Genomic DNA, 69,187 nt, shown 5'->3' on the forward strand with positions numbered 1-69,187 from the left:
GCCCATTTAATTTTTATCTCTTTCAATTTAATTTTTCTACCTTTAAATTTATTTTTCTACCTTTAAATTTAGTTTTTCTACCTTTAAATTCACTTTTCCTATCTTTAAATTCAGCTTTTCCCATCTTTAAATTCAATTTGCGTCCCTTAAAAATTCAATCTTTCTATCTTGAACCCCTCTGAGAAAGGGGGAAACGCTTTGGAACCCTTCAACCGCCTCAACCCGGAGGATAGATAGATAGATAGATAGATAGATAGATAGATAGATAGATAGATAGATAGATAATTTTTTTTGTTTTGTTTTGTTTTGGGTTTGTTGGGGGGTTTTTTTTGGGTTTTTTTTGGGGTTTTTTTGGGGTTTTTTTTGGGTTTTTTTTTTGTTAATGCTTAAACAACTTTTATCTCGCTCCATCCTTATCTCGGCCCGTTGAGGGGACGGAATCACAGCTGGGAAAGGCTCGGGATGGAGCTGTGAGGGTCTGCGGCCACATTCCCAGGGAGAGGGGGGAAGGAGAAGGGAAAAGGGAGAAGGGAGAAGAGAGAAGAGAGAAGGGAGAAGGGAGAAGGGAGAAGGGAGCAGGGGCAGGGGCAGGAGCAGGAGCAAGAGAAGGGGCAGGGGCAGGGGCAGGAGCAGCAGCAGCAGCAGGAGCAGCAGGGGCAGGAGCAGGGGCAGGGGCAGGGGCAGCAGCAGCAGGGGCAGGGGCAGGGGCAGGGGCAGGAGCAGGGGCAGGGGCAGGGGCAGGAGCAGCGGCAGGGGCAGGAGCAGGGGCAGGAGCAGGAGCAGGGGCAGGGGCAGGAGCAGGGGCAGGAGCAGGGGCAGGGGCAGGGGCAGGGGCAGGAGCAGGAGCAGCAGCAGGGGCAGGAGCAGGAGCAGGAGCAGGGGCAGGGGCAGGAGCAGGAGCAGCAGCAGGGGCAGGAGCAGGAGCAGGGGCAGGGGCAGGAGCAGCAGCAGGGGCAGGGGCAGGAGCAGCAGCAGCAGCAGCAGGAGCAGCAGCAGGGGCAGGAGCAGGAGCAGGGGCAGGGGCAGGAGCAGGAGCAGGAGTAGGGGCAGGAGCAGGAGCAGGAGCAGGGGCAGGAGCAGGAGCAGGGGCAGGGGCAGGAGCAGGAGCAGGAGCAGGGGCAGGAGCAGGAGCAGCAGCAGGGGCAGGAGCAGGAGCAGGGGCAGGGGCAGGAGCAGGAGCAGCAGCAGGGGCAGGAGCAGGAGCAGGGGCAGGGGCAGGGGCAGGGGCAGGGGCAGGGGCAGGAGCAGGAGCAGGGGCAGGAGCAGGAGCAGGGGCAGGAGCAGGGGCAGGGGCAGGGGCAGGGGCAGGGGCAGGAGCAGGGGCAGGAGCAGGGGCAGGGGCAGGGGCAGGGGCAGGGGCAGGGGAAAGGGCAGGGGCAGGAGCAGGGGCAGGGGCAGGGGCAGGGGCAGGGGCAGGAGCAGGAGCAGGGGCAGGAGCAGGAGCAGGGGCAGGGGCAGGGGCAGGGGCAGGAGCAGGGGCAGGGGCAGGAGCAGCAGCAGGAGCAGCAGCAGCAGCAGCAGGGGCAGGAGCAGCAGCAGGAGCAGGGGCAGGGGCAGGAGCAGCAGCAGCAGCAGGGGCAGGAGCAGCAGCAGGAGCAGCAGCAGGGGCAGGAGCAGGAGCAGGAGCAGGGGCAGGAGCAGGAGCAGCAGCAGCAGCAGGAGCAGGGGCAGGGGCAGGAGAAGGAGCAGGAGCAGGAGCAGCAGCAGGAGCAGCAGCAGGGGCAGGAGCAGCAGCAGGGGCAGGGGCAGGGGCAGGAGCAGCAGCAGGGGCAGGGGCAGGGGCAGGGGCAGGGGCAGGGGCAGGGGCAGGGGCAGGGGCAGGGGCAGGGGCAGGGGCAGGGGCAGGGGCAGGAGCAGGAGCAGGGGCAGGGGCAGGAGCAGGAGCAGGAGCCGGCACCGGCCGCTCCCCGCCCCGGGGCGGGCCCAGGGCCAGGAGCGGCCCCGGCGCTGCGCTCACACGGCCCGTGGCCGGCGGGGACAGGAGAGACCGGCGGGGAGAGTGCGCCTGGGATCGCGCTGGGAGCCTGCAGTGAGCCTACAGTGAGCCTACAGTGATCCTACAGCGATCCCACAGCGAGAGCTCAGCGATCCTACAGCGAGCCCGCAGCTGGGATCGCTCCGGGAGCCCACAGTGACACTACAGCGAGAGCTCAGTGAGCCTACAGCCGGGATCGTGCTGGGAGCCTACAGCGATCCTACAGCGAGAGTTCAGTGAGCCTACTGTGATCCTACAGCGATCCTACAGCGAGAGTTCAGTGAGCCTACTGTGATCCTACAGCGATCCTACAGCGAGAGTTCAGCGATCCTACAGCGATCTTACAGCGAGAGCTCAGCGATCCTACAGCGAGCCCACCGGGATCCTACTGAGACCCCACCGAGACCCTACAGCGATTGAACTGCCATCCCACAGCCGCCCCACAGAGACCCCACAGAGACCCCACAGAGACCCCACAGAGACCCACAGAGACCCCACAGAGACCCCACAGAGACCCACAGCAGCGGCGCGGGCTCCGGGGCGCTGGCGGCATGGGGAACATCGCCTGTGTCCCGCAGGCTCCCGGCGGCTTCAGGAGCTCCTTCCGCAGGAAACCCTCGCTGAAAAAAGAGTGAGTCCCCCCTGGGGCTGTGGGAGTGGGGCTGGATGTCCCATTTCCCGGTGGGATTTCCTATTTCTCAGTGGGGATTTCTGATTTCTCGGCGGAGATTTCCTATTTCCCGGCAGGATTTTCCTATTTTCCGCCGGGGATTTCCTATTTCCCGGTGGGTTTTGGGGCGCTGGGCACTGCCAGACCCCGGGATCAGCTCGCCCCCGGTGCCTGGGATGGAATTCTCGGCGGGCAGGGAACGCCAGCCCTCGGGAGAAGCTGAGGTTAATTTTGGGGGGGTAATTAAGCTCTTCCCCAGGGCGGGACATGGTGTAGGGACACCTGATATTCCCATTTTTCACTTCTGAGGGGTTTAATTCAGAGTTGTGCTGTGAGAACAACATTCCCACTCCTCAGGCTTTAGGGAAAAAACCAAAACAACACCCAAATCCCAGAACTCTGCTGTAGGATTTCTGTTTGTAAACCACAAAGGAGAAGAGGCAGAAAAAAATCCGTGAAATCCTTTTTGGGTTTTGGGTGTTTGGCTCAGGTGGGGCTGTCCCAAAACTTCCAGGGAATGTCCTGCAGCTTCCCAACTTTCCCAGTGCCCCCATCAGCACAGCCAGAGCTGGGAAAGAGCTGGAGGGCACCAGGTGATCCCTCAGGAACCTGTGTAGGGTTCAGTGTCAGTGCCAAAAAACCCCCAACTCTGCCAGGCTGAGGGGTTCTGATCAAAGGGAAACGCCGAGCTGTGCCCTGGTGTCCTGTGCTGCCAGAAATCAGGGACAAAGCTGTGGGGCCTGAGGGGTTACTGGGGGGTAAAAGAGGGGGAATCCCATGAGGAGTTTGGGGTAAAGGAGAGGGGATCCTATAGGGTATTTGGGGTAAAGAGAGGGGATCCTTCAAAGAATTTGGGGTAAAAGAGAGGGGATCCCATGGGGAATTTGGGGTAAAGGAGAGGGGATCCTTCAAAGAATTTGGGGTAAAAGAGAGGGGATCCTATAGGGTATTTGGGGTAAAAGAGAGGGGATCCCACTGGGAATTTGTGCCTTGGGGTCTCACATCAGGGCCCTGTGGTGGAGCCAAGCCCCAGAGCTCCTCCTGTCCCACCCAATGCCAGGTTCCCACGGGATTATCCCGGTTTTCTGTGCGGTCTGAGGCAGGAGCTGGCAGGGAACTCCCAGCAAAGAGCTCCCAGCTCTTCCCAGCAGCACCAGTGGCTGCGTGGGACTGGTGAGCACACCGGGAGAAACTGGGAGAGGCAGAGAAGGGACAGGGAGGCCGCCGAGGCAGAAATGAACCTTCTTTCCTGCAGAAATATCTGCAGGATCCCTTTGGATCCATCCCCGTCCAGGAGGAGCTGCCAGGGTTGGGTTTGCTTTGTGCTCTCCACAGAACACCCAGACCCTAATTTTTGGGGGGCACAGATGAGCCAAGACGATCATCTGGCTGAGGAAAAAGCTGTAAAAAAATCCGAGAAACCCCACTAAAAGTGCAGTGAGTTCCCGTTGCTGTTGTCCCAGGCTTGGCTGGGCTGGGATGACTCGAAAGCCCGTGACAAATTTGGTGTCCTGGCTTCCTTCTTTCCGGGCAGGATTCACCTTGCCTCAGCCTGGCTCTGTGTTTCCATGAGTGTTCTAAAGTTGGGTTTTTTTTTGTTTTCCCCCTTCTCTCCGTAGACAAAACGGCAAGAAAAAGCTGCCCAGCTTTTTTGGGATAGACGGGAGCCAGGAGAGAGACACGACCACGGATAAAATCCTGCAGTATATTCCAGCAAAGGCGAGTTCCAGCACCTCCAGCCCCTTCCCCACTGCTCTGGGGGTTTGTTCCCACCCACCCATTAATTCCCACTCCTTTATTCCCACCCACACATTAATTCCCACCCGTTTATTCCCACCCACACATTAATTCCCACTCCTTTATTCCCACCCATTGATTCCCAGCACAGCACTTAGGGGAACCTTGGGTTTGGGTCTGTCCTAAAGAGATCCCAGGAAGGATGAGCCCTTCCCAGGGATGAGTTCCCTGCCCGGGGTCACTGTGCAGGGGAGGAGGGGACGTGGCTCAGGAGCCCAGCAGGGACACGGGGACATGGGGACATGGGGACACGGGGACATGGGGATGTGGGGACATGAGGACATGGGGGTATAGGGATGTGAGGACATGGGGATATGGGGACATGGGACATAAGGACACAGGACATGAGGACATGGGGACATGGAGGTACGGGGACATGGGGACACAAGGACGTGGGGACACGGGAACATGGGACATGTGGACATTGGGACGTGGGGACGTGAGGATATAGGGATGTGAGGACATGGGGATATGGGGACATGGGGATATGAGGACATGGGACATAAGGACACAGGACATGAGGACATGGGGATGTGGGGACGTGGGGACATGGGGATATAGGGAGGTGGGGACATGGGGACATGGAGGTGTGGGGACATGGGGACATGGGGACGCGGGGATGTGAGGACATGGGGATATGGGGTCATTGCAACATGGGGACATGAAGATATGAGGTCATGAGGATATAGGATTATGGGAACATGGAACATGGGGACATGAGGACATGGGAACATGGGACATGGGGACATGGGAACATGGGACATGGGGACATGGGGATATAGGGACATGGGGATATGGAGACATGAGGATATGGGGACATGGGAACGTGGGGACATGGGGACATGACATAAGATTATGGGGACATGGAGACATGAAGACATGGGACATGGGAATGTGGGGACATGGGGACATGGGGATATAGGGACATGGGGATATAAGGTCATTGCAACATGGGGGCATGGGAACATGGAGATATGGGGACACAGAGATACGAGGACACGGGGACATGAGGACATGGGAACACGGGACACGAGTCCGTGGGACACGGGGACACCTTTGCTCCGAGTTCTTTTGTTTCTGGGTCGCCTGCCAGGGCAGGGAGAAGCGGCGCAGCTTCGGCAGGTGGGATGATTCATTCCCAGGGCAGAATGTGACGGAGCAGGAGCCTGGGAAGGGAATCAGGAAGGGCGAGGCTGCCCCGGGCACGGCCCGGCCTTGTGGCCACCTTCCCCCTTTTCCCAGCCCGGGGAGAGCAGAGGGAGGCCAGGAGCCCCCCGAGGCTTTGGTGGGTCCCGCTGGGTGGGCCCAGATGTGGGTGGAATGTTTTTTGGCAGAGTTTAGGCTGCGGTTGGGTGTTTGTCAAATCCTGGCAAGTGTGGGGAAGGGGGAAACTGAGGCACGGCAGAGGGAATTCCGGGGAAGGCTCTGTCCTGTGGGAATCGGCTGGAGCCAAAGCTCAGACAGAAAAAACAAAAAAAAACAACCCCCCCCCCCAAAAAAAAAAAAAAAAAACCAACAAAAACCAAAGATCAGACAGGAAAAAAAAAAAAACCAAAAACAAAAAACAAAAAAACAAAAAAAACCCCAAAACACAAAAAAAACAAACAAAAAAAAAACAAACAAAAAAAACAACCTGAACCAAACCAAACGAAAACCCAAAAAGCAAAACCAAAACCAAAACCAAAAATACCAAAACCAAAATCAACAACAAAAAACCAAACAAAACCCCAAAAAAACAAACAAAATAAACCCCAAGAAGCCCCCAAAGGTCAGAGAGCCCCACCCGGCTCCCGGCTGGCTCCTGGGGGAGCGGGATGAGGAGGAGCTGTGGGTCAGGAATGGATCAGGAATGAATCAGGAGTGGATCAGGAATCCTGGCTCCGGGAGATCGTTCCCGGTTCCCTGGCAGTTCCAGGGAGCACGGGGCTGGAGGGCAGGAGGCTGGAGCAGGATTTCAGCCTTTTCCCCCCTCCTGGGGCAGAGGAGCTGCAAACTCCGGGCTCAGCCACCAGCTCCCTGTGCAGCCTGCAGGAATCCTGCGCTTTTCCCCTCTCCCGCGGGTTTTTTTGGAAGCTGCAGGGCTGGATGGGAGTGGAGCTGCCAGCGCAGGGCTCTGGTACCACCCCACAGCAGATGGCATCACCCAAACCCCTGTGACCCCGCCAGGGACAGGTGACATCCCTACACCCCCCTGCCACCCCTGAGACCCCTGTCCTGACTCCCACAGCCTCGGTGACAACCAGGAGGGCAGCGAGGTGTCCCCAGAGCCGCTCGTTTGGTGTTTTCCACATGAAACAGCAGCTCCGGGAGCCGCAGGGCTGAGAGCGGAGAGTTTTTCCTGCTGCTGATTCACGGCGGGGCTCGGGGGCTGCGGGCGCTGAGCGGGTTAATGAGTAACTCGTTTTACCTGTAGGGTGAGAACATGTCGGGGCACTGGCAGCTTTTACAGGGATGGGCAGCGCCGGGATAACGGGAATGGGGCTGCAGGAGAACTCCAGAGGCAGGGGAAAAACTTTCAGCCAGGACCTTTGAGCTTTGGCTGAGGTATCCCCACGGGCTGGGAGCTGGAAGGGCAGCGGATTCCAGGGATGTGGTCCCGTTAGGAAAAGGGTTTTTTATGGGAAAAGTGATAAATCCTGGAATTATCTGTCCGGGGAGGTGCTGGAGTCACCATCCCTGGGTGTGACAAAGTCTGGATGTGACAGTGGGTGCCATGATCCAGTTGAGGTGTTTGGGCATGGAGTCAATTATCTTGGAGGTCTTTTCCAGCCTGGTGAATTATTGGGGAAAAGGTGGTGTTTTTTTTTTTTTTTTTTAATGGAAAGAGTGATAAATTACTGGAATTTTCTGCCCGGGGAGGTGCTGGAGTCACCATCCCTGGGTGTGACAAAGTCTGGATGTGGCACTCGGTGCCAAGGTTTAATTGAGGTGTTGGGGCTTGGATTCGATGATCTTGGAGGTTTCTTCCAGCCTGGTGAATTATTAGGGAAAAGGGTTGTTTTGTTTTTTTTATGGAAAAAGTGATAAATCCTGGAATTTTCTGCCCGGGGAGTGCTGGAGTCACCATCCCTGGGTGTGTTTAGACAAAATCTGGATGTGGCACTCGGTGCCACTCAGTCGAGGTGTTAGGACTGGGATGGACTGGATAATTTTGAAGGTCTTTTCCAACCTAATCATCCCGTCCTTCTGTTTCTCCAAAGCTGTGGAGCTGCCGCGGTGCTCAGCCATCACACCCAGCCCCTCATTCTCACTGCCAGCCCTCCCAAGCTTGTGTGGGAGAGGGAAATATTCCATTTATTCCTCGCCACACGGCTGGGAGCTCTCCCTGTCCCTCCTGCAGATCCCTCTGGCAGCTCTTTTCCCAAGGCTGCATTCCCAGCTCCCAGATCGCTTTTCCTCCTCGGCGCCTCGTTCATTCCGGGGAAATTTGGCTGCCACGCCCCAGGCAGCAGCAGCAGCAGTGTCCCGGCAGCTGGTGGCTGCTGCTCCTTATCTCGGTGCCCATGATTTTATCACGTCACCCTCTCCCCACTCCCAGGTGCTGCTGGTGCCCTTATCCGAGCTGTGTTTTGTTATTTGCTGTACCCGTGACCGGCTGCTCTTTGCTCTGTGTTTGTGGCACAAATATCTGGGTTTTCCCTACGCTGAGCTGCCCCAGTGAGAGGCCTTTACTGGGCTCCCAGTGTGCTCCATGAATTCTGGGAGTTTCCGCAGCTGGGAGACTGGAGGGAGGATTTCAGTGGGGAAGGGTTAAAAGCGGTGTCCTAGAAACGGCGACCCAAATTCAGAGAGGCTCTGGAAAGAGCCCTGAGCTCTGCAGGTGAAAGGGCCCCGGCTGCTGTTCCCTGTCCCCAGTTCCCAGCTCCACTCCTGGTTCCATCCCCAGCTCCATTCCCAGTTCCCAGCTCCATTCCCTGTTCTCCAGTTCCATCCCCAGTTCCATTCCCAGTTCCCAGTTCCATTCCCAGTTCCCAGCTCCACTCCTGGTTCCCCAGTTCCATTCCTGGTTCCCCAGTTCCATTCCCAGCTCCATTCCCTGTTCCCAGCTCCATTCCCAATTCCCCAGTCTCATTCCCAGCTCCATTGCTGGCTCCATTCCCTATTCCCACTTCCCCAGCTCCATTTCCAGCTCCATCCCCAGCTCCATCCCCAGTTCCCAGCTCCATTCCCTGTTCCCCAGTTTCCAGCTCCATTCCCTATTCCCAGTTCCCCAGCTCCATGCCTGGCTCCATTCCCAGCTCCATTCCCAGTTCCCAGCTCCATTCCCAGTTCCCAGTTCCATTCCCTGTTCCCCAGTTCCATCCCCAGTTCCATTCCCAGCTCCATTCCTGTTCCCAGCTCCACTCCCGTTCCCATCCCGTTCCCATCCCCGTCCCTGGGGCCCCTCCCTCGGGGCTGAGTCCATGCCAGCTCCTCATCCCCATCCCCATCCTCATCCTCATCCATCACGGGCACACGCAGCTGTCCCTGGCACGGCGGGAACGGGACAGGGATTGGGAACACGCCGGGAATGGGACAGGGATTGGGAACACGCCGGGAACGGGACAGGGATTGGGAACACGCCGGGAATGGGACAGGGATTGGGAACACGCCGGGAATGGGGCTGTGCTGGAACTGTCCCCAATCCCTGCAAACCCCCTCACAGCCCCAGCTCGGGCTCGGGGAGAATTCCTGGGGTCGGGATGTGCCCGGCAAGGCTCGGCTTTATGGCTCTGTGCAGCCCTTTCCTCCCCAGGGACATCAGCCAGTCCAGGAATCCTTGTCCTTCCCAGGAAAAACTGGGTCCTTCCTAGAAAAAACTGTCCCCTTCCCAGGAAAAACTGTGTCCTTCCCAGGAAAAACTGTGTCCTTCCTAGAAAAAACTGTCCCCTTCCCAGAAAAAACTGTGTTCTTCCCAGGAAAAACTGTGTCCTTCCCAAAAAAAAACGGCTTTAAGGAAGAGTTTTATCCCCCCCCTGGGCTGAGGAGGAGTGAGGGCCGGGGGCTTGTGCTCCTGCACAGAAGGAAGAATTCCCAGAAAACCAGGAAATCAGGGAAGCTGCAGCCCCGAGTGCTGCCTCCTCTCCTGTGGTGCTCGCTGCACTCCTGTAGCTTCTCCAGGGACAAAAATCTGCTTTTTTTCTGGGGGCTCTGCCCCAAAAGTGGCACCTGGAGGCCAGAGAAGCCGAGGGCTCTGAGGAGGGATCCGAGATGGGAGACTCCAGGTGGAAGCAGAGCAGAGGAAACCTTTCCCCTCGGTGGAAGACACACTCAGAGATGATTTCTCTGCAGAGTTGGGACACCCTAAAAGCCAACTGTGCCTCTGGCCCGGCTTTAGGGGATCAGGATTCTCCTCTCAGGCTCCCAGCCCCGGCCCCACGTTGGCAAGGAGACCCAACAACAAACAGCCCGTCCTGGGCACCTGCCCAGGGCTCCTGGCCCAGGAATCCCTGCTGGGAACATCTTCTGGGAATGTCCCTGCCACCAGCTCTCATCTGGTCTTTCCCCCCTCTCTGTGTCATTACAGATTATCCAGAAGCAGGAAAACCAGAAGGAGAACTTGGACCAGAGGTTCCCCAGCCTGTTCAAAAAAGGCCGGAGGAAAACGGTCGTCAGGAATTTGGGCAAAATGATTTATTACTCCAAGGTCAAGTTTAAATTCCAGCACTGCCAGGTAAAACCTGGGGCACGTTTTTTTTTATTTTGGGGGTGGGTTTCTCTGCCTGGGGGTGGTGTGACCCTGCAGGGCTGGGAAAGGAGGGGAAATCCTGGGAAATGGCTCTCGTGGAGAATTCCCACCTGCTGCCGTCCCTGTGGGCACCTGGGAATGCTTCCACGAGCCCTTGGAGAAGATTTTCCATGCAGGGATCAGCCTGGGATGCAGAGGGAGGCTGGGAGGTGTCTTGAGATAACCCCCAAAAATGCCCTGAGATAACCCCCAAAAATGCCCTGAGATAACCCCAAAAATGCCCTGAGATAACCCCCAAAAATGCCCTGAGATAACCCCCAAAATGCCCTGAGATAACCCCCAAAATGCCCTGAGATAACCCCAAAAATGCCCTGAGATAACCCCCAAAAATGCCCTGAGATAACCTCAAAAATGTCCTGAGATAACCCCAAAAATGCCCTGAGATAACCCAAAAAATGCCCTGAGATAACCCCAAAAATGCCCTGAGATAACCCAAAAAATGCCCAGGGATAACCCCAAAGCTCTCCTGCCCTCACCCCAAACGTGTCCCCCTTCTGCAGGAGATCAACAGCTGCTTCCTGGAGCTCTTCCAGTCCTACCTGTACTTCCAGTCCACGGGTCCCAACGGCCTCACCTACCAGGTATGGCCTCACCTGGCCGTGCTGGGCACCGGGGCCACAAACCCCGGCAGATGTCCCCAGCTCCCTTCCTGGGGATGCCAAACTCCAAAAAAAAGGTGTTTTATCCCAAAGCCCGTCCCCACAGCAGCTCAAGGGTCACCTGTGGGTGACAGGAGAAGGGGAGAGGTGACCTGGAGGTGACCTGGAGCCACCTTTGTGCTGAGCACCAAGCACAGGGAGCTGAGCCTTGAGAAACCCCCAAATCCCCCTGCCCCTGGTGCCCGTGGGGATCTTGACTTCTGGGCCAAGGGCGAGTTTCTCCATCTCCAGGCTGAGCTTTTCACCACTAATTAATTCCTCCGTGGGAGAAGGTGGGGAGAGAAAGCCGAGCCTCGGGGAGCTCTGCTGGCAAACCACTCATGAATCTTTTATCCCCGTGGTGCTGGGGAGTTACAAATAATGGATGGAGTGCTCTGCACCGAGGCCACAGCTGGAAAACAACAGCCCCTGGGATGTTCTCTTCTTCCTCCACGCCAGGGAGGAACTGAAACTGAGCGTGTTTGGGAGAGGACTGGAAGATTAGTTCCTCTTAGGAATGATTGATTGGCCTTTAGGTGACTTGAGGTTGATGTAAAACGTGAGTAAAACCTCTCCAGTCACCTCTTCTACCGAAAATCCCCGTGTTAGGAGGGTTAAAAAAAATCCCAAACCCTCCTGGCTGTTTTAAAAACAGAGTTTATTCGTAGTGGAGGAATTAACAAGGAATTAATGTGCCCCAAGGCGCTGGAGCCATTAGCATCTTTTATGGAGGTCGTGTAGGGAGCCCAGAGGAGGGACAACAAAGTTGTCACCTGCTCCTGGCTTTTGTCAGAAATCTGCACACCCAGAGCCTGGCAGCTGGACAGCTCCGTTTTCCTTCAGGGTCAGTCCTTTCCGTCGTTAAATCAGCCTTGTTTTGCTGAGGTTGTTCTTCAAACGAAAAGGGAAAAAACAACAACAACAACAACAAAAAAAACCAACCAAAAAAAAAAAAAGCCAAAAAACCCCCCCAAAAAAACCCCAAAAAACCCAAAAATCCCACAAAAAACCCAAAACAAAATAAAACAAACAAAAAAACCCAAAAAAAAAAAAAAAAAAAACAAAACACCACCCCAAACCCCCCCCCAAAAAACCATACCCAAGCCCCCAATAACCCCTGCTCTCCTTCCCCAGGGGCTGCTGCCTCTCAAGGAGCTGGAGGTGCGTGAGCTGGGGGCCGGGCAGAGCCCCGGGCAGCAGGACCACGCTTTCCACATCTCAGGTGGGTCCCGGGGGGCTTCTGGGGCTCGGGGCGTGTGTGTCACCTCCCTGTGTCACCTCCCTGTGTCACCTCCCTGTGCCAGCCCCAGGGAACAGCCCCAGGGAGGCTGCAGGGAGCTCAGCTCTGCTCTTCTTCTGGGATTTACGGCTCCCTCTGCTCCAGAATGCCACAGGGAAAGGGTGGCAGGGACGTGTGGGGACATGTGGGGACATGTGGGGACATGTGGGGACATGTGAGGACATGTGGGGACATGGGACAGTTCCCACCGCTGCCCAGTTGTTGGAAGGAGGGAATGGAGCAAAATTCCTTCTCCCTCCTCTCCTCGGTTATTGGAAAGTGGGAATGGAGCAGAATTCCTTTTCCCACCTCTGCTGGGTCATTGGAAAGAGAGAATGGAGCAGAATTCCTTTTCCCTCCTCTCCTGGGTCATTGGAAAGAGAGAATGGAGCAGAATTCCTTCTCTCTTCTCTCCTGGGTCATTAGAAGGAAGGAATGGAGCGGAATTCCTTCTCCCACTTCTGCCCAGTTGTTGGAAGGAGGGAATGGAGCAGAATTCCTTCTCCCTCCTCTCCCGAGGGCAGGGAGTGACCCTGCGAGTCCTTTTCCAAGGAAAGAGGAAGGAGCCCGGGGCACAGGGACGTGTCCCTGGGCGATGGCAGGGGCCGAATTCACGGCTCAGCCTTCTCCCAGGCGTGTTCCAGGAGTTCCTTTCCTCATTTTCCCTTCCTTCTGCGCCCCGTTTGGATGTGGCAGTGGGCGATGATGCCCTGGGGGTGTGTGCCCCGGCCGGGTTACAGTGCCACGCCGAGGGTCACACTGAGTGTCACGCCGCAGGGATTCCTGCGGGCTGTAATTTGGATTTTTATAAGCCCTGGATGCCCAGAGAGCAGCATCACAGCCTCCCGGCCGCGCTGTGTGCTCCTGGCAAAAGCCGGGAAAACGAAGGCAGAGGGAAGTGGATAGCTCCAAGAGTCACGGGCACGTGGGTGCCGGGAAAAACACCCAAATTGCTGTCATGGGTCTGCAGTGACCCCGCGGGTGACTCTGCCCCACCTCGGCTGTGCCTACTGCGGATTTCCCGCACGGCAGACGCGCCTCAAAGGCTCAGCCTCGGAAAGGCTGTTTATAAATACTGCAGGAATTAGGGCACTAAAGATACCGCAGGAGGGCAAAGTCCCGCCTTGATCCGGCTTATCTGCGTCCTGCCGACTCCTCCAGAGGCACATCCTCCTGGGGCCGCGGCTCGGTGTGGGGCTGAGTGGTGAATTATTAATCGCAACATCCACTCCGCATCCTGCCGGGAGCGGTCCTGCCCCGGCCGGGCCGTGTCTGCAGAGAAGGGCGTGGGAGGAGGTTGTGCTCCTGCTCTGTGCTGAGTGGGAGCTGGAAAAAGCTCAGCTGGAGGAGCTGCAGGGATGTGTGGAGTCACCATCCTCAGCCCGGGTGGCGCTGGGCGAGGCAATCGGTGAGCCAAGTGTGTCAGAACATCCCGGTGCTCCACATACGGAGAGCCGAGGTGAACCTGGGAGATAAGAGCGGAGTTTCTGCTCAGGGGACAGTCCCTGCCCCACACGGAGCCTGCCCAGAAACTGCCCGGAGAGGGTTGGAGAGCTGAAATGTGCCCGGGGAAGGCGGGCTGGGCTTTTGGGGCCATCTCTGGGCTTTGTTCTCGGCCCGGTTTGGGGTCCAAAAGCGTCCGGTGGTCAGGGCTTGGTGTGACTGACAAAGGGCTGGAGCAGTCTCAGAGGGCTGGGGGACAAAGGGGTGACAGGGAGGGCTGGAGGGGGGTGACAGCAGGGCAGGGGTGTCCCCACAGCCCTGGAGAGCTGTGCAGGGTGTGGCAGCTCTGCCATGGCTAAAGGATGTCAGGAAGGACTGGAGGGAGGTGACAGCAGAGCTCTGATGTCCCCACACTCCATGGAGAGCTGTGCAGGGTGGCAGCTCTGCCATGGGGACTGGAGGGGGGTGACAGCAGGGCAGGGGTGTCCCCACACTCCATGGAGAGCTGTGCAAAATTTGGCAGCTCTGCCATGGCTAAAGGATGGCAGGAAGGGCTGGAGGGAGGTGACAGGACAGCTCTGGTGTCCCCACTCTCCATGGAGAGCTGGGCAGAGTGTGGCAGCTCTGCCATGGGGACTGGAGGGAGGTGACAGCAGAATTCTGGTGTCCCCACACCCTGTGGAGAGCTGTGCAGAGTGTGGCAGCTCTGCCATGGCTAAAGGATGGCAGGAAGGGCTGGAGGGAGGTGACAGGACAGCTCTGGTGTCTCCACACTCCATGGAGAGCTGGGCAGGGTGGCAGTTCTGCCATGGGGACTGGAGGGAGGTGACAGCAGAATTCTGGTGTCCCCACACCCTGTGGAGAGCTGTTCAAAATTTGGCAGCTCTGCCATGGCTAAAGGATGACAGGAAGGACTGGAGGGAGGTGACAGGACAGCTCTGGTGTCCCCACACTCCATGGAGAGCTGGGCAGAGTGTGGCAGCTCTGCCATGGAGAAAGGGTGACAGGGAGGGCTGGAGGGGGGTGACAGCAGAGCTCTGGCACCCTGCAGACCCCGGCACTGTGGCACCTCTGCCAGCTGCAGTCCCTGCCTGGCCCTGCTGTGCCCACGCCGTGTCCCCACACCCCCAGGCCCTCTGCTGAACCCCCTGGTCGTGTTCTGCCCGTCCGAGGCCGAGCTCAGGCAGTGGCTTTACCACCTGGAGAAGCAGATCCAGCTGTGTGGAGGGAGCCTGGCCCTGCCCCTGCTGTCCCAGGTGGGTGTCCCACGGCCCTGTCCCACTCTCAGCTGGGACACGGGGCTGGATTCCCTTCGGGGGGAATTTCCTGAGGGGATAAAAGGGGTGCAAAAAGAGCTTTCCAGAGGGGTCTGAGAGCTTCTAGCAGGGGGGATGTGCTGGGAGGAAAAGTTGCCACCCATGGGTGCCACCAGCTCCGTGGGCTCAGAGGAGCTCTCACGCTTTTGGGTGTTTGTGCAACCACCCAGAGCTTGCAAAACATCAGGAGGAGGAGGAGGAGGAGGAGGAGGCTGAAGCCTAAAAACCAGGCCCAGATCCAAGAGATTGTCTCTCCCAGCCTCTGAGGGTGTTTTAATTCCCTCCCCACTCGTGGAGCAGAAATATCCCCCTTGGAAAGGCGTTTCCAGGTGTGGAGAAGGATCATCCATTCCCAGGTGGAAAACTGCCTCCTGCTCAGATTTATTGGTCCATTCCTCCTGCAATAGGACAGGAAATAAAGATGTTTGACTCCAGTCAGGAGGCAGCAGAAATCAGAAGGTTTTATTTACAATTTATTCATTTTATAACGAGCTAAAAAGTCACGTTATTGGCCCAGAGGGCCGACACCTCTCCCATTGGCTCAGTGACACCCGTTGTCACGGGAAAGGAACATTGTTTACACAAAGTTGTTTGAGGAAAAAGAAAACCATTGAAAAGTTTCCCTTGGGAAGAGCTCAGCGATTCTCAGGCTCGGAAAATACCGAGGACACACCTTCCCACTCCTGCCACACCAAAATAGTGTCCCCAGGTGGATGGAGGGATGGAGGGATGGATGGAGGGATGGATGGAGGGAGGGCTGATGGATGGGTGGTGTGGGCTGTCCCTAGAGCGGCTGGACACAGAGCCCAGGGGACAAGGAGGAGCTGCGCTGGTCCGTGCAGAACCTGCCCGTGCAGGAGTGGAGAGGAACCCAGCGGGAATCCCTGGGGGAAATCCTCTGTGTGTCCAAGGTGAAGCTGCAGCACCTGCCCTTCCAGGTAGGGCACGGCTCTGGGGATGGAGGGATGGATCCAGGGATGGATCCAGGGATGGAGGGATGGAGGGATGGAGGGATGGAGGGATGGAGGGATGGAGGGATGGATGGATGGATCCATGGATGGAGGGATGGAGGGAGAGATGGAGGGATGGATGGAGGGAGGGATGGATCCATGGATGGAGGGATGGAGGGAGGGATGGAGGGATGGATGGATGGATGGATGGATGGATGGATCCATGAATGGAGGGATGGATCCATGGAGGGATGGAGGGATGGAGAGAGGAATAGATCCATGGATGGAGGGATGGATGGATGGATGGATAGAGGGATGGATGGATGGATGGAGGGATGGAGGGATGGATGGATCCATGGATGGATGGATGGATGGAGGGATGGAGGGATGGAGGGATGGATGGAATCAGGGATGCAGGGATGGATGGATGGAGGGATGGATGGATAGAGGGATGGATGGAGGGATGGAGGGATGGATGGATGGATGGATGGATCCATGGATGGAGGGATGGAGCACAGGAAGCAGCCTGGCTCTCCCCAAACCCATGTCCCAGCCCACTGAAGCAGCTCAGCTGCCCCCAGACCCTTGTCCCCGGTTGCTGTGAGGACAGAGCCCGGGGCTCCCCAGCTCCCAGCCCGCTGTCCCCAGCTCTCCAACCCTCTCCCTTCTCCTGCCCCAGGAGCAGCACGACCGGCTCCTGGTGCTCTACCCCTCCACGCTGGTGATCGTGTCCGAGGAGCCCACTGGCCTCTGCTTCAAGGTGAGATCCTCTGGGAGCGTCCTGCTGCTCCGTCCCGTGTCACCTGCCCTCCTCCGTGTCCCCTCCCGTGTCACCTGCCCTCCCCGCTGTCCCCTCCCGTGTCACCGAGCCCCAAATTCCCCCAGCGCCATCCCCGGTGGCACTTGGGGACACGGCTCGTGGGGTGACGGCTGGGGACATCCACACTTTTATTGGGATTTTATTGGGATTTTACTGGGATTTTATTGAGATTTTATTGGGATTTTATTGGGATTTTATTGGGATTTTATTGCTCTCGTTCTCGCCGGGAAGAGCATCACCGGGGCAGAGCGCTCTCCCCATGGCACAGCAGCTCGGGAAAGGCGTTTTCCAGCAGCTGGGACACAGCCGGGGGCACAGCCCGCTTTCGGGAACGTCCTGGGAACGGGGCAAGGGCTGGGCTGGGTTCTCCCATGAGCTCATCGCTTTTGAAACCCTAAACCTGCCCCGTGCCGCCTTCCCTTCCCTTCCCTTCCCTCGGCAGGCAAAGTTCCCTTCCCAGGCAAAGTTCCCTTCCCACGGTGTCCGCGGGCCCGGGGCTGATTCAGCCGGGGCTGGGAGCGGGAACCGGCTTTTCCAGCGGCGTGTCAGGGCACGGAGCCTCCCCCTCCTCCTCCTCCTCCTCCTCCTCCTCCTCCCGGGGCGCTTCCCCGGCCCGCGGTCCGGGCTGGGCGAGGGAACAGCCCCGGCGCTTTTGTTCTGCAGCTCCAGGAGCTGCCCCTGCCCAGGGTGTGGGGCTGGGGTGGGGTGGGATTGGGTTGGGATGGGGCTGGGATGGGGTGGGATGGGATAGGGATGGGGTAGGATGGGGTGGGATGGGGTAGGATGGGATAGGGATGGGGTAGGATGGGATAGGGATGGGGTAGGATGGGATAGGGATGGGGTGGGATGGGGTGGGATTGGGTAGGATTGGGTAGGGATGGGGTAGGATGGGATAGGGATGGGGTAGGATGGGATAGGGATGGGGTAGGATTGGATAGGGATGGGGTAGGGATGGGGTGGGATGGGGTAGGATTGGATAGAGATGGGATAGGATGGGATAGGATGGGGTGGGATCGGGTAGGATTGGATAGGGATGGGGTGGGATTGGGTAGGATGGGATAGGGATGGGGTAGGATGGGATAGGGATGGGACTCACCCCAATCCTCCGGTGGGAAAAGGCCCTGGGCGAGGTGGGAAGCAGCGAGGGGGAGCTGCGGGAGGTGTCGCTGGGATGTCGCTGGGATGTCGCTGGGATGTCGCTGGGATGTCACTGGGATGTCGCTGAGCTCCCCGAGGTGGGGCTCGGTGCTCAGGGCGTCTCTGCACCCTCCGGGGCTGCTGTGGAGGGGAGGATGGAGCACCGGGTCTACACAGCCGTGCTGGGGACAGGAATCCTGCTGGGGCTGCAGGAGGAGGCAGGAATCTCACTGGGATGTGCAGGATGCAGGAATCTCGTTGGGATGTGCAGGAATCCCACTGGGATGTGCAGGATGCAGGAATCTCGTTGGGATGTGCAGGAATCTCGTTGGGATGTGCAGGAATCTCACTGGGATGTGCAGGAATCTCACTGGGATGTGCAGGATGCAGGAATCCCACTGGGATGTGCAGGAATCTCGTTGGGATGTGCAGGAATCTCACTGGGATGTGCAGGATGCAGGAATCCCACTGGGATGTGCAGGAATCCCACTGGGATGTGCAGGATGCAGGAATCTCGTTGGGATGTGCAGGAATCTCACTGGGATGTGCAGAAATCCCACTAGGATGTGCAGGAATCTCACTGGGATGTGCAGGAATCTCGCTGGGATGTGCAGAAATCCCACTAGGATGTGCAGGAATCTCACTGGGATGTGCAGGAATCTCACTGGGATGTGCAGGAATCTCACTGGGATGTGCAGAAATCCCACTAGGATGTGCAGGAATCTCACTGGGATGTGCAGGAATCTCGCTGGGATGTGCAGGAGGCAGGAATCTCGCTGAGATTCCTCCCGTGGGAGCAGAGTTTGGCTGCCCAGCCGTGTCCCTGGGCACGGCCAGGAGCTCTGCTGGCTCCCTGGTCCCCATCCTGCCCCTCTCTCCGCAGGGAGAGCTCCCGCTCAACGCCATCCAGGTGCTCTTTGAGGAGAACGACAAAACCTCCTTTTTAATCGAAGGTGGGTGCCTGGCACGGGCAGGGGGTCGGGGTTGGTGAGTGGCACCTTCCCGGTGGGCAGCCGGCTCCCTGAACTGCCCTGCTGGAAATCTGGGAGCCTCTGTGTCCTGGCGGGAGAGACTGGGAGGCACAGCGGCGCCGAGGGCAGAGCATTCCACCTCAAAACCATCCCACATCCAGCCCCATCCCACATCCACCCTGATCCCACACCCATCCTGATCCTAAAATCATTCTGATCTCACATCCATCCTGATCCCACACCCATCCTGATCCCACATCCATCCTGATCCTAAAATCATTCTGATCTCACATCCATCCTGATCCTAAATTCATCCTGATCCTAAAATCATCCTGATCCCACACCCGTCCTAATCCTAAATTCATTCTGATCTCACATCCAGCCCCATCCTACATCCATCCTGATCCTAAAATTATTCTGATCTCACATCCACCCTGATCCTAAATTCATCCTGATCCTAAAATCATCCTGACCCCACATCCATCCTGATCCCACACCCATCCCAACCCTAAATCCATCCCGACCCCCCGCCCATCCCCATCCCACCCGCAGGTCCCGCTGTGGGATGCGGGCCGCGGCTGGAGCGGAGGATTCCCATTCCCGAGGGGTTTTCCCGGCCCGGGCTGAGCCCCGGGGGATGTTTTATTCCAGGCCGACTGATTAACTCCATCCGGGTGAGGTGCTGCAGCTACCGGGACTACCAGGAGTGGCTCTACTGCCTCAAAACCGCCCAGTTCCGAAACGCTGACTCCTCCCTGTCGGGCTCTGAGGGGCTCTCGGGGGCCAGGGTCGCACAGCCCAGCCAGGTGAGGGATCCTGGGGGGTCCTGGGGGGGCAAATCCCCCACACCTCAGCCAGGTGAGGAGTCCTGGGGGGTCAAAACCCCACACCTCAGCCAGGTAAGGGATCTTGGGGGTCAAACTGCCACACCTCAGCCAGGTAAGGGATCCTGGGGGGTCAAACTGCCACACCTCAGCCAGGTAAGGGTTCCTAGGGGGTCAAATCCCCACACCTCAGCCAGGTAAGGGATCTTGGGGGTCAAACTGCCACACCTCAGCCAGGTAAATGATCCTGGGGGCTCCTGGGGGGGTCAAAACCCCACACCTCAGCCAGGTAAATGATCCTGGGGGGTCAAACTGCCACACCTCAGCCAGGTAAGGGATCCTGGGGAGTCCTGGAGGGTCAAAACCCCACACCTCAGCCAGGTGAGGGATCCTGGGGGGGTCCTGGAGGGTCAAACTGCCACACCTCAGCCAGGTAAATGATCCTGGGGGTTCAAACTGCCACACCTCAGCCAGGTGAGGGATACCTTTTCCTGCTGGGCACCCCCTCATTCTCTTCACTCACCCCAAAACCAGCACGTCCCACACCCCAGGCACAGCCATGGGGACACGAGGGCTGTGTCCCCCAGGATGTCCTTGTCCCCAAGGGCATTCCTGTCCCCAAGGATGTCCCTGTCCCTGTGCAGTTCACCAGCAGTGGGGACAAGGGAGTGGGGACAAGCCGTAAGCTCTGATGGGGACACGAGGGCTGTGTCCCCAAGGATGTCCCTGTCCCCTGTCCCTGTGCAGTTCACCAGCAGTGGGAGGGGACCTCTCAGCTCTGATGAGGACACGAGGGCTGTGTCCCCAAGGATGTCCCTGTCCCCGTGCAGTTCACCAGCAGTGGGAGGGGACCTCTCAGCTCTGATGGGGACACGAGGGTTGTGTCCCCAAGGATGTCCCATCCCCAAGGATGTCCCTGTCCCTGTGCAGTTCACCAGCAGTGGGAGGGGACCTCTCAGCTCCCATGGGGACACGAGGGCTGTGTCCCCAAGGATGTCCCTGTCCCCATGCAGTTCACCAGCAGTGGGAGGGGACCTCTCAGCTCTGATGGGGACACGAGGGCTGTGTCCCCAAGGATGTCCCTGTCCCCTGTCCCCGTGCAGTTCACCAGCAGTGGGAGGGGATCTCTCAGCTCCGACGGCCGGACGAACTCCTGGGCGTCGGGAGGCAGAGTGACCACGCTGACCCAGCTGTCCCAGACCAGCGGCTCCCTGCCCGATGGTCACTCCTTCCTGCTGAGCCCTGAGGGCCGCCTGCTCGAGGAGCCGCTGTCCCCCGGCTATTCCCAGCCTCTCCATGTGAGTGAATCCCGAAAGAAGCCCGGGATGCCTCCGGGGATTGCCTTTTGGGGCTGGTGGTGTTTGCTGTGGGGTTGGAGCAAAGCCCTGCCCGGAGCCTGGGCAGGGAAAAGGTGCTGAGGGACCCCAGTCACAGTTCCAGTCCCAGTCTTAGTTCCGTCTCATCCCAGTCCTAGTTCTAGTCCAGTCCCATCCCAGTTCCAGTTCTGGTTCCCATCCCAGTCCTATCCCAAGACCAGCCCCTGTCCCAGTCCCAATCCCAGTCCTCATTCCCATCCCAATCCCATCCCAGTCCTATCCCAAGCCCAGCCCCTGTCCCAGTCCCAGTCCCAGTTCCAATCCCATTCTGGTACCATCCCAGTCCCAGTCCCATCCCAGTCCTAGTTCCCATCCCAATCCTATCCCTGTCCCAGTCCCAGTCCCAATCCCAGTTCCAATCCCATCCCAGTCCCAGTCCCAATCCCAGTTCCAATCCAATCCCGTCCCAGTCCCAGCCCCTGTCCCAGTCCCATCCCAGTCCTCTGCCCCATACTGGCACAGCTGGAGATTACAAAAGGGCAAACAGGAGCTTCAAAGGCCGTGAAATCCCCAAACCAAACCTGGGGGTGGGCGGAGGATTTTCCCAGGCAGGAATCCCAAATCTGGGGATCTCAGAGTGAGTGGGGCAATTCCTGACCCCGGAGTGACGTCCCCGTGCACTGCCAGCCCCAGGAGAGGCCCTTTGGGGTCTGTGGTGTCCCTTTGGGGTCTGTGGTGTCCCTTTAGGGTCTGTGGTGTCCCTTTGGGGTCTGTGTGTCCCTTTGGGGTCTGTGGGGTCCCTGTAGGGTCTGTGGTGTCCCTTTGGGGTCTGTGGTGTCCCTTTGGGGTCTGTGGTGTCCCTTTGGGGTCTGTGGTGTCCCTTTGGGGTCTGTGGTGTCCCTTTGGGGTCTGTGGTGTCCCTTTAGGGTCTGTGGGGTCCCTGTAGGGTCTGTGGTGTCGTTGCAGAGCCTGGCCCAGCCCGGCTGGCCCAGCCCAGGGCCGCCCCAGCAGCGGGAATTGCACAGAGGGAACAGCGGCAGGAAATCCACGGGCAGGAGCAGTGAGGACAGGAGCGGCCCCACAAATCCCAAAGGAGAGCTGCAGTCCCCCGTGTACCACGAGCCCTACACAGCCCACGGCTCCCAGCAACAGCCCCCGGGACAGCTGGAGCTGGGCAGGGTGAGGGGTGGGGCGGGATAGGGATGGATGTGGGGTGGGGATGGGGATGGATGTGGGGTGGGGATGGGGATGGATGTGGGATGGAGATGGGGATGGATGTGGGGTGGGGATGGGGATGGATGTGGGATGGAGATGGGGATGGATGTGGGGTGGGGATGGATGTGGGATGGAGATGGATGTGGGGATGGGGATGGATGTGGGGTGGGGATGGATGTGGGGTGGGGATGGGGATGGATGTGGGGTCAGGATGGGGATGGATGTGGGGATGGGGATGGATGTGGGATGGGGATGGATGTGGGGTCAGGATGGAAGTGGGGTCAAGATAGATGTAGGATCAGGACTGATGTAGGATCACAACTGATGTGGGGTCAGGATGGATGCGGAATCAAGATGATGAGGGATGATGATGGGATGAATGTAGGATGGGGCTGGATGTAGGATCAGGATTGATGTGGGGTCAGGATTGATGTAGGGTCAGGATTGATGTGGGGCTGGATGGAAGTAGGGTCAGGATGGAAGTGGGGTGAGGATAAATGTGGAATCAAGATGGATGAGGGATGGGTGAATGTAGGATGGGGCTGGATGTAGGATCAGGATGGATATGGGATCAGGCTGCATGTGGGATAGGGATAGACGTGGGACCAGGATGGATGTGGAATGAGGCTGGATATAGGATCAGGATGGATGTGGGATTGCACTGGATATAGGATCAGGATGGGTGTGGGCTGGGGCTGGATCCTCCTCCCTGGGAAGAACAAGTCTCACCTTTCCCTGCTGCTGCTGCTGGCAGGCACAGGGGCCCGGCAGGTGCTTCAGAGCAGGTGTGGGAGCGTTTCCCTGGGGCAAGGGGAGAGGTGGGGCAATCCCTGCCCGCCCTGCGATGTGCCACCAGCTGCTGAGACAATCCCTGAGTGGGTGGTTATTGCCCCACGGCACACAGCCGGCTCTGACACGGCTTTTCCAGCATGTCCCCATCAGCCTGCCACTTCCCCAACCCCTCGGTGACTGTCCCTTGAGGAATTCCCCTCTCTGAGCACAGCCCCAGCATCCCACACGGAGCAAAATTTGGGATTTTACAACCATTCCCTTGAGGAATTCTCCTCTCTGAGCACAGCCCCAGCATCCCACACGGAGCAAAATTTGGGATTTTAAAGCCCTTTGGTGACTGTCCCTTAATTCCCCTCTCTGAGCACAGCCAGGGCTCAGCCCCATCATCCCACACGGAGCAAAATTTGGGATTTTTCAACCATTCCCTTGAGGAATTCCCCTCTCTGAGCACAGCCCAGCATCCCACACGGAGCAAAATTTGGGGTTTTACCGCCCCTCTCCAGCCCCTCCTGGGGCCGAGCTGCCCTGTCCCTGTTTCCATCCTGCCTCGGGGCTGAGCAGACGGAGCTGGGTGAGGATTGAGCCCTCCGCAGCTCCCCCTTTTCACTGATCCCTCCACTCCCAGTTGCTCCCAGTTGCTCCCAGTGGGGCCGTTCCCAGTGTCCCTCCTGCAGGAGCTCTGTGCTCCGGGGATTGTGCTGGTTCATTCCCGACCCTCTGGGGAGGGACGAGGAAACTCCGGAGCTGCGTTTCGGGCTGGGGCAGGGCTCGGCACACGTCGGGGGAACAGGTTTGCCCTGTCTGATCCCAGCAGAGATGTCAGCCAGGCTCCCGAAACTGGAGATTCCCCAGTCCCGGCCCCAGCCCCGGCCCGGGGGTGAGTCAGAGGCACAGAGCACTGCTCACCCCCCAAAAAACCCCAGCTGTGATAAGGGAGTGTCTTAAGGGCTCATTTCAGCTGTTATCATCAAACTGGGAAAGAGTTTCTGAGCCATCCTCCGCCCTGGGGTGATCCCCCTTCCCTCCAGGGTCCCTCTGTGTCACATTTTATCCCCCTGGGCAGGTCCCCCCGTGTCTGTGGAGCCACAGAACACTCTGTTCACCCCAAAAAAACCCGAGCTGTGATAAGGGAGTGTCTTAAGGGCTCATTTCAGCTGTTATCATCAAACTGGGAAAGATTTTCTGAGCCATCCTCCGCCCTGGGGTGATCCCCCTTCCCTCCAGGGTCCTTCTGAGTCCTTTGAGTCACATTTTATCCCTCTGGGCAGGTCCCCCCGTGTCTGTGGAGCCACAGACCACTCTGCCCACCCCAAAAAAACCCCAGCTGTGATAAGGGAGTGCCTTAAGGGCACATCTCAACTGTTATTATCAAACTGGGAAAGATTTTCTGAGCCATGCTCCGCCCTGGGGTGATCCCTTGAGTGGGTTTTTATCCCCCTGGGCAGGTCCCCCCGTGTCTGCGGAGCCACAGACCACTCTGCCCACCCCAAAAAAACCCCAGCTGTGATAAGGGAGTGTCTTAAGGGCACATTTCAGCTGTTATTATCAAATTGGGAAAGATTTTCTGAGCCGTGCTCCACCCTGGGGTGATCCCCCTTCCCTTGAGTGGGTTTTTATCCCCCTGGGCAGGTCCCCCCGTGTCTGTGGAGCCACAGAGCACTCTGCCCACCTCAAAATGCCCAGGGGGGCAGCACCCAGGTGGGGGACAATTCCCAGGTGAGGGACATTTCCCAGGTGAGGGACATTTCCCAGGTGGGGGACAATTCCCAGGTTGGGGACAATTCCCAGGTGGGGGACATTTCCCAGGTAGGGGACATTTCCCAGGTGGGGAACATTTCCCACTAGGGGACATTTCCCAGGTAGGGAACATTTCCCAGGTGGGGGACATTTCCCAGGTAGGGGACATTTCCCAGGTGACCATTTCCCAGCCGGGAGCCAACCCGAGGCTGTTTTCTGTTGCAGTTCCTGCAGTGCCACGGTCAGACAGGACCGTCCCCGTGTCCCCAGCCGCTGTCCCTGGAGCAGTGGCACTGCCAGCCCCTGCCAGGGGGACACACCAGGGAGGTGTCCCCCGGCCCCATTTACAGCACCCCGGGCCCCCCACGGCGGCCCCGGGCCCACCTGGGCCAGGTGAGGCTGGAGAGTCACCTGGGAGGGCCCGGGGACACTCGGGGGACACTCGGGGGGTGTAAGGGGACACTCAGGGGGACACTCGGGGTGTAAGGGGACACTCAAAGGGTACAGGGGGACACTCAGGAGGTGCAGAGGACACTTAGAGGGACACTCAAAGGGTGCAGGGGACACTCAGGAGGACATTCAGGGGGTGCAGGTGACACTCAGGGGGTGCAGGGGACTCTCAAGGGGTGCAGGGGACACTCAGGGGGACATTTAGGGGGTGCAGGGGACACTTAGAGGGTCACTCAGGGGGTGTAAGGGGACATTCAAAGGGTACAGGGGACACTCGGGGGGTGTAAGGGGACAGTCAAGGGGACACTCAGAGGTGTAGAGGGACACACAGGGGGACACTCGGGGTGTAAGGGGACACTCAAAGGGTGCAGGGGACACTTTGAGTGACACTCAGAGGGTACAGGGGGACACTCAGAGGGTACAGGGGGACACTCAGTGGGACACTCAGAGGGTACAGGGGATACTCGGGGACACTCAGAGGGTACAGGTGACACTCAGAGGGTACAGGGGACACTCAGAGGGTACAGGGGACACTCAGGGGAACATTCAGGGGGTGCAGGGGACACTCGGGGACACTCAGAGGGTACAGGGGATACTCAGAGGGTACAGGGGACACTCAGTAGGACACTCAGTGGGACATCCCGGGGTCCCAGCCGGCCCAGGGGGGTCCCCGCAGGGCTCTGGGCCCTTTGCTCAGGGCCATCCCGGGCAGCAGGGCCGAGGCTGGTGCCCTGTGGGCACTGTCCCAGCCCTGCCACCCTCACCGGGGTGTCCCTGTGTCCCCAGATCTCCTCCCTGCCAGAGGAACACCTGGGACCTTCTCTGCACAGCCCAGGTGAGACCCTTGGGCTGCTCCAGCCCTCCCTGACCCTCATCATCCTCCCTGCTGCCCCTCCCTGGGTTTGTCACCTGTCCTGTGCCCCTGTCACCTGTCCTGGCTCCCCCTGGCACCCCGAGGGACCTGCCTTGCTCTGGGACCTTCCTCCTCCTCCTCCTCCTCTCTCTGTGATTTTCCTTCCTCCCTGCTGGCTGAGACAGCCCCTGGGCTGCCCCGACCCCTTTTCCCATCTCTTTTACATGGCCCACGTGGTTTGAACAGAAAATATTCCCCAGAATTATTCCCCAGAAAATATTCCCCAGAGGGACAGGTCTTGGAAGGGATAAAGAACCTGGCCCCAGCTGGTTTGAACAGAAAATATCCCCAGAGTTATAAGGGGCAGGTCCTGGAAGGGACAAAGAACTCTATCTTAGTTGGTTTGAACAGAAAATATTCCCCAGAGTTATAAAGGACAGGTCCTGGAAGGGATAAAAACCCCTGCCCCAGCTGGTTTGAACAGGTCTGGCCCATTAACAGAGGAATATCCCCCCAGAGTTATGAGGGACAGGTCCTGGAAAGGATAAATAACTCTGCCCCATGTGGTTTGAACAGAAAATATTCCTCAGAATTATGAGGGACAGGTCCTGGAAGGGATAAAGAACCTGGCCCCAGCTGGTTTGAACAGAAAATATCCCCAGAGTTATAAAGGACAGGTCCTGGAAGAGATGAAGAACTCTATCCTAGTTGGTTTGAACAGAAAATATCCCCCAGAGTTATGAGGGACAGGTCCTGGAAGGGACAAAGACCGTAACCCCAGCTGGTTTGTAATTTTGGTTACATCTTGCGTTTCATCTTACGACACGTGTTCAGCGCAGCGCTCATTTATTGACAGAAAAGAAAAAAAAAAATCCTTGTTATCTCCTTGCCACAATGACCCTTTACGGCTCTATAAACACATAGATTTATAAACCATCCCCAATCTAAAGCACTTTTTACCCCGCAGGTGGGAGCGGGGACACCTACGAGGTGACAGATGTCACCTGTCCCCGCCGGGACTCCGCCTCTTACCACGACTACGCCGAGCTGCAGAGCTTCCACAGCGACCTCAGCTACGACAACCTTTGGGAGGCCGAGGAGAAGGAGCTGGCCTCCTCCTGCAGCTCCCCTTCTCCTGCCCAGCACATTTTCCAGGTCTAGGGGCTGCTCCAGGCACGGCACAAACCCCCGCGGCTCTTCTCTCCTCCTCCGGGAAGAGCCCCGAGCTCTGCCCCATGTCATCTGGGCAGCTCCAGGGGTCCGATTCCTGCCCCAAATTTTAGGGTGAGGGCAGAGAACAGCAGCTTCAGTCTTTTTGGGGTTGCAGGAGCGTGGGGAGTGAGCAGGAGGGTGACAGCTTTGGCCCTCCCTTGAAATCAAAGAGCAAAAAAAGAAAAAAAAAAAGGGTCAGGCTCCTTCAGGTTCCTTCAGGAGCTCTGTGCTCAGATTCCTCCCCAAAAATCAAGGAGTTAAAAAAGGGGTCAGGCTCCTTCAGGTTCCTTCAGGTTCCTTCAGGAGCTCGATGTTCATATTCCTCCCCAAAAATCAAGGAGTAAAAAAAGGGTCCGGTTCTCTCAGGTGTGAAAAGGACTCGGTGTCCAGAGGCAGCAGCTGCTCAAAACCCCAAAAAAGCGTCTCTGGATCAGTTGGATCCCTTTGCCCCAGAGCCCTCAGCTGGTGCTGTGGCTGTGAAGAGCCCCGAGCTCTGCCCTGTGTCATCTGGGCAGCTCCAGGGGTCCGATTCCTGCCCCAAATTTTAGGGTGAGGGCAGAGAACAGCAGCTTCCATCTCTTTGGGGCTGCAGGAGCAGCAGGAGTTCAGCGGGGTGCTCAGGGAGAATGGCTGTGCACGCCAAAAATCAAAGAGCAAAATAAGGGCTCAGGCTCCTTCAGGTTCACTCAGGAACTCGGTGTTCAGATTCCTCCCCAAAAATCAAGGAGTAAAAAAAAGGGGTGAGGCTCCTTCAGGTTCCTTCAGGAACTCGGTGTTCAGATGCCCCCCAAAAATTAAAGAGCAAAAAAAGGGGTGAGGCTCCTTCAGGTTCCTTCAGGAGCTCGATGTTCAGATTCCTCCCCAAAAACCAAGGAGTAAAAAAGGGGTCAGCTCCCTCAGGTTCCTTCAGGTTCCCTCAGGGGAAAGGGATTTGGTGTTTAGAGGGAGCAGCAGCTCAAAACCCCAAAAAAAGCATCTCTGGATCAGTTGGATCCCTTTGCCCCAGAGCCCTCAGCTGGTGCTGTGGTTGTAGGGCACGAAAGAAACATGAGAGTCTCCAAATATTTCCGAGGGCAAAGAGCATAGGGAAAAAAAAGGCTTTTGTTGTCTGATTTTTATCAGCTTTTATAAGGTGTTCCCGCATAGATTTAACAGGGTTGTGAATAGGAACGACACCTCTCTAATTCTCTAATTCACCAGAGAAACGGCAAAATTCCACCTGGAGAAAGATTGTTCAGAAAAAGGAGAGTTGTTGGCCGAAATTGTTTTGAGAAGAAGTTTCCTTGAGATTTTTTTTGTTGTTGTTGTTGGGGGAGAAGTCAGCAGCTGCTGGGCAGGTTAAAAATCTCTCAGGGAATGGCCAAAGGTGGGCTCTGGAGGATGCCCAGGGCACTCCCCAGGCTGGCACACGGGGCTGGGCTCGCAGAATTGTCCTTTGAGATCAGGGGCAGCAGACAGAGGATGGAGAGGGGAAAAAAAAATCCAAAAAATCCCTCCCCAAAACTCCCCAAAAATTTAAAAAAAAAAAAAAAAAAAATCCCACCCAGATCTGAGTGAGATTTACTTTTTTTAGCCCGTAAAATTCCATCCTGCCACTGCTGCCTCCAGACCTGGTTTTAGCCAGCGAACATTCCAGGTGATCTGTGCTCCACGAGGTCCTTCCCTGCAGAGAAAACCCCGAATTCCCCCTTGGGGTGTGGAATTTCCCTCCTTTCCTGCCAGCCCTGCCCACCCCAAAATTCCCCACGGGAGAAAATCCAGGAGAGCCAAACCCCCGCGGAGGCAGGACACAGAAACCTCAGGGTTATTCTTTTCTGATCCTTTAGAAGGGCAGCAGCAAATCCAAATATTTCCACCCTCTAAACCCTCGGCCTTTGTTCCCTGCAGAAGCAGCAGATCAAACACCAAAACCTTCGGTTCTTTCTCTGGTGCCACCACAACAATTTGTACTTGAATATCTCGGGTTGTGTTTTCATTTCTTTTGGGTTGTTTTTTCGGGTTATTTTTGTTGTTGGTTTGTTGGTTTTTTTTCCAGGAGGTACCCAACACAGTTTACATGTAAAGTCGGAGCGGGTTCTGTGTATTTAAATGTAAATGCGGTTGAGTTGAAGAACAATTTAATTTTTATACCTGTGGCTGGTGGTTCAGTTCTGTAAAAGGGTCTGGGGGTTGTGGGGTCGGGTCTTGGAGGTGCTGATGTTTCCTCTCAAGTTTGCTCTGCTTTTGGGGGAGGATTTGTACCAGATAACCTCCCCAAAAAAATCCATTTATTCCCAACAAAATCGTGCTGGGGACGTCTCAAATGAGATTAACAGATCCCAAAAAACCCCGAGTGAACATTTTGAGGAGTCACCATCACATTTTAATGGATTTGGAGCAGCAGCACCTGCAGTGATCAAATCGGGGATCCCCTTGGTGGTGGTATTAAAATTTCCCCGTGGATTTTGGTGAGTTTGGGCAATTCCAGGGCTCATCCCCTGGGATCGTTTCCCTCTTTGCCATCCTCGGCTTGGAGGGAGGTGAATTTTTGCCCCTGGGGGAGTGTCCAGGAGGATTTCCAGACAACTGAGTGTCTCCTGTTCCTGTTTTCCTTCAATCCTTTGGCGCTGCTTGACACCACAGTGACACGGAGCCCGAGATTCAAAAAGCTAAAAATGACCTTTTATTTCTGGGCCGTGTCTCCCTTTTCTGCCATTTCCCACAGACCAATCCCATGGGGACACAAAGGCAAAAGCTCTTCGCTGCCATTGCTCAGAGCAGAGGGACACCAAGGAGAAGTCCCTCCTAAAAAAAACCAGAATAAATAACAAAATTACAGCTACGAAAACATTTCTCCTGCTCACAGAAAATTCCCTGGGGAAGGAATTCCAGAAACCCAAAACTCCTCAGGAGCAGAACCAGGGTTACAATCCTTGACCCAAATCCCCGCAGGGTTTGTCAGGGTTTGGATTTTCCCCAATTCTGCTCCTGGTGGGTTTGGGGTTGTAAAAATTCCCCCTTTTCCTGCTTTTCCTCCAGCACGTTTCTCAGCAGACTCAGGGTTTAAAAATCAGTTTATTTAGGGCAGAATCAGCTCTGTCTGACACCGAGGTGAAAATTGGGACCTGCAAATACACAAAACCCTCTGAAATCCCCTCCCCGGGTCCGTCCTTCCCCTGGCTGCAGCAGGAATCTCGGATTTCTCTCTGGTTTTTAAATCACAATTCCAAACTTTTTTTTTTTTTTTTTTTTTTTTTTTTTTTTTTTTTTTTTTTTCCTCAAAGAATAAACAGTGAAATTTAAGGGGGGAAAGGAAAAAAAAAAAAAAAACAGTAGAAAGCTGAGCTTGTAACCTGCTCCTTTGGCTTGAAGAGAAATTCTCGGTGAGAATACACAGGGTGTAGTAAAACCCAGTCCGTGCCTGGATTTTAAAAATTTATTAGTTAAAAACACATAATTTATGTAATTTTTATATATATATATATATATATATATATGTATTTTATAGATATATTATAAATATATTCATATATAATATTATAAATTATATAATTTATTTATAATAATGTATTTTATAACTATAAAACTATACATTTATATAATATATAAAATATATTTAAACATTTTTTTTAAATATATTGATTTTTTTTAAAAATTAAAAGGACGGAATTTAAATTTCTGAATTGCCAATTGAGCAATGTGTCGATTTATAAAACATGAATATTCAACGATTTAAATTTTTAAAAAAAGTTAAATAATTTAATAATTCGAATTTAAAAGACACTTAAATCTTTATGTTTATCGTATGTTTTTATTATCGGTAAATATATAATATTATTTTATATATAATAATATATATATTTATATATAAGATTATATATTACTTATATTGTGTATACAATTTTATATTATATCTTTATAAATATATTATTTTATTATAAAGATTTAGTTTTATATAATAGATAAAATTTAGATAAAGATATAGTTTTATATTTTATATATATATATTTATATAGACAGAAAAATATAGATATTTATAATTTTTTTTAATATTTATATGTGCTCCGGGTTTTGAGGAGCAACTCCCCGAGCGCCCTGTGGGTGGGAGAATCCACCCAAAAACCATCGGAGTTCCCGGCTCCTGGAGCAGAAAAATTCCAGCTGCTGCCGCCTCTCCCTCTGTCCGGGGTTAACAGCGAAAAATCCTCCGGAGGGCAGCGAAAAGACACAGAATTCCCAGGGAAATGGGGAAAAAGGAAAAAAATGGGAGGAAATGGAGAAAAAATGGGAAGGAATGAAGAAAAAAATGGGAAGAAATGAAGAAAAAATGGGAATAAATTCTAAAAAAAGGGAAGAAATGAACGAAAATGGGAAGAAAGAAAATATGAAGAAAAGGAAAATGGGAAGAAAAGAAGAAAAAAGGGAGAAATTAAGAAAAATGGGATGAAAAGAAGGAAAAGGGGAAGAAAAGAAGAAAAAGATCGGAAGGAAAAATGGTAAATGGGACAAAAAAAGGACAATGGGAAGAAAAGAAATAAAATGGGAATCTCTGCTTGCGTTTCATCACTGAGAGGTGAAGAGGAGAAAAAAAAAATTAAAAAATAAAAATAAAATTTAAAGAAATCCGAGTGACGGAGCTGCTGCTCCCAAACCCATTCCCTGACGGGGGAAAAAAAAGGAAAAAATAAAAGGAAAAATAATAATAATTAAAAAAAAGGTGGAAAATGAAAGATAAAAAGGGGGGGGGAAGGAAAAAAATATTTTTTAAAAATTATAAAGCGCAGGGGCAGAGGCTCCCTGGAGTGTCCGGGCAGGGTGAATTACGGGCAGCACCTGCCTGACTTTTTCATGTCCCTGGCACCGGGGAAGTGTCAGATGAGGCAGCGACGTGCGGGGCAGAGGCAGGGAGGGAGGGGCACAAAAAGGAGGGAAAAAACCAATCCCAGATAAACCAAAAGTGTCCGACCCGAGGTGTTCGGGTACTGAATTCTGGTGGGTGAAAGAAGGGGGGAAATATTGAATTTGAATCTCAGTTTTGGCCAAAAACAATTTAAAAAATAAAATAAAATAATAATTGAAAGAAAACGAGTCCCAGGCGCGCTTGGCTTTGCTGTGAGAGGAAAAGGTCAGAGAATAAAGCAAGTGTTGAAATTTCAGGCTGCTCTGCTCCTCCTCCTCCTGCTGACACATTTCAATAATTCCTTTTCCCTTTCCCCTCCGGGAGCGCCCAGGGGTCAGGATGTTCACCCCGGGGCAGGTGAGAGGGACACCAGGGACACTGTGACCTGCTGGGAGAGCTGGCACCTCTCAGGGCCAGGGGTCAGGGGTCAGGGGTCAGGGGTCAAGGGTCAGGCACCATATATCGCATCTGTAATGTCACATCTCTAATATCACCTATGGAATATCACCTATAGAATATCACCTATAGAATATCACCTGTATAAGATCATCCATATAATATCACTTACACAATGTCACCTATATAATATCACCTATATAATATCACCTATATAATATCACCTATGTAATATCACCTATATAACCTATGTAATATCACCTATGTAATATCATCTATGTAATATCACTTATATAAGATCACCCAGATAATGTCACCCATGTGATATCACCTGTATAACACGTATATAATAACACCTACACAATATCACCTATATATCACCTATATAATATTGTATATATCATATCACATATTATCACATATATGGTCAAATATATCCAAATATCACATATCTAAGATAACATATCTATTATCACCTATACAATATCACATATATAATAACACCCACATATATATCATCCATATAATATCGTATATATAATATATATTATATCACGTATATAAATCACATATCTGGTCAAATATATCCAAATATCACCTCTATAATATCACACATGTAAGATCACGTGTCACATCCAGGATGCAGCTCCAGCTGTTCCCAGATGCAATTCCAGCTGTTCCTAATGCAGCTCCAGCTGTTCCCAGTGCAGTTCCAGCTGTTCCCGATGCAGTTCCAGCTGTTCCCGATGCAGCTCCAGCTGTTCCAGCTGTTCCCGATGCAATTCCAGCTGTTCCCAGATGCAGCTCCAGCTGTTCCCGGCGCAGGCCCCGCGGGAAGCGGGCACACAGACGGAGGTTGTGTCCCTGGGCTCTCCCCGCAGAGGAGCCGCCCGGGGCCGGGCCCGGAGCTCCTGGGGCACGAGGGGCGTGCTCCCGAAATTCCCTGAGCCTGAGAACCGCTGAGCTCTTCCCAAAGGAAACTTCTCAACGGCTTTTCCTTTTCCCCCAAACAACCTCGTGTAAAGGATGTTCCTTCCCCACGAAAACAGGGGACATTGGCTATTTCTGTTCCTGAGCCAACGGCAGAGGTGTCAGCCCCGTGGACCAACAACGTGGGGTTTTATCTGTTATAAAAGGGCTGAATGAATCGTAAATAAACCTTTCTAAAGATTTCTGCTGCCTCCTGACTGCAGTCAAACTGTAACCCTGGTCCATACCTGAGGTGTTCTGGTTTTCTGGAATTCCTTCCCCAGGGAATTTTCTGTGAGCAGGAGGAATGTTTTTGTGGCTGTCACTTTGTTCTCCATCCCTTTCCCCAGGAGGGACTTCTCCTTGGTGTCCCTCTGCTCTGAGCAATGGCAGCGAAGAGCTTTTGCCTTTGTGTCCCCCATGGGATTGGTCTGTGTGAAATGGCAGAAAAGGGAGACACGGCCCAGAAATGAAGGAGCCATTTCCAGCCCTCTGGGTCTCGGGCTCCGTGTCACTGTGGTGTCACACAGTGTCACCAGCCGTGTCCCAGAGGGGCAGGGCTGAGCCAAGGACAGGGGACACAGCCTCAGGCTGTCCCTGCTGTGTCCCCAGGGCTCCAAACCCCTCAGCTCCTGCACTTGTGGATCCACAGAGACACTGATTTACCCTCCTGCAATGCCCAGGACTCCTCTAACAGCTCCTCCCGTGTCTGCGAGGGCTTCTCCAGCCTCAGCCATCCGGGGGGGTTCATTCCAGAGGAAACAAAAATAAATAATATACAGAAACAAAAAAATAAAAATAAAAAATGGGAAATAGTGAAAAGCAGAACTCGACTTTTCAAGTCAAGGGAGTCTCTTGTGTCAAAGCAATTCACTCCCAAAGCATTTACTCCTTCAATATAATAGTAAATATAATATAGAATTTACACCTTAAAATAAATACAAGCACTTATATAAGCATTTACTCCTTAAATAGTAATAGTTAATATAATATAAACATTTACTCCTTAAATATAATAGTGAATATAAGCATTAGCTCCTCAAAAGAACTATAAGCATTTACTCTTCAAAAAAAAATTACAAACTTTTATATAAGCATTTACTCCTTAAATATAATAGTAAAAACTCCTTAGATACAATAAATACATTAAATATCCACCTGAGATATACCAGCTGCAAGTCAGAGAGTTTGCTCTGTGGTTTGCATTATTTCATTCTCTCCAGCACATCCCCAAAATCCACACTCAAACCTCTGCCGCACAAATTTGTACCTAATTCAGGTTTTTCCTACAGAGGGAACGGACACGGGGGTAGTAAATGAGACAGGACTTTATTAGAAGCTTCCAGCACATTCCATCTGCCTTCCTCCTCCTCCTCCTCCTCCTCCTCCTCCTCAGCACCCCGCTCCACCTCGCACCCCCAGCCCCAAATCCCGCTGTCGGGGACAACCCACGGCCCCCGGCCCATTTAACAAACAAATGTTCCTTAAACACACACCAAAGCTCCGGGAATTCTGATTTTCCTCTCTAATTCAGGAGACAAATCCCTGCACACACCAAACCTCTGGAAATTCTGATTTTCCTCTCTAATTCGGGGGAGAAACTCCCTGCAGACATTAAACCTCTGGGGCACCCTCGGCACCAGGAAAGGGATTTTATTTCCCCTCTCTAATTCAGGAGACAAACTCCTGCACAGCTCCAAAGCTCCGGGAATCCTGATTTTCCTCTCTAATTCAGGAGAAACATCCTGCAGACATTAAACCTCCGGGAATTCTGATTTTCCCCTCTCTAATTCGGGAGACAAATCCCTGCACACACCAAACCTCTGGAAATTCTGATTTTCCTCTCTAATTCGGGGGAGAAACTCCGTGCAGAAATTAAACCTCGGGGGCACCCTCGGCACCAGGAAAGGGATTTTATTTCCCCTCTCTAATTCAGGAGACAACCCCCAGCGCAGCTCCCAGAGCCTCGGGTGGGTCCCAACCCCATCCTGGGAGAGAATTCCTCCTGGATAACGCCCCGGAGCGCTGCGGAGAGGGGAAATGGAATCATCTCCTTCTTTCCCCACATTTCCATCCCTCGAGCCCTCCCCAGCCCCAAACCCGCTCACCCTTCACAAAAGGAAATAAATCGAATTCCCAAATACCCTTTTCCCCTCCAAACCCGTCCACGTCCTTCTCCGTCCTGTCCAACCTCCTCCCGTCCCTTTTCCTGAGACTTCCCGGAGCTCTCGGCGCCTTTCCCACCCTGAGCGTGTCCCTGGGGACCCTCCCGGGCTGCCCCTTCCCCCGGGTGACTCCTGTGCGTCAGGGATGGGGACGTGTCCCCTCAGCAGCTGTCCCCAGGGATGGATGGGGACATGTCCTGCCCCAGGAGTCCCCAGGGATGGATGGGGACATATTCCCTCAGCAGGTGTCCCCAGCAATGGATGGGGACATGTCCCTGTCCCAACTGTCCCCAGGGATAGATAGGGACATGTCCTGCCCCAGGAATCCCCAGGGATGGATGGGGACATGTCCCTGCCCCAGCTGTCCCCAAGGGATGGATGGGGACATGTCCCTGCCCCAGGAGTCCTCAAGGGATGGATGGGGACATGTCCCTGCCCCAGGAGTCCCCAGGGATGGATGGGGACATGTCCTGCCCCAGCTGTCCCCAGGGATGGATGGGGACATGTCCCTGCCCCAGGAGTCCCCAGGGATGGATGGGGACATGTCCCTGCCCCAGCTGTCCCCAGGGATGGATGGGGACATGTCCTGCCCCAGCTGTCCCCAAGGGATGGATGGGGACATGTCCTGCCCCAGGAATCCCCAGGGATGGATGGGGACATGTCCCTGCCCCAGGAGTCCCCAGGGATGGATGGGGACATGTCCCTGCCCCAAATGTCCCCAAGGGACAGAGCCATCCGTGGGTGTCACGTGCGACAGAAACCTCATCCCGGAGCTGCGGCCCCGAGCTGGGACTTCCTCGGGGTGGAATCCAAGAGGACGAGAGGGCTCCAGGTCGCTGCCGGGGGGACCCCAGCGGTCACGGGCAGCGCGGGGCTCCGCGGGTGACAGTCCCTGTGTCCCCCTGGAGCCAGCCCGGGCTGGGCCAAGCTCGTCCTAAAGCTGTCTTTTAGTCCTCCACGGAAATCCCGGCACTTCTGTCGCCTTCCTGTGATTCCAGCAGGGAGGAGGGAGCAGGCGAGGGGGAGAGCAGTGCCAGCCCCTGTCCTGTCCTGTCCTGTCCCATCCTGTCCCCACGGTCACCTCCTGTCCCCGGCGCGCTCCCGTTCCCTCCGTGCCGTCCTGTCCGGCCGGGCGCGGCTCCGGAGAAGGGCTCGGTGCTGTCCCCAGCCTTGTCCAGCGCTGTCCCGAGTCCCCGGGCTCTGCCCGTGCCGCGCCCCGCGGTGACGGTACCGGGGTTAAGTCCGGGGCTGCCCTTCCCTGACCTGCCGTCGGAAGTAGCGGATGGCCGAGAGGGTGCCAAAACTCGCCAGGAACACTGGAAAAGAGCCCGACACGTTCCCGTTGTCACTCTGCGGGTTCCTCCCGCACCTCGGGGTCTGTCCCCAGCCTGCGGAGGGGTCACAGACTGCTCCTCTCCCTCTCCCAGTCCCCTCCTGCCTTTGGTGTCTGTCCCCACCACACCTCGGGGTTTGTTCCCGGTGAGTTCCCGGCTGCCCACGGCCAGTGCCGGGGTTTGGGGGCACGGAGGAGCCACCAGCCCATGGGAAAAAAAAAAAAAAAAGAAAAGAAAAGAAAAGAAAAGAAAAGAAAAGAAAAGAAAAGAAAAGAAAAGAAAAGAAAAGAAAAGAAAAGAAAAGAAAAGAAAAGAAAAGAAAAGAAAAGAAAAGAAAAGAAAAGAAAAGAAAAGAAAAGAAAAGAAAAGAAAAGAAAAGAAAAGAAAAGAAAAGAAAAGAAAAGAAAAGAAAAAGAAAAGAAAAGAAAAGAAAAGAAAAGAAAAGAAAAGAAAAGAAAAAAAAAAAAAAGTTGGTTTGGAGGGAAATGCTCAAGGGGCTCCCTCGGTGCTGGGCAGTGGGTTGGGACACAGAGATCCAGAGGGAGATTTGATGGATTGGCTGGATACACTGGATACAGAGATCCAGTTGGGGATTTCCTGGATTGGGAGGATTCACAGATCCCACAGGGGATTTAATTTTTTTTTTTTTTTTTTTTTTTTTGGAGTCACAGGTTCAGGTGGAGATCTGATCTATCTGATCTTGGATGAGAAAGAAATGCCACAAAATCCCCACTGGGAAATCAGGACAGCACCTTCATTTCCTGCTTCTGTTTGGACCAGGAGGACGCCGAGAAAAAATCCTATTTGGGGGATTTTTTCTGGCCCCAACCAAAAGCAGCAAATATCCAAAAATCCAAATAAAACCCCAAGGAATAACTAATGAGGGTGAAAGACAAATCAAGCCCTGCTCTGTACTTGCACCCAACGTTTTCGATTTAGTTTAGAAGAGATTTTAAATTCCCTCGATTCCCCTGCAAAACCAGGAATCCAAACCGTGTTTTTTGGGCTCCACGCTTCAAATCCAGACGGGAATTTTGATTTATGTGCTAGAAGAACATAAAACTCAGCTTGTAGGAAGCTCTAAATGCCCGGAGAGAACGGAGTGTGGAGCCTCTCCTGCCTCCCTCCTCTCCAGGTTATTCCACCCCGGGGCACGAGGAGCGTATCCCGCTTTCCACACCTTTCCTCCATCCCAAAAAACCTCGGCAGCGCGGGGGGAACAGGCCAAGAGCTGCTTGTGACGACGGCACGGAGCAGCCTTAGCTCAGAGCTATTCCCAGCCCCGCGGTGTCGCCTTCCTGGTGACCTTAGCAGGGAACATTCCTCGCCTGGAAAAGCAGCAGGAAGCCTCGCTGCTGGCCTTTCTTCCCATGGAAAAGGGGATTTGAGGGGCCAAAGGATGAGGAATGCTGCCCTGGGAGGGTTCTGCTGCATCCAGGGCAGGAATTGGGATTATTGATCTCCCTGAGCTGTTCCCTGCTCGCCCAAACCAGCCCCACTCCTGTGGGGTTCAGAAAATTTGGGTTTTCTCTCTCCCCACCGGCTTCCAGAGGCTGGGGTTGGAGAGGAGAAGACCCCACAGATCCGCAGGGAATTGCAGGAGGATGATGATGCTCCTCCCTGCGGGAGGATGAAGGCTCAGCCGAGCTGTGTTTGGGGTGAGGAGAGATTAAACCTTGCGAGCACATCAGGAAAACACGGGAATTGTGTCCCGGCGGGGATGGGGGAAAACCTCAACCTGCTCCCTCCAGGCCTTAAAGAATTCCTGACAAAAAGCTCCTAAGGAAGTCGCTGCCAGGGGCTGGATGGAGCAGGACCAAGGCTCAGCTCCAGCCACTTTGTCCTGAGCACAAAATCACAGGGATTAAAGGAGAGGCTTTGGAAAACCAGGAAAAAAGGCTGCGCTTCCCCCCGGGCAGCCGCAGGTATAAATATCCCGGATTTTTCTCGCTGCCAGGCGCCTCCCCGAGCCCTCCCCAGCCCTCTCCAGGCAGGCACCGCACGTACTGGTCTTCCAGGCATCCGGAGCCTGCAGGTCAGATGTCTTGACGGCCCAGGAGGCGAAGGCGCAGAAGACGAGGCACATGTCCTTGTGGCTCAGCACCCGCGGGTCCTCTGTCGCTCCTGCCACGACAGCAGCACAAGGTCTGGCTGTGTCACCTCCTCTGTCACCCTCTGCCCTCCCTCCGCGGCTGCAAATCCCTGGTTCCTCCAGGGAAATCGTTCCTGAAGGGGTTTTTGCACCGGGGGTGAAGCCAGAGGGGGCTGTGAGTCCCCAAAGGACAGTGACACGTTTGTCACCACCCTCAGCCTTTGTTCAAAACCCCGAGGAGATGTTTGTCTCTCTGTGGGGGCTGGAATTTGGTCTGGGGGGCAGATTTGGGGCAGAAATTCCTGGGTTTTGCACCGGGGGTGAAGCCAGAGGGAGCTGTGGGTCCCCAAAGGACAGTGACACGTTTGTCACCACCCTCAGCCTTGCACTTTGTTCAAACCCCCAAGGAATATTGTTAAACCACCCTGGGCTGCCTCACCCTGCAGACCTTCCCAGCTCTCTGTGGGGGCTGGAATTGGGTCTGGGGGGCAGATTTGGGGCAGAAATTCCTGGTTTCTACACCGGGGGTGAAGCCAGAGGGAGCTGTGGGTCCCCAAAGGACAGTGACACGTTTGTCACCACCCCCAGCCTCACCCTTTGTCCAAAACCCCGAGGAAATATTTGTCTCTCTGTGGGGGCTGGAATTGGGTCTGGGGGCAGATTTAGGACACGGCCGTTCCTGGGGACACAGGCAAGGTCCCCTCCCTGTCCCCAGTGTCCCCAGTGTCCCCAGGCCCAGGACAACCCCTGGGAGTGCTCAGCATCCCCCGGGCATCCCACCGCGCTCCTGCCTCCTCCGGGGATGAAAGACATCCCTGAGTTCCCTGCCCCTCTGCCCTTCCAGCCCGCGGGAACAACTCGCTCCAGGCCTGTCACAAGATCTGGTTATTTTTGCTCCTATTCCTTTGATCAGGCTTTTAATTAAAGCCGGCTGATTAATTAGCTGTGACCACCTCAAAGAGTTTTGGTTGTGTGTTTTTTTTTCCTGCGTGCAAACAGGCTGGGAGCTCGGCTTTGAGGCTCCTTTTGGGACGGCTCCCTCGTGGTTTGGGTTTGATATTAACTCTGAGGCTCTGAGCATCTTAAACCCAGCCACTTCCTGTCCTCATGGAACTTTATCCCTTTATCCCCATTTTTCTCACCCGCCTCCGGGAACAGGCCACGCCCAGGTGACCTCTGGGGTCTCTGGGGGCTGTTTTTTGTCACCACAGTGGGTTTTACAACCCCACGTTCCCTGGCCAGCTCTGGCCAGGAGCAATGACTTGGCACGGGGACAGAGGGACAATCCCAGGGGAAACCCGAGGGGACAGAGGGACATCCCAAGGGACAGTCCGAGGGGACAGAGGGAACACCCCAAGGGACAGCCTGAGGGGACAGAGGAACATCCCAAGTGACAGCCCAAGGACAGAACCTGCTCCACGTCCCTCCAGGGGACACCAGGGTGACACAACCTGGGCCATGTCCCTTCAGGGGACACCAGGATGACACAACCTGGGCCACATCCCTCCAGGAGACACCAGAGTGACACAAGCTGGGCCATGTCCCTCCAGGTGACACCAGGGTGACACAGCCTGGGCCACATCCCTCCAGGGGACACCAGGGTGACACAAGCTGGGCCATGTCCCTTCAGGGGACACCAGGATGACACAACCTGGGCCACATCCCTCCAGGTGACACCAGGGTGACACAGCCTGGGCCACATCCCTCCAGGGGACACCAGGGTGACACAAGCTGGGCCATGTCCTTCCAGGGGACACCAGGGTGACACAGCCTGGGCCACATCCCTCCAGGAGACACCAGGGTGACACAGCCTGGGCCATGTCCCTCCAGGGGACACCAGGGTGACACAGCCTGCTCCATCTGGTCCATGTCCCTCCAGGTGACACCAGGATTTACCTCTCAGTGCCAGCGCCGTGTCCTCATCCTGCGGCCACACCTGGGCTCCTCCCAGCGGGACCAGGGCCAGCTTGTCCCCGGATCTCCTGGGCACCAGGGCCTGGGAGGAGGTCGGGGCGTGTCCCGCCCGGGGCTGGCTTTGCCTTTGCAGCAGGGCGCTCAGAGCGCTCACAGCTCTCTTCACCTCGGAGGCGGGGGCCATGGAGAAGATCCCTCTCCAGCCCATCCTGCTCCGCGGTGACTCGGGGAAGAAGTGTTCGTACACCTCGGGCACCGGGATGACCACGGTGTCTTCCCCTGGAGCCGAGCTGGGAGCCTCCTTCTGCAGCCCAGAGCCGCTGAGCTTCTTCCTCCTCCTCTCCTTGGCTTTGCCTTTTTTCCCCCTTCCTTCGGACTCGTTGAAAAAATACTCGTAGAGCTCTGGCCAGGAGATTTCCCTCTGCAGGGGAGATTTCCTGCCCTCGGGGGAGCTGCCCAGCTCCTCGTCCTCCCCCTGGGAGTCACAGAACAGGTACTCGTACATCTCGGGCCACGTCACCTCCAGGCAGTTGGCCTTGGCCGAGGCTCCGCCGGCGAAGCGCAGCGGGCTCCTGGCCCTGGGGGGATCGGCTGCGGATTCCCAGGGGATCCCCTCTGAAGGGATCGTGGGGATCCCCTCTGCAGGGATCGTGGGGATCCCCTCCCCAGGGATCGTGGGGATCCCCTCCCCAGGGATCGTGGGGATCCCCGCCACGGGCTCACAGGGGATCTCAATCGCAGGGATCCGCGGGATCTCAGCTGCAGGGATCCTGGGGATCTCAATCGCGGGGCTCCTGGGGATCCCAGCTGCAGGCTCCCATGGGATCCCAGCTGCAGGAATCGTGGGGATCCCAGCTGCAGGCTCCCATGGGATCCCAGCTGCAGGAATCGTGGGGATCCCAGCTGCAGGCTCCCATGGGATCCCAGCTGCAGGAATCGTGGGGATCCCAGCTGCAGGCTCCCATGGAGTTCCAGCTGCAGGTTTCCTGGGAATCAGAGCTGCAGGCTCCCATGGGGTTCCAGCTGCAGGAATCGTGGGGATCCCAGCTGCAGGCTCCCAAGGGATCCCCGCTGCAGGAACCTCAGGGGTCTCTGAGGCTTTCCTGGGAATCTCAGCTGTAGGGATGCTGGGGATCCCAGCTGCAGGCTCCCGAGGGATTCCAGCTGCAGATTTCCTGGGAATTACAGCTGCAGGAGCCTCAGGAGTCTCTGAGGGTTTCCTGGGAATTTCAGCTGCAGGAACTGCAGGGATCTCAGCAGCAGGAATTCCAGGGATCTCTGAGGCTTTCTTGGGAATCTCAGCAGCAGGAACTGCAGGGATCTCAGCAGCAGGAATTCCAGGGATCTCAGGAGCAGGAGTTCCAGGGATCTCTGAGGTTTTCCTGGGAATCTCAGCCGCAGGAATTCCAGGGATCTCAGCCCCAGCCCCCTCAGCAGCGTCCCCCCCAAACTCTGCCTCACTCCCGGCCTGCAGAGGCTTCCCTGGCATGTCCTGGCACTCCGCTGCCGCAGCAGGGACCGCGGGGACAGTGTCACGTACGCCCGAGCCACCGGCCCGCCCAGCCTTTGGGGACTTGGTGGCTTTTGTCTTCCCGGGGGACTGCGGCTCCTTCCCCCGCGGTTTTTGGGGAGCAGCGCCGGGCTCGGGGCCATCCCCGCCAGCCTCCTCGCTGCTCAGCCTCACCAGCGCTGCCTTGGCCGCTTTGTCCTTCCCTTTGCCCTTCCGAGGGGACATCGGGGATCCTGGGGACACCTTCCCGGCTCCGGCCGGTGCCGCAGCCCCCGCCGTGTCCTTGTCCCCCTCGGTGGCTCCGGCTGCTCGCTGCCGGCGGCTTTTCCTGGGCTGTGGCGGCACTTTGGGCCTCACCACGCTGGGGGATGTCCCCGGGGAGCTCGGCTCCGTGGCCGCCCTGTCCCCCTCCGCTGTCCCCCGCGACGGGCTGGGGTCCCCGCCGGGCTCCGAGGGGACAGCGCTTCTCTCGGCCGCTCCTTCCGAGGAGGCACAACCTGCCGGAGCTTCTGCTTGTGCCACTTGTGCCACTTGTCCCCCTGCTGCATCCCCGCCCTGCCCGGGGGCTGCGGAAGGCTCCGTGTCGCGGCTGCTGCCTCCTGTCGCCGTGTCCTGAGCCGTGTCACCCGCCGCGGTGGCCGCGGGTGGTGGCTTTGGTGGCTGTCTCCTCTGCGCGCTGGGCATGGCAGCAGCGGGCGACAGGCGGCTGTCCTTGTCGCTGTCACACAGGAACCTGCCCGAAGAGCCCAGCTCCGCTTGGCCCTCGCTGCCCGACGGGAGCTCCGCGAGGTGCCCAGGGCAGCGCACCGCCGTGTCACCACGTGGGACAGCGGTGACAGCGCCAGGAGGAGCTGGCTCGCCGCCCTCCTCGGCTGCGGTCACGCTGTGGTCTCCTCGGGGACAATCCCGCCCCGCTGTGTCATTGCCTGGCTCAATGTCACCGAGGCCCTGCTCCTCCTGCGCCAGCGAGGCGGGCTCCAGGCTGCACTCCTCGGCCGCCCGCAGGAACTCGGCCCACTCGCGGTCGTTCAGCTGGATGCTGTACTCGAAGTTATCCATGCCTGAGGAGAGGGGACAGCTCGGTGGGGACGGGGTGACACCGCGGTGTGTGTCCCCAAACCTTCCCTGAGAGCTCGTCCCTTCCGGCTCCTCATCCTCGCGCGTTCCCGGCTGGAATTCCCGGCCCCGGCCATGGGCAGGGCTGTGCTGGGCCACCAGGCACTGAGAGGGGTCACTGTCACCTGCTCCTGTCCCCGCTGTCACCCTGCTCCTGTCCCTACTGTCACCTCCCTCCTGTCCCCAGTGCCACTCTGCTCCTGTCCGTGCTGTCACCCTGCTCCTGTCTCTACTGTCACCTCCCTCCTCTCCCCATTGCCACCCTGCTTCTGTCCCCGCTGTCACCCCTCTCCTGTCCCCATTGTCATCCTGCTCCTGTCCTTGTGTCACCCCGCTCCTGTCCCTGCTGTCACCTGGATTCTGTCCCTACTGTCACCCCTCTCCTGTCCCCACTGTCATCCTGCTCCTGTCCTTGCTGCCACTCCCCTCCTGTCCCCGCTGTCACCCCCCTCCTGTCCCCACTGCCGCTGCTCCCCAGTATGGCAGCACTGGGACTGGGGTGCTCCCCACAGGTCCCAAGAGGCTTTGGGATTGTCCCCACAGCTGCCAGGAGGGTTTGGGATTGTCCCCACAGCTGCACTGGGACTTTGGGATTGTCCCCACAGGTCCCAAGAGGGTTTGGGATTGTCCCCACAGCTGCACTGAGGCTTTGGGATTGTCCCCACACCTGCACTGGGGCTTTGGGGTTCTCCCCACAGCAGCACCACACCTCCCACCCCCATTTTTTAAACTCATTTCGCCCCTAATCCACCCTAAACCCGGGAGGGACATTCCTGAGCCCTCCTCAGGCAGCAAAGGGAGAGCACCAGCCCCGGGGGGACCCGGACACCGCGGAGGTGACAAAGGCGGGGAGGTGACAAAAGCCCGTCCTACCTGTCCCCCAGCCCCAGGTGGGGATGGAGCCATTCGAGGAGGCACGCAGGAGAATCCTCCCGGCACAACATGATGCCTCGGCGGGGGCAGAGAGCCCGGCTCCAGCTCCAGATCCATTCAGGGGCTAAAAATAGAGCCCTCCTCCCTCCCCGGTGTCACTTGAGATCCAAGTGTCCCCGGCCCCGAGAGGGCAGGGCCATAGATAGAACTGGGGACATGCCAGGGTGTGACTGTGCCCACGTGTGACAGTGCCACAGCCACCTCGGGGGGCATTGGCACCACTCCTGGTGGCCCCTGCTCCCTTCTGGGGTATTGAAAATGTGATTTTTTTTTTTAATTTTTTTTTTTTTTTTTTTTTTTTTTGGTCCGGAACCAGGCAGAAACACCAATAATGTTTCGTGTTTGCCAAATTTAGTGTCTGCTCTTCTTCACCTTTGGGAGAAAAGATTTTTGGGAGGAAAAGGCAAAACGGGCCCAATTTAAAAGTGAACAGATTTTATTAACAGACACTAAGATTAAACAAAACAAAACAAAACAAAACAAAAAAAAAAAACCCAGAAATGAAATTTCTAAACCAACCCTTCCTCCCACCCCAAACTGCTCATTTCCTACAAACAACATAAAGAGACAAAACTCAGAACTCCAGGTCAGCACCACTTATAAAACACTCATTAATTCAGTCTTTGAGAGAGAGAGAGAGAGAGAGAGAGGAGTCTCTCCTGTTGGTTTGATGACTTTCCACTAGAGAAACAATCTGCTTGTGGCTTCTAACTCTCAAAATAAAAGCTCAAATGCAGCCCCCAGTGCCACAAATTATTGCAGTCGAGTTTGGGGAAACATCTGGGGAGATCTCAGGGGTCAGCACATCTGGAGGGCAAGGGATGAGTGACGCTGTTTGACACCAAAACGACACAGACCCCGAGATCCAGAGGGCTGAAAACAACTTTTTTTTTTTTTTTTTTTTTTTTTTTTTTTTTTTTTTTTTTTTTTTTTTTTGGGATGTGCCTGAGGAGTTTTGGGTTTCTGGAATTCCTTCCCCAGGGAATTTTCTGGGAGCAGGAGGAATGTTTTTGTGGCTGTCACTTTGTTCTCCATCCCTTTCCCCAGGAGGGACTTCTCCTTGGTGTCCCTCTGCTCTGAGCAATGGCAGCGAAGAGCTTTTGCCTTTGTGTCCCCATGGGATTGGTCTGTGTGAAATGGCAGAAAAGGGAGACACGGCCCAGAAATAAAAGGTCATTTTTAGCTTTTTGAATCTCGGGCTCCGTGTCATTGTGGTGTCACACAATCCTTTCTCCAAACAATCTTTCCCCAGGAGCTGTTTTACTGTTTCTCTGGTTTAACCCACGGGATCTGTCGCTCCTATTCACCCCAATCATGTTAAATCTGTATGGGAACACCTTATAAAAGGTAATAAAATTACACAATAAAAGCCTTTTTTATCTGTGCTCTTTGCCTTCTGAAATATTTGGAGCATATTTCATTTTTCATATATCTACTGTGCATTTCATATCTTTCATACATATCGAGTGTATTTCATATTTCTTCTTTTTTTTTGTGTGTGTGTCCTCCAGGGAAGGGGGACAGGTCATGGCGCCCCTGGGTGACAGTGACTGTCCCTTTTTCCCACAGAGCCACTCGCCTGCCCCGGTGGCCGTGCCCAGGGTGACACAGAATCACCTCGGGGGCAGGGTTCACCGCTTCAGGGCGCCGCCAGGGCGTTTATTGCGGGTCAGGGGTGACATCAGGGGATGACAGCCAGCAGCACGGGTCTTGTGACAAACCCCGCGGGGATGTGGCAGCTGTCCCACAACGGCCAGGGCCACCTGGGCCACGTGGGCTGCGGCCCCAGGGACAGAGTGGCCGAGGGTGACCTGGCAGGTCACAGAGACGAGCCAGGAATAACCCTGAGCTCCCACCAGCCCCGGAGCCTTCCTCCTCCTTCTCCTCCCGCCTTCCTCCTCCTCCTCCTTCCATCTTCCTCCTCCCGCCTTCCTCCTCCTCCCGCCTTCCTCCTCCTCCCGCCTTCCTCCTCCTCCTCCTCCCCCCATCTTCTTCCTCCTCTCACCCTCCTCCTCCTTCCGTCTTCTTCCTCCTCCTCCCACTTTCTTCCTCCTGCACCTTCCTCCTCTTCCCACCTTCCTCCTCCTCCCACCCTCCTCCTCCTCCCCGTCCCAGGGACAGAAATAACAGCCCTGGAGGAGCTGCCTGCAGGACAGGGGATGGGACAGGGACCCCCCGAGGCAGTGCTGTCCCCAGCCACCCCCAGGACACCCCAGGTCACCCCAGCTGGACTCCCTGACAGGGACCCGTGGCCTCTGCACCCCCCTGGGGGTCCCACAAAAGCTCTGCACGGTTCTCCCCACGGCCAGGTGCGCCCCAGGGCCCCCCGACCACCCCGGGGAGGCGGGGGACACCTCCTGGCTCTGTCCCCACAGGCAGGGGACACCTCCTGGCTCTGTCCCCACAGGCAGGGGACAGCGGAGCCCTTTGTGGTGGCCCGGCCATCCCGCGGGGTGGAAGCTCCCCGTGGTGGCCGCTGTCCCGCACTGCACGGCAGGGACAGAGCCGGGACAGAGCCGGGACAGAGCCGGGACAGGACCAGTACAGAGCCGGGAGAGAGCTGGGACAGAGCCGGGACAGAGCCGGGACAGAGCCGGGACAGAGCCGGGACAGGACTGGGACAGGACTGGGACAGGACCGGGACAGAGCTAGGAGAGCCGGGACAGAGCCGGGACAGCACGAGTACAGAGCCGGGAGAGAGCTGGGACAGAGCCGGGACAGGACCGGGACAGAGCCGCGACAGAGCCAGGACAGAGCTCGGAGAGCCAGGACACCCAGGACAGAGCCAGGAGAGCCGGGACAGAGCCAGGACAGGGCCGGGACAGGACCAGGACAGCGCCAGGATAGCCGGGACAGGACCGGGACAGAGCCAGGACAGGACAGGGACAGAGCCAGGACAGCGCCAGGACAGGACCAGAACAGCCAGGACAGCCAGGACAAGACCAGACAGAACCAGGACAGGACAAGCTCAGGACCAGCCGAGCCCAGCCCGGCAGCAGCCGGAGGAAATGTCGCCCAGGACCCTCCCCACATCCAGCCAAGACCACCCGAAGGGAGGAGCCGCCGCCTCCCGTCCCGGCTCGTTCCCGGTCCGGCCACACGCGGCTCCCCCGGGAGGGGAAACCGAGCGGTTCCTCCTCTCTGCGGCCCGTTTCCTTCGCTCCGGGGCCAGCAGAGCTCCGCAAACCGCAGCCGGGAAGATGAAAGGGCCAGAGGCGGCAGCCAGCGGTGCCGGTGGCACGCTGCGACAGCCACAGCAGCCGCCACGTGTCCCACCCGGGGACACGGACACGTGTGGCCGCAGGAGATGGCTCAGGGTTCCTCCGGATGGTCGGGAGAGGATCCCACCCAGCGCCTGAGTGGGGAAATGCCTCAGCCACTAATCCCTCCCTTTTAGAGGGGCCAGAAAACCCCGGCGTGGCCTTTGAGTGACACTGTGTGACACCACAGTGACACGGAGCCCGAGACCCAGAGGGCTGGAAACGGCTCCTTCATTTCTGGGCCGTGTCTCCCTTTTCTGCCATTTCACACAGACCAATCCCATGGGGGACACAAAGGCAAAAGCTCTTCACTGCCATTGCTCAGAGCAGAGGGACACCAAGGAGAAGTCCCTCCTGGGGAAAGGGATGGAGAACAAAGTGACAGCCACAAAAACATTCCTCCTGCTCCCAGAAAATTCCCTGGGGAAGGAATTCCAGAAACCCAAAACTCCTCAGGAGCAGAACCAGGGCTACACTGGTTTATTCTATTTTATACTGTTTTATACTATTTTATACTATTTTATACTATTTTATACTATTTTATACTATTTTATACTATTATATCCCTTTTATACTATTCTACACAGACCAATTCCATTGAAAAGGCAAAAGCTCTTCACTGCCATTGCTCAGAGCAGAGGCACCAAGGAGAAGTCCCTCCTAAAAAACAGAATAAATAACAAAGACACAGCCACAAAAACATTCCTCCTGCTCACAGAAAATTCCCCTGGGGAAGGAATTCCAGAAACCCAAAACTCCTCAGGAGCAGAAGCGGGGCTGCATCTCTCCAGCCCCAGGCCGGGGGAAGCCAGCCCCGGGAGAAGCCGTGAGGGGACACTCCGGGCTCTGTCCCCCTGGAGAGGCCGGAGCAGCTCCTCCCGTGGCTTGTCCCCTTCCCACCCTTCCCTTCTCCCTCGCTCTTTATCCCGCAGAGGCCACCCCCGGCTGCCCGCCCCGCTAATTAGCATGGTTAATGAGGCGGTGACAATCAGAGCTGTCAGTGTCCCCCCGGAGCCTTTTGTCCCCAACTCGAGTCCCCCCTTTTGTGGCGGGCAGCGAGGGAAGAAGGGCAAGGCTCTGATTGTTGACCAGGAGCCACCAAAGTGCCACCAAAACGCCACCAAATGCCATCAACGTGCCACCAAAATGCCACAAAACTGCCCACCAAAGTGCCACCAAAACGCCACCAAGCTGCCACCAAACTGCCCACCATGTGCCACCAAAATGTCACCAAAGTGCCACCAAAACACCACCAAAACGCCACCAAAGTGTCACCAAAAGTGCCACTAAAACCCCACCAAAGTGCCCACAAAGTACCACCAAACTGCCACCGAACTGCCCACCAAATGCCACCAAAGAGCCCACAAAGTGCCACCAAAACTGCCACCGAAGTGCCACCAAAACGCCACCAAAAGTGCCACCAAAAGTGCCACTAAGGTGCCACCAAACCGCCACCAAAGTGCCACCAAAATGCCACCAAAATGTCACCAAAGTGCCACCAAAAGTGCCACCAAAAGTGCCACCAAAGTGCCGGTCCTCATTCCGCGGCCTCGGGGGGAAAGTTTCCATTGAGGTTGCTCACTCAGAGCCCCCGGGCTTGTTCAGAGCTCGGCGGGGGTTCGGTGCCGTGGGCTTCTGAGTCGGAAGGAGAGGGGAGGAAAAGAAAAAAAATAAAATTAAATGGAAAAAAAAAAAGGTTAAAATTAAAAATGAAAAGAAATAAAATAAGTAAAAGAGAATTTGAAAAACAAAATAAATAAAATAAGCGAAATAAATGAAATAAATTTCATCAAGAAAATAACGAAAATACATTTTAAAAATAAGATAAATTTAAAAAAGAAAGTAGATAAAGTAAAGAAGATAAATTTTAAAAAGAAAATAGAGGAAATAGAGGAAATAAAGAAAATAAAGAAAATTAAAAATTATAAAATAAACTTTTAAAATAAAATAAAATAAAATAAAACAGCCCCCGTCTTGTTTCCTGCCCTGGGAGTTTGAATGGTGAAGGGGTTTAATTCGTGCCAGAAGGGAAAAGCGATTTTTAAAAAATTCCTTTCTCAAACAACAACAACAAGAAGGGGGGAAAAGGGGAAAAAGGGGAAAAGGAGGAGGAAGGCGTTATCCTGGAGTTGCCTTTGGACAACCCCATCTCAAACACATCATTTGGGGTTTTGGGGGATTTGGGGGGCGGGGGAAGAACCAAACGAGGGGGAAATGGGATCTAAAAAGGGTTTTTTTCCCTCACTCTGCTTTTCCCGAGGATCCTGTTGGAAAACACGGAATTTTTCCCGAGGATCCCTTCAGAAAACACAGATTTTATTTTTTTTTTCTTTTTTTTCCCCTCTCTGCTTTTCCCGACCATCCTTTTGGGAAACACGGAATTTTCTCCCAAGCATCCCTTCGGAAAACATGGAATTTTTCCTGCTCTACTTTTCCAGAGGATCCCTCTGGGAAACACGGAATTTTTTCCCAGGATCCCTTTGAAAACACACAATTTTTTTTCCCCCAAAGATCCCTCTGGGAAACAGGGAATTTTCCCCTCTCTGCTTTTCCCTGGGGATCCTTCTCCCCTCCATCCCCACCCGTCCCTCCAGAGACCCCCAGACATTAAACCCGAGCTAAACCCGAGCTAAACCCGAGTTAACCCGACCTTTCCTGGGCCGTAACCCCAAACCCCGGAGCTGCGGGGCAGGAGCATCTCCCGGGCCTCCTGCAGAGGGAGACGAGGCCGCAGCTCCCGAGGGAAGGAGGGAGGAGGCTCATTGTGTCTCCCACGCTGCGGTTTCCAGGGAGATGTTCCCGGCTCCGCATCCTCGGCCCCAGGCGGCTCCCGGAGCGCCGGCGGCTGCTCGCCTTCTGCTTTCCCTCTGTTTTCCCTCTGTTTTCCTTCTGTTTTCCTTCTGTTTTCCTTCTGTTTTCCTTCTGTTTTCCTTCTGTTTTCCTTCTGTTTTCCTTCTGTTTTCCTTCTGTTTCCACTCTCTTTTCCGTTTTCCCTCTCTTTTCCCTGTTTTCCCTCTGCTTTCCCTCTGTTTTCCTTCTGCTTTCCCTCTGTTTCCCTTCTGCTTTCCCTCTGTTCCTCCTCTGTTTTCCCTCTGCTTTCCCTCTTTTTTCCTCTCTGTTTTCCTTGTTTTCCCTCTGCTTTCCCTCGGCTTTCCCTGCTTTCCTTCTGTTCCCCCTCTGCTTCCCCTCTGTTTTCCCTCTTTTTCTCCCTGTTTTCCCTCTTTTTCTCCATCTGTTTTCCCTCTTTTCCCTCTGTTCCCCCTCTGCTTTCCTTCTCTTTTCCCTGTTTCCCCTGTTTTCCATCTGCTTTCCCTCTTTTTCTCTCTGTATTCCCTCTGCTTTCCCTGTTCCCCCTCTCTTTTCCCTGTTTTCCCTCCGTTTTCCCGGCCCGAGCTGTGCCCGGCAGCACATGGAAAAGCAGGGGAAAAAAAAAAAAAAAAATCAAAAAAAAAGAATTAAAGCGGAGTTTGTGAGTTGTTCGGAGAGGGAGAGGTTGAGGCTGCGCCTCCAGCGGGCCACAGGGAGGAGTTTTTTTGGGTTCAGGAATTTTTTTCTTCTGTAAATTCCATGAGAATATTCCCAGTGCTGTGGTGGGGAATTGCTGTTAATGAGCCGTGATGATCCAGGATTTTTCTCTTGTTGTTTTTTCTTTGGGAAGGACAGGGCTGGAATTCCACCAGGAACGTCCCGGGATTTCCTGAGGCTCTCCCACCTCGTTCCACTCCCGCAAATTCCCTCTTTTCAGGCCTCTGGATGGTGCAGGAAAATCCCAGGAGCCCACGGATGAGAAAACCGCGGATTGGGTTGGAAAACCGTGGAAAAGGTGGAAATAGGGATTAATTTCCTCTGGAAAACACGGAAAGTTTCCCAGATTTCCACCTCCACGAGCGCAGGCAGCTCCAGGGCACCGCACGGAAACACAGAAAGCCATCAAGTGCATTAATTAAACGTTAATTAAGTGTGATTTACTGAGCTTTTTTCCCCCCTCAAGTGCCACCGGCTCGGTTTGAACGGCCTGGGTGGGTTTTATTTTCCAGATCCCTGGAAGTCTCCCAGGAGAGGTGACGGATGTGCCCTGGAATGAGAATTATGGATTTATTCATGGATTTAGAGGTCCCCAAACTTCCAGCTGAGCCCTGACTCCTCCGCCACACGAACACTCGGGAATGCAGCGCCGAGGAGGGAACGCTTGGGAATTCCTGCTCGAGCTTGAGCGGCTCCCAAAAATGGGAATTTAGGGTCAGTGACCAGCTCCCAAACCCCTCCGACCCCAAAAATGGGAATTTGGGGGGAGTGACCAGCTCCCGAAACCCCTCTGACCCTAAAAAATGGGAATTTGGGGAGAGCGACCAAATCCTAAAACCCCCTCTAACCCCAAAAATGGGAATTTGGGGGGAGCGACCAGCTCCAAAACCCCTCTAACCCCAAAAAAGGGAATTTAGGGTCAGCGACCAGCTCCCAAACCCCTCCGACCCCCCAAAAAATGGGAATTTGGGGAGAGACCAGCTCCCAAACCCCTCTGACCCCAAAATTGGGAATTTGGGGAGAGACCAGCTCCCAAACCCCTCCGACCCCAAAATTAGGAATAGCATCCCTCGGGGGGATCCCAAATCCCGGGATTGGGGCCGGAACCGCAGCTCCCAGCGCACCCAACTGGAACATTCCCAACCCTTTTCCCACCCTCACGCCTCTCTGGGTGAGGCCCCAAAGCTCCGCCCCGCTAATTAATGCACGAGGGTTTAATTAGCGGCGCCTGATGAGCCCCGCCCCCCCCGTGCCAATTAATTCCTCCGTCTGATTGCTCAATTAGGCCGCGCTTGAGCGCCCGGTGAGTTCACCTGGGCGCCCAATTAATTAATTAATGCGCGGTCCCACCCCGATTAATTCGTGCATGATCGCCCAATTAATTTATGCATGAGCGCCCAATGACGTCATGCACGCGCGGCCAATTAATTAATGCATGAACGGCCGATTACGTCACGCGTGAGCGCGCGGCTGTTTCGTGCATGGGCGCCCGATTAATCGATGCACGTTAATTTATTTAATTGAGTTTTTTTTAAAAAAAATTTTATTCGTGTCGGCCAATTAATTCGCGGGGGTGAGAGCCCAATTAATTAATGCCCGGGCGCCCAATGGCTCCGCACGTCTTCTCCTGAGAGTAAAAAGTTCTGCTGAGCCCAAATCTGGCCCCAAAAAGGGAACAGGAAAGGAGTTTTTGGAGGAAAAAACCAAAAAGGGAAAAAAGTGCGAGGACAGTGGAGATGAGGAGCACGAGGGAGGAGAATTGGGTGGATAAATCCTAAATTTAATAATAATAATAATAATAATAATAGGAGGGGGTGGAGGAGGGAAATTCAGGAGATAGAGAGAGCCAAGAATTCCCAGTTTTTTCTCCTTTAAGGGAGGAATTTTCTCCTTTAAGGGAGGAATTTCTGGGCACAAAGGCCTGGAGGAGAGGAAGGAGAAGGGACAGGGAATGGGGCAGGGAATGGGATTAGGGAATAGGGACAGGAGATGGGGACAGGGAATTTGGAATGGGATCAGGGAATAGGGAATAGGGACAGGGAATGGGACTAGGGAATGGGGACAGGCAATTTGGAATGGGGACAGAGAATAGGGACAGACCCAGGAAAACCCCAGCAAACCCCACGGATGAGGGGCCCCGTTCCGGGGGCCGAGCGCTGGGAGCCGGGGGCGGCCCCAAAGAGGAAGAAGGGGATTATTCTGCTCTTCCCGCACCTCCCAACCCCACCGGGAGACTTTTCTCAGGGTCCTGGCCATGCCCGAGCTGCACATTTAGCAGCGGGAACGCTCCAATTAAAGCAAAGACAAAAGAGGAGCTCGGCCTGGCTTAATTAAAAAGGGTTTCAGGCTAATGAGGATTAGGTTCAATGCAATCCCCGGTCACCGGGGGGGTGGAGGCAGCGCGGCCCCTTCCCCGCCAGCCCCAGACCTGCAGAATTCCTCTTTTTCCTGCTGTTTTGGGGTGGAGAATCCTGGATTTGCCCCTCCCAGAGCTGTGCTGGGCAGGGAAGGGGCAGCTCTGGGATTTCCCAGCTCCTCCTGCTCCCGTGCCCTGGGCGAGCCTCTGGGATCTCCACCGGGAAATTCTGGTTTCTGGGATATCCACCGGGAAATTCTGATTTCTGGGATCTCCACCGGGAAATTCTGGTTTCTGGGGTCTCCATGGGCTTTCCCTCCAAGGGCTGCGAACGACCCGAGGGAGGAAAGGTTGAAAAATGCCCCCAAAACCATCAAATCCCAGCGTTCCCCAGCGCTGCCGTGGTCACCACTAAAAACGTCCCCAAGTGCCACCTTCAGAAGGTTTTTAACCCTTGCAGGGGCGGTGATTCCACCACTGCCCTGAGCAGCTCCGAAGCCTGGCCACCACTGCAGTGAAAAATCTGATTTTTTTCCTCTGATATCCAAACTAAACTCCCCTCGAGGCCTCGTTCTTCCACCCTCACATCACCTCCCCGAGGGAGTTCTCCTCTCGGTCTCGTTGCTCGAGCTCCTCTGGGCACGTCCTTTCCATCTCTGACACGGATTTTGTCTCACCTGTGGGTGCTCAACCGGAATTTCAGCACGGACAGAAGCTCCTGCACCTCTCACCCTGCCCTGGCATTGATCCCAGCAGAGCCAGGATCCCAAAAAACACTGCCAGGAGCAGGGAGGAGAAAATGGGAGAGGAGATTGATGCCAGCAGGGCCAGGATCCCAAACACCACTGCCAGGAGCAGGGAGAGGAGAAAATGTGATTGATCCCAGAAGAGCCAGGATCCCAGAAACCACTGCTAGGAGCAGGGAAAGGAGAAAATGTGATTGATCCCAGCAGAGCCAGGATCCAAACACCACTGCCAGCTCAGGGAGAAGTGAAAACAGCAGATTTTGGACACCCTCAGCTGTCCCCCTGCCCTGTCCCTGTCCCGGATAACCCCGGTGACCCCAGCACCTCTCCATCCCCATCCCCGGGAATTCCCTGGTCCCTCTCCAGCTCCTCCCGCACCGGGAGCTCCCGAGCCGCCGGCAGCGGCAGCTCCAGACAATCCACACGCGGAGCCAAGAATCCCCGGCAGCGTGTCCCCGGCGGTGCCACCAGGCCGGCTGGCTCCGGGGAGGGGTGACACGGCTGTCACCGCCTCGGCAGGGCAGGGGAGGAAGGCTCGGCACTCCTCACTCGGGGCTTTGGGCTGGAACGTGCCCGGAGCCGGCCGAGGTGGGTGGGATGAGGTTTTATTTCGCAGCCGGCAGAGGCGTGGGCAGCAGCAGCATCCTGCGGATGATTAATGCGGGAGGGCGGGAGGGCTGGCACAGCGACAGCGACAGTGACAGTGACAGTGGCAGTGACAGCGGGGACCTGCCTGTCACTCACGGCCAGAATTCCCCACCCCGGTTCTCCCCGCTCCAAGGAAGTGATAAATGGGTTTTGTCACCCGCTGCCGCCTCTGCTGACCCAAACCGGGGGGAGCTGCGAGCCCCGAGCTGCCACCTCGGGATTTCCCGGAGATTATCGGAGAGCTGGAATGGGCCGGGGGGAAATCTCCTGTGGCACCTCTGCCGGGGCAGCTCCTGGAGCACAGCAGCAGCCGGCTGATCCCTGAATCCGGCTGATCCCTGAATCCAGAGGGCTGGAAACGACTCCTTTATTTCTGGGCCGTGTCTCCCTTTTCTGCCATTTCACACAGACCAATCCCATGGGGACACAAAGGCAAAAGCTCTTCGCTGCCATTGCTCAGAGCAGAGGGACACCAAGGAGAAGTCCCTCCTGGGGAAAGGGATGGAGAACAAAGTGACAGCCACAAAAACATTCCTCCTGCTCACAGAAAATTCCCTGGGGAAGGAATTCCGGAAAACCAGAATATCTCAGCCATGAAACCAGGGCTGCATTCTGATTTCTCCTGCCAAGCACCATTATTTCGTGTCCTGCCTCGGCATAACCCCGCAATTCCCGGCTGGAAAAGCGCCCCAGGGACGCTCCGGGGGGATTCACCCCTATCCCGGGGGGATTCACCCCAATCCCGGGGGGATTCACCCCTATCCCGGGGGGATAATCAGAGGGGCAGGGGCTCAAATCCCGCCCGGCTCCCCCAGAGCGATGCCGCCGCTGACTCAGCAGCTGCCTGGAGCCTGATAAGCGGCGTTATCTCCTTTCCCCACTGCGCTGATTGCTGCTCGCCGCTCCTCTCCAGATGCCCAGGAGCTGCCCCGACTCGCCCCGGGCGCGTTTTTTGGGGCGGATCCTGCCCGGCAAGGAGCTGGATTTCTCCTGGAGAAAATTCCCAAATGGATGCTGACGCCAGCCCGGATTTCCAAACGGCGGCGGATCCAGCGGCCCCTCCCTGCTGTCACTCCTCGGTGTCCCTGGGTGACATTTGGCACCGCGACACCTCCCAGTGCTCCTGCACATCCTTATTTCCCTCCCTGCTGGAAGGGTGGGTGTTTTCAGCCCCCCAGGAAGGGTTTGAACCTTCAGCAGGGAGAGAAAAACCTGGAAATCCTGGATCTGGTGAAGGCACGGAGCTTCTCTCCGGTGGGATTCCTCCCTCTGGAATTCTCCCATCCAGTTCCCCTCTATTGAATTCTCCCATCCGATTCCTCCCTCTGGAATTCTCTCATCCAGTTCCTCCCTCTGGAATTCTCCCATCCATATGGCAGTGCTCCAGGGGGAGCCAGTTCCTGGAGGAATTCCAAAGGCTGGAATTGCTGCGGTTTGGAGCTGGCCGAGGGCAGGCAGGAGAAGGATTCCTGGGAATTTGGTTCCTCTGGAGCTGCCTCAGAGGGGGAATAATTCCCCCTGGGCCTTGTCGTGTTGAAGCCAGGCTCTGGTGACCCTCTTAGTGACCCTCTTGGTGACCCTGCGGCTCTGGGAAATCTGGGGATTGGAATTTGGGAAATGCCCTGGGCAGACACCAGGAAGGACAACCCTGGCCCCAGTCACCGATCCCGGGAATGGGAATGGGAAAGCTCTTGTGGGCAAACTGGGAGATGGAGAGTGGGAATGGGATTGGAAATGGGAAACTGAATGGGAAATAGAAGGAGAAAGAGAATGGGAATGGGACTGGGAAATGGGACTGGGGATAGGAAAGGGAAAGGCAAAGGGAATGGGAAAGCTCTTGTGGGCAAACTGGGAGATGGAGTGGGAATGGGATTGGGAAAGGGAACAGGAAAGGGAACAAAGGCTTTGTGGGCACACTGGGTCACTGCCTCAGGCCTCTGCCATGCAGCACTGCAGAATTCCCACGAGAAGGAATTCCCGTGCCGAAACTCCTCCACCTCCCCTCCCTCTCTGCCGAAACCTGTCCCCGTCCCCTCCCCGTTAATTACCCACCAACACTCTGCATTTGGGCTCTGAGCTCCGTCTGGAGCCCCCTCCCAACCCCGGGGCATCCCCTGAGCCCCCCGTTTGTCACAGCAGCCGCTCCCGCAGCGCTGGCCATTGTCCCCCCTGTCCACCTGGACAAAACCCAAAAAAACTCTTCATTTCCCGGGGGCTGAGCTTTGATTACCGCGGCCTGGTGGGGAGGCTGCTCCTCTCCCGAGTCACGATGGGTTTGGGACAGACGGGGGGTGACAGCAGGAGCCGGAGCCGCGGTGGCAGTGCCCGGGCAGGAGGGATGGCTGTGCCCGGGATTCCTCTGTCCCGTGTCCCCGAGCTCCGGGAGTGGCAGGAGACCCCGGGAGATCAAAGTGGGGCAGCCCCTGGGAGAGGTGAAGCACCTCTGGAAAAAAAAAACCAAAAAAACTCAACAAAAAACCCCCGTGGTCCGTGAACAAAAGCATCAAAGGAAATCCAACGGGACTAATTGAAGGGCTCGGGCGATAAGGAACGAGCGCAGGGCTTGAACGTGACACCGGCTTCTTCCTGTCAGAAAAATCCCCAAAACCCAATGGGGATGACGCTGTCTGACACTACAGTGACACGGAGCCCGAGATTCAAAAAGCTAAAAATGACCTTTTATTTCTGGGCCGTGTCTCCCTTTTCTGCCATTTCACACAGACCAATCCCATGGGGGACACAAAGGCAAAAGCTCTTCACTGCCATTGCTCAGAGCAGAGGGACACCAAGGAGAAGTCCCTCCTGGGGAAAGGGATGGAGAACAAAGTGACAGCCACAAAAACATTCCTCCTGCTCACAGAAAATTCCCTGGGGAAGGAATTCCGGAAAACCAGAACACCTCAGGAGCAGAAGCAGGGCTACAGGTGGGGACAAGAAAACCACAGGGACGGCCCCTCCCTTTCAACAACAACAACAAAACCCCAAACCCCAAACCCCAAACCTCAAACCCAAGGCAGAAAAGGGCCGCAGACCCCGCCTGGCACAGCATTCCCGGGAATGTGGGATGTGAGATGGGGGCAGAACATCCCTACAGGGTTTTCCCACATTTCTGCAGTTGCTGGGATGAGGAAAGTGCCCTGGGCTGGCTCCAGGCTCTCTGCAGGTTACAGAGGGGTGGGAATGGCTGTGACCAACGCTGGGATGTCCCCAAGGGTGACAGGAGCCGTGGGCAGGCCCTGCTGGGCAGGGAGCTCCGGGAAGCCGGGACTGGAGACACGAAACTCCGGGAATTGCTGGGGGTGAAGATCCAGACTGGGCTCTGGAGGGCTCCAGGATGAGCCTGGTAAGGCCAGGGCTTGGAGCCGCTGGGGATAGGGGGATGGGATCCGTGGGATGGGATCTGTGGGATGGGATCCGTGGGATGGGATCCGTGGGATGGGATCCATAGGATTGGATCCACAGGATTGGGATGGGATCCATAGGATAGGGATGGGATCCGTGGGATGGGATCCGTGGGATGGGATTCGTGGAATGGGATGGGCTTTAAGGTCCATTCCACCCACCCCAAACCAGTCTGAGATTTTGGGATTCCACGGCTTGAGCTGGATCAGTTGTGGCCAACAAGGCCCCAGGGCCCTCCCTGATCTTTGGGGTGCCCAAACAAGGTCCCAATCTCCTCCCTGAGTTTTGGGGTGCCCAAACAAGACCCTAATGATCTTTGGGGTGCCCAGACCAGATCCCAGTCTCCTCCCTGCTCCTTTGGGTGCTCGTGTCTCTGGAGACCCGCTGCCCTCCCCTCTCCAGAGGCACGATGGATGAAAGGGACCCACCCGGGGCAGACCCCCGGGAATTCTGCCGGGGCTCGGGGGCAGCGGGGCGGGGAAGGGGCGGCAGTGCTGCCCGGGGTGGGCTCGGGTCCTCCCTGACCTGGGTGGGCTCGGTGCCCGCTCTGTCCCGGGTGGGCTCGGGTCCGCCCTGTCCCGGGTGGGCTCGGGGTCCTCCCTGTCCCGGGTGGGCTCGGGTGGGCTCGGGTTCGCCCTGTCCCCAGTGGGCTCGGGTGGGCTCCGTGTCCGCCCTGTCCCGGGTGGGCTCCGTGTTCTCCCTGTCCCGAGTGGGCTCCGTGTCCGCCCTGTCCCGGGTGGGCTCCGTGTTCTCCCTGTCCCGAGTGGGCTCCGTGTCCGCCCTGTCCCGGGTGGGCTCGGGTCCTCCCTGCCCCGGGTGGGCTCGGGGTCCGCCCTGTCCCGAGTGGGCTCGGGTCTGCTCTGTCCCCGGGTGGGCTCTGTGTTCTCCCTGTCCCGGGTGGGCTCGGTGTCCTCCCTGTCCCGGGTGGGCTCCGTGTTCTCCCTGTCCCGAGTGGGCTCGGGTCCTCCCTGTCCCGGGTGGGCTCCGTGTCCTCCCTGTCCCGGGTGGGCTCGGGTGGGCTCGGGTCCGCCCTGCCCCGCTCATCCATCACCGATCAAGGGAACTCCCCGCGGCTTGTTTGAAACCAGCGCCAGCGGGAGTTTGGGCTAATGAGGAAAATCGGAGCATTCCTGGAATTTCCCACCCGCGGGGAGGGGGATGGGGACAGGAAAATCTCCCTCTGGAGAGGGGCTGATCCCGAGGGAGGGAAAAACCCCTCGGGCTGGGGCTGGGGAGCTGATCCCAGAGCGGATCCGTGGGGTGGGAAAGTTCTCCTCCACATGGGGACTCAAACCTTTCCCTGTCCTTTCCTTTCCCTCTGGAATCCAGAATTCCCTGAGCCCCGAAATCCGATGGGATTGGCAAAGTTCTCCTCCAGATGGGGACTCAAACCTTTCCCTGTCCTTTCCTTAAGGAATCCAGATTTCCCTGAGCCCCAAAATCCAGCTGGAGCAGGAAATTCCTCACCAAGATGAGGACACAAACCTTTCCCTGTCCTTTCCTCCTTTTCCTCTGGAATCCAGATTTTTTCTGAGCCCCAAAATCCAGTGGGATTGGCAAAGTTCTCCTCCAGGTGAGGACTCAAACCTTTCCCGGTCCTTTCCTGCTGGAATCCAGAATTCTCTGAGCCCTGAAATCCAATGGAGGTGGCAAAGTTCTCCCCAAGATGAGGACAAAACGCTTTTCCTTTCCTTTAAAGGGATCCTGGAGCTGTGCGATTTGTGGGAGAGCTTTAAAGGAAATATAAAAATAGCTAATAAAAAAAAAAAAAAGAAAAATACAACAAATAGAATATTAAAATGCACAATATGATAGAATAATATATAATATAAATAAACATTATCTAAAACAGAAGCATATATAATAACATAAAATAGAAAAATATAGAGAAAAATATAGGATTTTTATAATTTTTATAATTTTAATAATAAGTCCCTAGATTTATTTTTTTTTTTCTTTCTTTCATTAATTAAACCATTCCAGGATTCCCTCTCTTGACATCTCCTCCCTCCTCTGCGCTTCCCCACCTCCCTCCCTCTCTCCCTCCTTGGGATTTTAATTACATTCATCAATTTCCACTCACTGCCTCTGTCACTTTGGGCTGTAATTACGGGCTGGGAAGCGCCGGAGCGGATTAAGGGATCCTTTTTCCCAGCGCTGGGTGCCAGCTCCCTGCCCGGAGCCGACAGATGGGCAGGGGCCGCTCATTGTCCCTAACGAGCTGCCAAAAATCCGGGCGGTTCTCCCCAAAAACCCGGGGATGGTTTTTTGGGGTCGTTCCGAACGCCCCCAGGGAAGGAAGGTGAGGATGGGGGATTCTGTGGGGTCAGAGGAGTTGTGGGGTGAGTGTTTGGGTCAGATTTGGGGGTCCCCCAGGTCAGGTCGGGGGTTCTCCAGGTTTGAATCCATGTGGGGTGAGGTTCAGAGCCCCTTTTCCTTCACCAGGGAATGCCAGACGTGAGGATGATCCCCAAAATCTGACCCAATCCCACGAAAAACCGACACAATTCCACAAAAAACCTGACCCAATCCCACCAAAACCAACACAATCCCAGAGAAAACCGACCCAATTCCACAAAAAAAAGACCCGATCCCACCAAAACCAACCCAATCCCACCAAAACCAACCCAATCCCACCAAAACCAACCCAATCCCACCAAAACCAACCCAAACCCACAAAAATTGACCCAAGCCCACAAAAAAACCCCAAACCCACAAAATTTGACCCAATCTCACAAAAAACGACCAAATCCCTCAAAAGGCCAACCCAGTCCCACAATTCCGGGCTCCAGTTGTCCAGAATTCCCCGGGAATCAGGTTTGGGAGACTGAGCTGTGGGGTTTTGGGGATCAGAGTTCCCCTGGGGCTCACAGATGTTTGGGGCTCGGAGCCAAGGGCGGGGCCGGGACATTTTCCCTCTGATTGTCACCTCTGGTGGCGCGACAAAACCCAAACCCTGATGGGGGAAAATCCCATTTACCCAATCCCATCGATTTTCCAGAGGGATCGCCTGGAAAAGAGGCAAAATCCGGATCTCTGGAGGGTCCCTGAGTCACCAAAAATTCCGTGTGGGGACACGAAATAAATCCCAGGGGATTTTCCTGGGATTTAAAGACCCCACAGCAGAGAAGCTGGGCTGACCCTGCTGGGCTGACCCTAATCCAGCCGGGATTTTATTGGGGGAAATTTTAGGGGGGATTTTATTGGAGGAATTTTGGGGGGGAGTTTTTTTGGGGAGGATTTTATTTGGGCAATTTTTTTTTTTTTTTAAGATTTTATTGGGGGTTATTTTGGGGGGCTTTTATTGGGGGGCTTTTATTGGGGGAATTTTGGGGGGATATTTTGGGGTGCTTTTATTGGGGGATATTTTGGAGGGGATTTTATTGGGGGAATTTTGGGGGGGAGTTTTTTTGGGGGGGATTTTATTGGGGAAATTTTATTGGGGGGAATTATTGGGGGGATTTTATTGGGAGAATTTTTTGGGGGGGAATTTTATTGGGGGGGATTTTATTGGGGGAGATATTTGGGGGGGATTTTATTGGGGGATTGAGCCCTCTGGAACCCTCAGGTTCTGTAGCAGCTGTGACAGGACCTGGGGACAGTTGGGAGAGCAGAAAAAAGGTGAATTTCGGGAGGAATTCAGGCACGTCCTCATTAAAACCCGACATTTCCAGGTCCCCTTGGAAAGCGTTTATCCATTATTGAAAACCCCATATGTTCCACGTCCGGGAACATCAGCTCTCAGCCGCCAGAGAAGCGGCGTCCACTTATTGTTCTCTCTGCCTCCTCCCGGGGCTTTTTAATTACATCCAGGGGCTTTTAATTACATCCATCACCTCGCACCCCTCCGGAGCAGCCGGCTCCGTGTCCCCCCGGCCCAGCAAGGCCACGATATTTTTTTTTTCCTCCCCTTTGGAAAAAAAGGAGGAAAGAAATTGTTTTTCTCCCCTCCTCACACAAGTCCTGCAGAGAGAGACAGAGACATTCAGCAGCCGCTGTGAAATTTCAGCCTGGATGGGAATTTATTTTAAGACACACGCCGGCCTTTAAATTTTTCATTAAAGCCTTTTTATTTTTTCCTCCCCTCTTTGCCGAGCGGCGCGGGGAAGGTGGCGGTGAAATGCCAGAGCCTTGGGAGAGGATGGAGTGAAACCCTGGGTTTGTGCCTGAGGTGTTCTGGGTTTCTGGAATTCCTTCCCCAGGGAATTTTCTGTGAGCAGGAGGAATGTTTTTGTGGCTGTCACTTTGTTCTCCATCCCTTTCCCCAGGAGGGACTTCTCCTTGGTGTCCCTCTGCTCTGAGCAATGGCAGCGAAGAGCTTTTGCCTTTGTGTCCCCCATGGGATTGGTCTGTGTGAAATGGCAGAAAAGGGAGACACGGCCCAGAAATAAAAGGTCATTTTTAGCTTTTCGAATCTCGAGGTCTGTGTCGTTGTGTTGTAAAACAAACAGCCTCAGGTGGGGACTCCAAACCTCCTTGGGCAGCTCAAAAATTCCAAATTTTCGTGGCCTTTCCATGGGGAAATTCCTCCCCTGGAGCTGGAGGTTGTTTCACTACAATAAGGGTGAGCGGCTCTTTGCTGGGATGTTCTGGGAGACAATTCCTGGAAAACAACGTCGGTGGAGGATTCCGCAGAGTGGAGGCAAACAGCCTGCAGCCCTCCTCAGCCTCGGGAATTCCAAATTCCCAAAGTTCAGCTCTGCCTTTTCCATCCTGAGCTGCTTTTGCTGCGGCTGGCTCCTCGCCCAGCCCATGCCGAGGTGCTGAGAGCTCCCAGGAGCTGCTGGAGGAGGATTTTGGAGCTCTGCCGGCTCCAGGGATGGCCGCGAGCAGCCCGGGAGGGATTTGGGCTTGGAGCTCGGCCAGACCTCGGGTGCCTAAAGCGGGAATTTTGCCTCTTGGGTGGCTCCGGGGAAGGAGATTCCAGCGCGGAACTGGGAGGGGAGGGAGGAGATGTTCCTTCTTCTCCCCACGTGCTGCTTCTGCATTTCCCATCCAGTTCCTGCTGCATTTCCCGTCCCATTCCTGCTGCATTTTCTTTTAATCTCCTGCTGCATTTCCCGTCCTGTTCCCGCTGCATTTCCCATCCAGTTCCTGCTGCATTTCCCGTCCCATTCCTGCTGCATTTTCTTTTAATCTCCTGCTGCATTTCCCGTCCTGTTCCCGCTGCATTTCCCATCCTGTTCCTGCTCTATTTCCCATCCTGTTCCTGCTGCATTTCCCATCCAGTTCCTGCTGCATTTCCTGCACCCTGTTTCTGCTGCATTTCCTTTTAATCTCCTGCTGCATTTCCCACCCTATTCCTGCTGCATTTCCCACCCTGTTCCCGCTGCATTTCCCATCCAGTTCCCGCTCCATTTCCCATCATGTTCCTGCTGCATTTCCCATCCTTTTCCTGCTGCATTTCCTGCACTCTGTTCCTGCTGCAATTCCCGTCCCGTTCCTGCTGCTTTTCCCAACACTTTGAGTGTCTCCACGGCTCAGAATCACTCTCTCCACATCCTCAGACCCCAGATATCCCCCGTGACCACCTTTCCAGGCTTCAATCCCCACAGTTAATCCCCGAATATTCCCCAAACTCCCCATTCCAGGCCCAGTTTCCCACTCCCTTTTCCAGCTCTCATTTGGTGGTTTTTTTTTTTTTTTTTTTTTTTTTTTTTTTTTTTTTTTTTTTTTTTTTTTTTTTTTTTTTTATGCCCAGCTCCAGGTTTAATTCCAGCCCTCCCCTGGCAGAGAGGTGTCTCATTAATGGATTAATTAATCATTCATGGGGCGGCAGGCGGGGCTGAGGCGGGAGGAGCCACATCCCCGGGCGTTGTCCTGATGTCACTGCGCTGTCACCGCTTGTCCCCGGCCACCTGCTCGGGGCCGGCCTTGGTAAAACCCCAATTAGCACATAATGAGGTCGGGAGAAATCCTGCCTTCCTCGAGGCCCCAGTTCCTTTTCTTTCCCTGTTTATTTTGGGGTTTGGAGGGGTTTAGTTGGTTTTGTTGCTGTTGTTTGTTTGGTTTTTTTGGTTTTTTGTTTGTTTTGTTTTGGTTTTTTTTTAATTGTATTTAGTTATTTTTTATTCCTTTTTTTCATTCCTTATTTTTTATTCCTTATTTTTTTATTCCTTAAAAATATTTTATTCCTTGTTTTCATTCCTTATTTTTTATTCCTTATTTCTTATTTTTTTTTATTCCTTTTAATAATTATTTTTATAATTTTTTTAAAATTTTTTTTAAAAATTCGAACCCAAACTTTCCAGTTGTTAAAACCTGGGGGGCGAGAGCCAGCCTGTGGATCCAGGATCACAGCCCAGCGTGTGGGGAGCCTCTGGATTCACCAGGCAGCTCCTGGGACACTTGGGAAGTGCTGGAAAACTGAGAATTCCGTGTCCCCTCGAGCTGGAGTTCTCCAGAGTTGTGTTTTCCGTGCTGGAAAAGCCCCTTTATATAAAAATTTGGAATGTGCTGCCAAAGGAGGTTTGGAGCCCCCACCTGAGGCTGTTTGTTTTACACCACAGAGAACACAGAGCCCGAGATTCTAAAAGCTAAAAATGACCTTTTATTTCTGGGCCGTGTCTCCCTTTTCTGCCATTTCACACAGACCAATCCCATGGGGACACAAAGGCAAAAGCTCTTCGCTGCCATTGCTCAGAGCAGAGGGACACCAAGGAGAAATCCCTCCTAAAAAAAAAGAATAAATAACAAAATTACAGTTATAAAAACATTCCTCCTTTTTATTGAAAAATTCCCTGAAAAATGAATTTCAGGGAACCAAAACTCCTCCGGAATAAGGCCAAGGCTGCACTCAGCAATCCGGGACATTTCCCAGCCCCTTTTTTCCCTCCAGTTTCCCTCAATCCCCTCGAGTCTCCCTTCCCATACCTGGGCAAAAAGGAAGGATGGAGAGAGAGGGAAAAAAGCGCTCAGCGCTGTTTGCTTTGCCGGGAGCAGATTTGTCCTTTTGCCATCTGCAGGCGGCCGCGCTCCCCCACAAAGGGGTTTGTTTGACTTCTCTGCTCAAAGAATCCTTGGGGTTTGGTTTTTTCTCCTTTTTTTTGGGTTTTTTTTCCCTTCCCCTGCCCTCCCCTCATCCCTTTCACTGGGGGCTGTTGATGAGCTTGGCCTTAATCAGATTAACTCGACCCAGACGCAGCAGCGGCAGTTTATTCTCTTTTAAAAGGGCTCCACCGGCTTCCTACAAACCTTTTTTGTCAACTCTTCATCTCCGGCTCGGCCCCTTTTGTGAGCTGGGGGCAACGAGGAGCTCTTAGAATGGGTCACTAATCCAGAAGAGGGGAGAAATTTCCTTTAAAGCCGCGCACTGAGGCATTGGGGGAAGAGCGGATGGAATTCCCCGAGAGCCGGGACGGTTCGTTCCAGGCCTAAAATTGAATTTTTTGAGGGGGAAAATCTCGGTTTGTTCACACTCTGGAGTTCTCTGGGGGCTGGGACACTTTTTGGGGTCTGTCCTTTGTCCCTTGTCATCAAACAACCCTCGGGGGAATGGAGGGAAAACAAACTCCGAGATTTGGGGTCTGGAATTTTTGGGTCGTTCGTGTTTTGGGAGGCAGAAGGGGAAAAAAATCAGTTTGGGACTTTCCCAGACCAGAATTCCTGATTCCCTTGGGAGAACTGAGGGGAAACAAACCAACAGCTCCAGGATCTGGGGAGGTTTTGGGTCATTCTTGTTTTGAGAGAGAAAAAGATTCAGTTTGGGGCCTTCCCAGACCAGAATTCCTGATCCCAGTCCAGAATCCTGGAATGGCCAAGGATGGAAATTCCTCCCGAGGTCATCGAGTTGAAGCTGAGCCCAGTTTGTCCCCACTTGTCACCAGTTCCTTGGACACCTCCAGGGATGGGATGTAACCCTGCTTCTGCTCCTGAGGAGTTTTGGTTTTCTGGAATTCCTTCCCCAGGGAATTTTCTGTGAGCAGGAGGAATGTTTCTGTGGCTGTCACTTTGTTCTCCATCCCTTTCCCCAGGAGGGACTTCTCCTTGGTGTCCCTCTGCTCTGAGCAATGGCAGCGAAGAGCTTTTGCCTTTGTGTCCCCCATGGGATTGGTCTGTGTGAAATGGCAGAAAAGGGAGACACGGCCCAGAAATAAAAGGTAATTTTTAGCTTTTTGAATCTCGGGCTCAGTGTCACTGTGGTGTCAGACAGAACCAGCAGAGGAACGTGTTTGGGTGGCAGACGGGGTTCTCCTGCTCTTTGGGGGGAAAAAAAATCCCTTTGAGGGATAAAAGGATTCCCATGAGGGTTTTTATGCTCCTGTGTCCCTTAGGAACCATCATTCCCCTGCTCCCAGAGGGATTCCCCAAACCCTGGAAGCAGCAGCAGCAATCTGAGGAGGAGGAGGAGGAATGAACCTTCCTCACCCTCGGGAACCTGTGCCCGGCTCCAGGGCACAAAAAGGGGCTGGTGCCACCATCACCCCATGGACAAAATGACATTTTTATTGAGTGCTGACCCAAAACCCCGCCAGAAACGTCCCATCCTCACCACCCAGGGATATCTGAATGTGGAATTGTGGCTGGGCTTTAAACCCCTCAGATAATTAACACCAGCGTGGGCACCGAGTGTGGCAGGAGATTTTTCTGCCCAAGGCTGCCCCTGATTGACTCGATTTTCTGCCTCCTGCACGCTCAGGATGAGGCTCAGCCCCTTTTCTCTGTCCCCAAAGTCCCCAGAGGAGCAGGAGCCCCTAAAAGGGACCCCTGGGTGCGAGGAGGGAGCGTTGGGATGTGGAAAATCCGCATAAAACGCGTCTCCTCTCCTTTTTTTTGCCTTTTCAAGATGTTTCCCAGGGAAGGGGAAGTCAGCAGCTCGGGGTTGTTTTTTTGGTTTTGCAGAAGAAGGGAACATCTGCCTCAATCAGCCGGGTGATTCTGTGTGCCAGCTCCTCCTCAGCTCTCAGCAACTCGGGGAGACAAAACCCCGGCGAAATCTTCACCCTTCCCAAAAAATGAGGGGTTTTTTGTCTTTCCTTTGAGGAAAATCTCCGAGGGCGGGGAAGGAGGAGAAGAGAGGGAGAAAAGAAATTAAAGCTCATTCGCTTCCTGGTGAAAAAGAGCAAAAAAATGAAAGAAGAAAAAAAAAATAAATTAAAAAAATCTCCATTTCTAAGGGGAAGAGATTCCTGCAGCTCCCAGGCCTCGAAAAGGAATTAAAAGGTGGGATGGAGAGGAGTTAATTAATTAGTGCAGACGGAGATTTTCTGGAGCCCTCCAAAGGGAATGTCCTGAAAAGGTGGGATGGAGAGGAGTTAATTAGAATTTTCTTGGAAATCTCTCCCGTTTCAGCTGGAAGAACTCCTGGGATTTTTTTTTTTTTTTTTGCTGGGATTTGGCTCCTGGAATCCAGAGGGAAAATCAGGATTGAGGCACTCCTGGGCACTCCTGGTGGATCCACGGGAATCAGGGAATTGTGGAATTCCAGAGGTTGGGAGAAGCCTCAAGGCCAGAGCCTCAGGGCAGCACCCAGCTCACGATATCCTCCAGCCACATCCAGGAGATTCCTGAACAATTCCAGGGATCGGGAATTCCCCCAGTGCCCAGTGGTTACAGCCCTTCCCAAGAGGATTTTGGGGGGTTTTTTGGACCAAAATCAGATTTAAATAAAAGTTGGAAGAGCCTCTGGCCTCGACTCCGGAGCTTTTGACACCTGGAAATATCCAGATTTTGGGTAACAGGGAAATGGCTGAGCTGGAGCTGGAGCCTGTGGATTTTCCCTGGAAAATGGATCTTCTCCGAATTTTTCCCAGGAAAACGGATTTTCTCTGGAGTTTCTCTGGATTTTTCCCTGGAAAACGGATTTTCTCTGGAGTTTCCCTGGACAATGGATTTTCTCTGGAGTTTCTCTGGATTTTTCCCTGGAAAATGGATTTTCTCTGGAGTTTCCCTGGACAATGGATTTTCTCTGGATTTTCTCTGGATTTTCTCTGGATTTTTCCCTGGAAAACGGATTTTCTCTGGAGTTTTCCCTGGAAAATGGATTTTCTCTGGATTTTTCCCTGGAAAACGGATTTTCTCTGGATTTTTCCCTGCTCTGACACCGTTGGGGATGTCCCCGAGTGGCCCTGGATCTGTCCCCACAGCAGGGACGGGACAGATCAGGACACAAAAACTTCCCCAAACCCTTCCTTGGGGTGGGGAGGATTTTGGAGGCCACGTGACCCCTCGCTAATTAATTTTAGCTGATTAGAGATGGAAACTCTGCGGGGACAACAGAGGCCACGGGAGGGGGAAGTTTTTTTTGTGGGGTTGTTTTTGGGTTTTTTTTCTTTGCCGTGGGATGCTCAGGGCTGTAATTTGTTATCTGTTATGGGCTGGCCGAAAAAAAAACCCAAAAAAGCAAAAAACCAAAAAAACCAAAAACACCCAAAGAACCAAAACAAAACAAAACAACAACGACCAAAAAAAAAAAAAAGGCAAAAATTTAAAAAAAGTTTAAAAAAAATTAAAAAAAAGGGAAAAAAAGAAAACCAAAAAAAAAAAAAAAAGGGTCAAAAAAGGCAAAAAAAAATTAAAAGAGGCAAAAAAAAGCCCTCCTCATGAGCTGCCAGCCCTTAAATGTCTTCATTTCTGCCGCAGCATTCCCCGTGACACATCCCGGAGTGATGGATGGGATCAAGGCCGGGGAAATCCCGCCGGGATTAGAGGCCAATCCCCGGGAAAAGCGGCGCTGGAGAGGCCGAGCAGCCCCAGCTGTCCTCCCAACAGTGCCCCGAGCAAACAGCGCCCCAAAAAACCCCAAACTCCCCAAAAAACACCTCCCAACCCCCCCCCCCAAAAAAACCCCAAAAAACACAGCAAACCCCCCCAAAACCCC

General features: G+C 54.8%; 2 protein-coding genes across 2 annotated transcripts; one reads left to right on the plus strand and one right to left on the minus strand.

The window, feature by feature from the left end:
- The first annotated feature begins 2,526 nt into the window (after positions 1 to 2,526).
- Positions 2,527 to 27,072, plus strand: PLEKHN1 (pleckstrin homology domain containing N1). The gene is made up of 15 exons (XM_066340335.1): positions 2,527 to 2,606; positions 4,265 to 4,364; positions 9,949 to 10,095; positions 10,671 to 10,751; positions 11,943 to 12,030; positions 14,662 to 14,786; positions 15,635 to 15,784; positions 16,476 to 16,556; positions 18,637 to 18,706; positions 19,376 to 19,530; positions 20,652 to 20,850; positions 21,811 to 22,043; positions 24,834 to 25,001; positions 25,845 to 25,893; positions 26,879 to 27,072. Exons 1-15 carry the CDS (start codon positions 2,527 to 2,529, stop codon positions 27,070 to 27,072), a joined length of 1,920 nt encoding a protein of 639 aa, XP_066196432.1.
- A 9,696-nt stretch (positions 27,073 to 36,768) lies between these two features.
- Positions 36,769 to 44,515, minus strand: PERM1 (PPARGC1 and ESRR induced regulator, muscle 1). The gene is made up of 4 exons (XM_066340336.1): positions 44,372 to 44,515; positions 40,855 to 43,443; positions 38,874 to 38,990; positions 36,769 to 36,848 (listed from the first exon to the last, which is right to left on the minus strand). The coding sequence occupies exons 2-4, from the start codon at positions 43,439 to 43,441 to the stop codon at positions 36,769 to 36,771; spliced, it is 2,784 nt and encodes a 927-aa protein (XP_066196433.1). The 5' UTR covers positions 43,442 to 43,443; positions 44,372 to 44,515.
- Between the last annotated feature and the right edge of the window lie 24,672 nt (positions 44,516 to 69,187).

Source organism: Sylvia atricapilla, unplaced genomic scaffold, assembly GCF_009819655.1.
Source record: "Sylvia atricapilla isolate bSylAtr1 unplaced genomic scaffold, bSylAtr1.pri scaffold_67_arrow_ctg1, whole genome shotgun sequence".
Taxonomy (NCBI): domain Eukaryota; kingdom Metazoa; phylum Chordata; class Aves; order Passeriformes; family Sylviidae; genus Sylvia; species Sylvia atricapilla.

What these genes read in the sequence shown, in the direction of transcription:
- PLEKHN1 (XM_066340335.1), top strand. Translation starts at nt 2,527, where the DNA reads ATGGGGAACATCGCCTGTGTCCCGCAGGCTCCCGGCGGCTTCAGGAGC. An exon ending in CCACGCTTTCCACATCTCAG is followed by an intron (nt 12,031 to 14,661) that starts GTGGGTCCCGGG and finishes CCACACCCCCAG; the next exon opens with GCCCTCTGCTGAACCCCCTG. An exon ending in TTCCCAGCCTCTCCATGTGA is followed by an intron (nt 20,851 to 21,810) that starts GTGAATCCCGAA and finishes GGGTCCCTGTAG; the next exon opens with GGTCTGTGGTGTCGTTGCAG.
- PERM1 (XM_066340336.1), bottom strand. Translation starts at nt 43,441, where the DNA reads ATGGATAACTTCGAGTACAGCATCCAGCTGAACGACCGCGAGTGGGCC. An exon ending in CACGGCGCTGGCACTGAGAG is followed by an intron (nt 38,991 to 40,854) that starts GTAAATCCTGGT and finishes CTGTCGTGGCAG; the next exon opens with GAGCGACAGAGGACCCGCGG. An exon ending in TCCGGATGCCTGGAAGACCA is followed by an intron (nt 36,849 to 38,873) that starts GTACGTGCGGTG and finishes GCTCTTTTCCAG; the next exon opens with TGTTCCTGGCGAGTTTTGGC.